Source organism: Saccoglossus kowalevskii, chromosome 22 (genome assembly GCF_978046115.1).
Source record: "Saccoglossus kowalevskii chromosome 22, keSacKowa6.1, whole genome shotgun sequence".
In the NCBI taxonomy this organism is placed as follows: Eukaryota; Metazoa; Hemichordata; class Enteropneusta; family Harrimaniidae; genus Saccoglossus; species Saccoglossus kowalevskii.
Window position 1 is genome coordinate 16717207 of NC_140662.1, and position 72089 is coordinate 16789295.

General features: G+C 36.4%; 3 protein-coding genes across 3 annotated transcripts in view; all 3 read left to right on the forward strand.

The window, feature by feature from the left end:
• Positions 1–6483: 6483 nt before the first annotated feature.
• On the forward strand, positions 6484–15641 carry LOC146729060 (uncharacterized). Its single transcript, XM_085495783.1, has 12 exons — positions 6484–6520; positions 9435–9581; positions 10000–10110; positions 10327–10584; positions 10691–10817; positions 11022–11241; positions 12186–12369; positions 12982–13175; positions 13543–13803; positions 14437–14645; positions 15113–15241; positions 15440–15641. The coding sequence occupies exons 1-12, from the start codon at positions 6484–6486 to the stop codon at positions 15639–15641; spliced, it is 2079 nt and encodes a 692-aa protein (XP_085351909.1).
• Positions 15642–15803: 162 nt separating this feature from the next.
• On the forward strand, positions 15804–34949 carry LOC146729061 (uncharacterized). Its single transcript, XM_085495784.1, is given in 43 exon segments — positions 15804–15815; positions 15999–16211; positions 16304–16578; positions 16689–16821; positions 16953–17171; positions 17284–17452; positions 18119–18408; positions 18623–18823; positions 18923–19058; positions 19268–19466; positions 19608–19820; positions 20232–20415; positions 20517–20719; positions 20841–21079; positions 21265–21470; positions 21638–21743; positions 21897–22013; positions 22135–22302; positions 22429–22577; positions 22743–22871; positions 22964–23102; positions 23206–23278; positions 23280–23387; positions 23555–23766; positions 26804–26916; positions 27012–27131; positions 27409–27537; positions 27882–28103; positions 28445–28582; positions 28673–28847; positions 28939–29073; positions 29251–29397; positions 29499–29629; positions 29881–30025; positions 30216–30376; positions 30539–30776; positions 31200–31721; positions 31965–32174; positions 32321–32511; positions 32608–32713; positions 32879–33201; positions 33785–33986; positions 34441–34949. Coding segments are annotated over 43 exon segments (7767 nt in total). The 3' UTR covers positions 34707–34949.
• A 15107-nt stretch (positions 34950–50056) lies between these two features.
• The window catches only part of LOC102809367 (uncharacterized), a 28668-nt gene continuing 6635 nt past the window's right edge, over positions 50057–72089 (forward strand). The window contains exons 1-37 of the mRNA XM_085495785.1: positions 50057–50093; positions 53000–53146; positions 53892–54149; positions 54256–54382; positions 54587–54806; positions 55734–56376; positions 56632–56825; positions 57193–57453; positions 58086–58294; positions 58762–58882; positions 59077–59268; positions 59650–59862; positions 59955–60229; positions 60340–60472; positions 60609–60827; positions 60940–61108; positions 61775–62064; positions 62278–62478; positions 62577–62712; positions 62922–63120; positions 63262–63474; positions 63886–64069; positions 64171–64373; positions 64498–64732; positions 64921–65127; positions 65295–65400; positions 65554–65670; positions 65792–65959; positions 66084–66232; positions 66398–66526; positions 66619–66757; positions 66861–67047; positions 67212–67423; positions 70461–70573; positions 70669–70788; positions 71066–71194; positions 71539–71760. Of these exons, the coding sequence (XP_085351911.1) occupies positions 50057–50093; positions 53000–53146; positions 53892–54149; positions 54256–54382; positions 54587–54806; positions 55734–56376; positions 56632–56825; positions 57193–57453; positions 58086–58294; positions 58762–58882; positions 59077–59268; positions 59650–59862; positions 59955–60229; positions 60340–60472; positions 60609–60827; positions 60940–61108; positions 61775–62064; positions 62278–62478; positions 62577–62712; positions 62922–63120; positions 63262–63474; positions 63886–64069; positions 64171–64373; positions 64498–64732; positions 64921–65127; positions 65295–65400; positions 65554–65670; positions 65792–65959; positions 66084–66232; positions 66398–66526; positions 66619–66757; positions 66861–67047; positions 67212–67423; positions 70461–70573; positions 70669–70788; positions 71066–71194; positions 71539–71760 (7077 nt within the window). The remainder of the gene's footprint in view (positions 50094–52999; positions 53147–53891; positions 54150–54255; positions 54383–54586; positions 54807–55733; positions 56377–56631; positions 56826–57192; positions 57454–58085; positions 58295–58761; positions 58883–59076; positions 59269–59649; positions 59863–59954; positions 60230–60339; positions 60473–60608; positions 60828–60939; positions 61109–61774; positions 62065–62277; positions 62479–62576; positions 62713–62921; positions 63121–63261; positions 63475–63885; positions 64070–64170; positions 64374–64497; positions 64733–64920; positions 65128–65294; positions 65401–65553; positions 65671–65791; positions 65960–66083; positions 66233–66397; positions 66527–66618; positions 66758–66860; positions 67048–67211; positions 67424–70460; positions 70574–70668; positions 70789–71065; positions 71195–71538; positions 71761–72089) is intronic.

The following is a 72089-nucleotide window of genomic DNA, read 5'->3' on the forward strand; positions in this document are numbered from 1 at the left end:
ATCTTGTGTTACAGTTAAACATAGGCGACATGTAACGACCAGATACAGACTATGATCTAAAGCAGGTTAAACACCCATAATTAGGATCGATTCTTCAATACCATCTGTTCTTGCGGGTTGTCTCGACCATCGTATTTTCAAAACATACAGTCATCTTAAGCATTATTTAAACTTGTATGTATTCGTTGACGTTCACAATGCAAATATGACATGGCTGTCCTGGCTCTTATGACAGTCTTGATAAGAGACAGTTAACACATTCAGTTTCATAGCCTATTATTTTATTTACTGGGTTCTTAGCCGTCACACAGGATCTGACGATGTTCATTAATTCATGGAGAGCAGTTGTTTTGACGCATGCGCACTATTGTTCTTTGAATATACAGGGGTTACGGAATCGACAAATCATGATGAACTATATCTGTAATGCCCACCAAAAATAGAAGTCCTCTAAGTAGAATTCGTTATTTATTTATTCTTTCATTGATATATTTATTTATTAATTTATTTGTTTACTTACTTATTTAATTGTATTTACTATCTGTGCAATTTCTACATTTACTGTTGTTTTGTTTTTTGGTGAAATAAAAGTGTACTCAAACTAGGCTAATGATGTTCAGGTTCGTTTCTGTATTAATGCAAAGTATTTGCTGTTGATCAAAATGAACACTCGTATATAACATAGAAACGCACAATAGACATGTTGAATTATTGTGTACCCATTAAAACGCCAGTATTCGACAGACTGGATTTGACAGTAGAATATGACTGAATGTATTTCATAAAAGTTAATAATTACTTAATAATTAATAAAAGAAAATTATCATTTCACTTTAAAATTATAAATGTATGGGATATGTATGAAAATGATTTTCTTATCCAATATGGCCACCAGAAGACTGAATTAACATAAAGCATAAATTTGATTAGGGGTTATAACAATATAGAGAATATGTGACAAATTTGCAAACGTTTCCCAAACCTAAATGCAATTAATATATCGAATGGTTTTAGAAAAAACATATTTTAAACCATTTTGCATTTGTACACACTATTTTTCATTCCTGAAATAGATAGCGCACATGTCAATGCTGATGCAATACTTAAACTTCTTATAGATAACAATATGCAAATTAATTTACACATACAATCAATGAGTCGAGTATCCAAACTTGTACACGAATTTGAAGACTCATTAACTACTTCCAATACAATACTAAACAACATCGTCAGAAAAATATTGAAAGTCAAAAACCGAGGGCTTGCTTATTAGAGTATAATGTTAAATGAGTTTGAAATACAATCATGTAATTCCTTGTAAAGAATATTTTCAAAATGGCGCGAATTACCTTCTTGTTTACGTGACGCAAAGTATCCCACTGAAGATATGGTTAAACATCAATACCAAATGTAGTTGAGAATACATTGATTGTAAAGAATTGTATTCAGTTTTGAGTTATATTCTCGGTGCTACCAACTCCGGTATGACGTATATGTAATAGGCAGTTTTCAAACTTTATTTCGTTAGCTTCGAGAAACATACAGAAAAAAGAAGGATTCAGCCAAGTGTACCAACATATATCAACCGACAGAACAGTGGTAGGACGGATGTAAATTGTTACTACTCAAATTTCAGGGTCGACGCGTATGACACTTGTTAACAGAGTAATTAGGTCGTTGTGAATAGCTAGCTACGTGTACTGTAAAAGGGTTAATTATTCACTGGGTTTTAATTTTGTTTACATCGCGGACTAGATAATGCGCTAAATTAAAACATAGTAAATATGTAAAATTGAGCATAGAATACATTATCTAAATGATAAAACCATGAATTTAAAACCAACTGACTATGCCAGAAATGCTAAATTAGTCATATTAGAGTATTTGAAAGTTAAAAGAAATTTCCGGTACCTGAACTAATTTTTGTTAACTATGGACCTCGGTTTTTAGATTCGAAGTGGCGAAAGGGCGGTGGTCGTCGACGTGCAAGGCGTGTTCGAATTTCATGTAAGTAAACAATGTATATTAAACGCGTTGTATACGTCGCTATGAGTCCCATGTCGAACATGGGGCGGCGTGACGACCACCGGCATTTAATCGGAGGAAGAATCACAACGTCCCTTTTCTGTGGAAAACCGTTCGCGTATTTAATCTTTGCCATTTTTTTGATAGAACCTTCCGCTCAGCAATATTAGCTATTTCTATGCACATTTACTAGTTATCCGCGTCATTCCTTCGCGTTCCAGACGGCTAACACTGATTATTCTCGTAATTATTTTCGTATTTATACTAGTGGTGAGTAACATAATGCGATGCAGGAGGAGACATCGGAATCGTATTCTGAAAATACATCCACCGTGACAGTAGCCGAGGCAATTTATATAAAGTGCTATATTACGTATAATCATTTGACTATATCATTTGAAAATCGTGTACGCCATTCTATCGAAGTGTGGACCAGTTTGATGAGAAGTCGCACTCGCAAGAGGAGCTGAAATTAGTGAAATTGTTGGCATTTATAATACACAAATTACGCTTGTCTCAGATCGGCTTAGTCCATTTTTAACCAGAACAGTTACATACACTGTACAATAGTCTATTTCCGGGTTCAATCAGTCAACAAATGAGATGCCATGTTATCATACATGCCCCAGGGAAATGTAACCACTCAAAGGTCCTATATACACGGGTCTAACAAACTCAAACAACTACCTCAATTGTCACTTGTTATCACTCGGGGTTATCAAGTGACCCGATTAGCGTCTGCAGGTTGTATTGGTGCTTTAGCTTTTATGTAATGATATGGTCTCATGATGATATACCATTCCAATCGCCAAGCGTAAATGATATATGAAACGTGACCCGACAAACACATGGGGGGTTGCATGGGTGCCGTATTTCTTTTCCCGCCAATATGGTACACTGAAAATGCTAATGAAAAATCACATGCTAAGAATCACTTAATGCGCAAATCAAATTGTTGACTGGTGGTTATTATATTTACTAATGGCGTTATACGGAATGTACACACGGGTGTCGCGACTCAATGAAGCGTTAACGACTTATTGAATTACTCAAGTTGAGCCACTTAAGTGATTCTTATCTGCTTCAAGAAACCGACACTATTGCCTCAGCTGAGCCGCAATGGTTAGATGGGTGATGGGGACCCACGCTCTGTTTTCATTAGACTACACATTCCGCTGGTATTGCTATGTTAGTATATTATTGCCGTTAAAATGTCGTCTAAATGTAGATCTAAAGGTATTGATTAATTACAGGCGAGGTTTACCTCTAACAAATAATCACTGCTTGCCCTGAGGACGGTCAGCTTCCTTAGTGATGTCGGCGTGTAGCGATTATGCTTCTGCCTAAAAAATGCTGCAATTATTTATTGAAAAACAAGAGAGCGGTGAGTATTCTAAGTGCGGAATACAAGATTCTAACGAAAGTGTCTCAATCAAGATCCGCAATTGGTAACATCATTCAGGATGATCAAACCTACTCCATACTTGGAAGGCAAATTTTGACAACATACACCTAGTGCGCGACGTAAATACGTTCCCTAACCCAAATGATATTCAGCTCGTTATTGTTACAAGGGAAAGCCTTTGACCGGATAAATCATTTCTATTTAAAACACTCGAAGCCTGTGGTTTTGGCAATCAGTTTCTAAAATACACGAAACTGATATATACTGGCACATAGAGTCTTGTGCGCATAAAAAATGCCCTTACAAGCCCTATACCGTTTTCACGAGACAAGCGCCAAGGTTGTTCAGTCTCCAGAGAACTCTCTTCTATTGCAATAGAACCAAATCTGCTAAAATAAGAAGCAAGAGAGATATAAATGGTGTTGAAGTAATTAACTCAGGTGGACAACACGTGAATCTCATCGTTATGATGATATCAGCTTCTTTCGTACCCAGCGATTTTTTATATACACCAGAAATGTCATATAAAGGACTCGCCCTATCAGCTCTTCGCTTCAAAGTTATTACACCGGTTTATGTGTCTGTGCCCGCCGAAACATATGGTTGACTGCTTACATATTCTTTTTCTTGAGTTCTTTTGGCAGGGACACCACTGGATCCAAACCGAATTACTTTATATGTCAAACCATGAAGGTAGACAGGGTTTAATTACCCCTCTTCACGAGCAGCTACTTACCGCCTACAGTATGTAAACGATATCTCTATTCTGGTTTAAAGCATCCCAGTTTTATTTTCACGGACTATTTTTTAAGACAAGTGATTTGCTTGAACTACAATAAACAGCTATTTGTTATTACTCCACCCAAATTGTGTCTCTGATTTCTATAGCGATATACTAGTATTGAAAATCTGGTACTTATGTACACAATAAAAGAAAAGTGAACCACATATCAAGAAGTATGTGGAGAAACGTTATTTTCAACAATCTAATTGCGCAACCATTACAACACAACCCACTAAATATTTTGCGCTTTCGTGAATCAAGACTGACGAAAATTGAAGATTTGTTGGGAAATTGTAATTAAACGGATCCGTGTCGATTTATTCAAAAAGACTGCTATATATCGCCCTCAACATTGTACATAGAGACATACCACCACAATGGATTTGTTTAAATAGACATGACATTGACAGTGACATCACATTACATCACTTTACCTAAAATACCCACTTGAGCTAACGTATATCGATGATGACAGCGATATTCTTTTAAACTGTTCTCTATACAAATTCGAAAAGGGGGAAATACACAAAAGCAAAACATCAAGAAGTACAAGAGCTTCTATGATACTGTATGTGGAATATTGTTATCGTTCAACCATGAAGAAATGACCAACTTCAAAGATTGCTTGCTCGCTCCGATCACAAACAAAGACGGTGATCTGATTTTGCTTAAGTCTAAATTACGTAACACAGATGCATGTCTCTTTTGTCATAAAACCCATGATATGGGTCACATTTTCAACCATTTTTCAATGACAATCCATAGACTACTTTACATTGGCAAAGTTCAACAATCCTCCAAGTCACCATATCTTATGCTATTTATTCACAACTATGAGAACAGCCACCCACGTGAACAGGAATGAAAACATGAAAAAACAATTTTCAGACTGATGTACGCAAGGGTTAAGAAATGAATACAACTACCACATGGTGAATTGTTCTCTAAATAATTGTATATCGCTGTGGTGCATCAACGATGCCTTATCCACCATGGACTACACCGTGTGCCAAAAGTTGGTTCGCATGTATTAGCAATCAATAAAATAAAAACATACTGACAAAATCCCATAATCACACTGTATCCCCTTTCATCTTAATAACAGAATTAAGCCGCTCAGGCACAGAGTGCACCAATTCCTTAAGTATCGAGGGCTAAATGTTCTCCCATTCCTTCACTACCCTTGCATTTAGCTGCTTCATGGACATAGGGGATCGACAGCCGAAGATTCTGTCATTCAGTATCCCCAGCAGTTCTCAATTGGATTTAATCTGGTGAGTTGAGAGCCATTATTCTTTACGGAGAAAGCCAGGAAGTTTTCTGAAAACACCACTCCTAGCTCACTCTGGCGGTATGAGCAGGTGCATCATCTTGCACGAACACCATGTCTGAGCGTCGTTCTTCCGGCCGGTGAAAATATTACTTTTCTTCTTCACCAGTGTCGGTTCCAGTATCTCCTGTAGATAGTATTAAGCGTTTACTGTGGTCCCTGTGGCACTATATGAAGCACAGATATCCCATCGTACGGGCACTCAACTTCACCTGAGCAGAAGGAGACACGTTATCAGCACTATCGGTGTAGAACCGATCATTTTTAAACAAATACAGTTCTTCCAGTCCTCTGGGATCAACTTGGCATACGTTCTGACGAAAGACAGCTTCTTCACGTTGTGGATCTCCGTCAGTCCTTGTATCTTTGGTCTTTTGTATGCCCTCAAACACTGGCAGTGAGTATACAAGGACGTCCAGATCGGGGTTTATATTCAAGGCCTGCGCCTTTCTTGTGACGCTTGGTCCACCCATCGTACAGTCCTCCCCAAGGATGTGGCAACCTGCTCACAAGTTTTGCCCACACTACGAAAGGCAACCAGCTGGTTGACCAGGTGGTGTCGATGTGAGAATAATGGTGGGTTAACGCCTGTAGTTGAATAGTACAATCTTTGTATATTGTTTCGTAAATGAAGTGTTTACAACGTGAATAGCTAACAAAGACTTGTAATTTTTCATTTTTCGCTCGTTTCATAGATTGTTTTAAATTATTTTGTGTACATTCCTTTATTAGTGCACTGCAATATTAATTTTCTTTTAAACTTGGGAATACAAAACTCAAATGCGTCACAGTGACTACATGTGACATTGAACCACAATTCATCTACGTAGCTCATAAGTAGAGACTAGGCATTCACACAACACCTCGATCTTGAAATCGTTGGTGTTGCTGTTCAAAAGTATTTGTTATTAATTATGAGGGGGAAAGATATAATCCCCAATGGGATCGTGTGAGCATGGTATATTATGTGAATACAGTGAGTTGTTATTTAATGTTATTCATCTATTCACCTATGTAGTTTAGGTGGGTTTCGAGTTCCTCCGTCCAACACACTAGTTTCAATATTAATTCATTCCTCATTATTAATATTTTCAGTGGAGAATAATGTATTACCCCCTCCCCTTAATTCGTACACCTATTTAATTAATGTGCCTAAGAATTGCCTCGGACGACATGCGGCGCGAGTTTGAATTCATAAAACAGATAAATATATATCTCGCGCGTTATTGTTAATGATCGATGAAACAATAAATGTAATCCAATTATCGTGTCTTCATTGGCAAGCTGTTTGTGAATTATAACATAACTGGTAGCTTCTGACGTTTGATGGCGTTATATATGGGGAACCTTTTACCCGCGTATGAGCGAAATTGATCGCATAGTACTTATTTCCTAGTAAATTATCACCGCCTGTTTCCGGGTTCAATCGTTCGTTCTCGAATCAGGTTACGTAGGTACTGGAGATTATAGTCTAGATTTCCACGCTCTATTTCTAGGCTGTAGCCAACGACTGGTGAACCTTAACAATACTCTTCTCACGTCGAAATGCATTTTACAGTTCTAGAAGCTCTCGCTAACTGAGACTGGAAGGAAGGAATTAAAATTTGTTCATAACGTGCTCTTCGTCTAAAATTCCAGAAAATGTTTAAACGAATGCATAATTGTCTTCTGCCCTCAAAAATATCTTCTTTGAACAACATTCTCCTACATTGTGTACGTTACTTACAATTATTTTAAATCAGTTACTGTCTCCGAATGAGAGAGAAGCATGCATACTAAACTAATCAGATCCTGCCAACTCGATGAGAAGCCCGGGATTGTGCCACCGTCTTCTGCCAACTTGATACAAAGCCTGTTATTGAGTAGCTGGGGTTTGTTAACCCCGACACTAAGCCCGTTAAGATGAAGAGCTGGGTTTAATCGCCAGATCCTGACAACTCAACACGAAGCCATGGATTTAGTTGTCAGATCCCACCTGCGAATTCGACATGAAAACTAGGTGTGGGTCATCGGCTCCTGCAAACTCACACAAAGCCCTGGTGTGTGTCAACAGATTCTACTTATTTTATGACCAGGGTTGAGTCGTCGTATCATGCTAATAAAAAATAAGCTCCGGCTTCATTTACCAGATACAACTTAACACAAATCCCGGGTGTCTCATCAGATCCTGTCAATTTGACATGAATCCCGGAGTTGACTGTGTCAAAATCATGCAACTGCCACGGCTCACGATGGTTCAATTGTGATGTCTAGTTTTCAGCGCTAACGTGGAATATCTACGGCTGCCAGGACTCGTTTAAAAAGTATCAGTTGTTTGAATTTCTGAATATAAATCACCCCAGTAATTTCTACTTCGTAAAGGAAACCCACACTATTCCCTCCGTTTAACCAACTTGGCAAGTTATATGGAGGGCCCCTGTTTTAATATTATGGTCTTGACCAACAGCCCGAGGGCAGACAACAAATTATGTCACTCCCCGATTGACCATGTGTTATCAGGTTTATCACATCTAACAGACATCCACCATGCACAATTCCATCTAATATTACATCTCCTACAAATTACTTATATTTCAAGTACATTACTCAATACCATACAAACATCGTTTACTAAAACATACGGGAAATACGCACAGTAATTATACTTGTTTTGATAACTGTGTTTCAGCAATGTGAATCACTCAATTTATCGAGTATAGCATTTTTGAAATGAATTGAAAAATTATCAAATTTATTCCACCACTCGCCAGATAAAAATCTCAGAGTGACTGAAATTACTTACTCACGAACGTCCCACACCTTCTTTTCACAAGCCACACACATTTTGGTGAGCATGTTTGGGAATAAATATCCGTATTTTTTCGTAGTTTTTACAGCATTAACATTTCATACATGTTATACAATTTAGCTGTGAATATAGAATGACAGCATCTTTCTGCGATAATTTTACCACAATGGTGCACACGATTTGTTTTTGTCGAAGGAGTCTCACCAAGTACGTGAATATGTTTTAACACGAACCTCTATAATCTATAAGATGGGCTGAGGTTTTCAATTACTACATTTCCAAGGATGGTATACATTTGTAAACAAATCATTCACTCATGGACGTTCACAGATGACACTAGTAGAGGATGTGTTGTGAATGAAGACCAAATGCACACAGTGTACTTTGACTAAAACGTCATGATTTTATGTAAATCACTTTTCAACGAGCGAGGTATAATATAGACAATTTATTGCACGTGATATTGAAAGTCAGCAACGCCATGTTTCTATTCATGTTTACTTTATCACATGTGTTTACAAGTATTTGATTATTTCTGATTCATAATCTCTCCAGTTATGATATAATGAATACATTGAACCCCGATTAGGTTAATCCCATACGGCAAGGCAGTTCAGTGCAATAGTGCAATGCAGTAATTATCTGTATTTCAATAATTATAATGCAAATTCCGGCCTGCTGACTGTTTATGCATGAGTCAGATTGAACTGTTGACATCATTCCTATGGTTCAACTGCAGTAGTGCATTATATCACGATATAATTGCGTACAATCAGTTTTAAGGAAAAAGCTCAGATGTTATTAATTGGAACAAGTAATTATTTTGTTTGATTACTGCAAATATTTGTTGATATAGAGACGACGTTTGACGCGGAGTTACATTTTTTGGCCAATACATTCTATTTTAAATGTTATGTACATTTAATCAGTGTCAGTGCTAAATACGAAATTATGTGATTCTTTCACGGTATTTGCATATTTCACGGTCATATTACATGGTCATGGTCAAACACTCTGCACTGCATATCTAACAATACTAACGCATATATATATAGCATTACAAAATATAATAAAATGTTGCTTTCACTGTTTTTACTTACAGCTTGTATAGCTATTGCTAACTGCCAAGAATTACGTTGTACTTCATCAACGAATCATACATGTGAACGATGTATCTATGAGAGAGGTCCGAATATTACTGCATATCAATTGATAGATGACGGTGGATATTCTAACAGGATATGTGAACGTACGTTTATGTCACACTATGATAGTATTACGAGAATATGTGTATTTTCCATTGTGTTGTAATCTGTTCACCATGTAAAACATCACAAACAACAATAGATATAATTATATAATTGGTATAATTATTCATAAGAGTATACGACGGTGGTAGTCTATGTACTTGAATGAACAATATTTGCAGATTGTTAAAAGTGCGACGGCCACGAGAAGTATTTTTGCCCCTCAAATAATGCCTCAAATGGTATTTAATTATCAACCTTCCGTACCGCGTCTACTTCCCCTGGCCTATATGTGCAGCCATGGCAACGACGAACACGACAAATGAACATATCGCGTGGCGTTCTCGCTCCCAACGTGATCTCGACTGTCATTTGTGAATGCGATATACATGTACTTACCATATACACGTACAATTACAGAGAGATGCTCCTGGCGTCCAGATAGTCAGTTTTGTTACCCTGGACGATGCACGACAACGCCCTCAACGTGTTCATGTGCACCAAACTTCAGTGGAAATAACTGCCTGCAAAGTAGGTGTATATATTTCATAACTGTAAAATAATGAACAAGTTCTGATAAAAATATTTTACTATTTGCTTTTTCATGCCATCATATTTATCGTTTTGCCGTGTTTATTTTCGTTTCAAAATGTTCGGCTATTATCAGATAACATTTAAATTATAATACCAATATTGAATTTATATCTTTCTCCAAAGTAGTAACATGCATGTATCCTTATGTTTCAGTGAATACATCTCCCGTCATGCAATACTGCTTGGGAACACTGATTCAGACGACAGGTGACTACAGAGCAGACGCCGACTGTGACAATCACGTGACGGCACCTACAACTGTTTACACAAATATCCAACCAGATCGTATCCAGGTTGAGTGGCATAACAGTTACACAGGTCCTAACGCCGCTGATTGGCCACAACAGTATTATGTGGAAGATTTCAAAGTTGGCGTCATTTCAGCATCTTATGATTGGTGGGTTATCAGAGGTAAGCGTTGCAGACAAGTTGAGTTTATCATTTTATATCGAGTTATTTTTTAATGTTTGTAAATTTGTACTCAACATCTAATATTTCCGGTATTTTGTTTATCTAGATGGAAATTATGTCAAAAATGGGAATGTCACATGTTCTATTGGATACAGTCAGGACAATCCACATCAAGCTATGCACGACTGTACCGTCACAGGTGATATTGTTTTCAGCTTTCAACATGGGGACAGGTACGACTATAAATAAGGATATACAACTTTGCTTCCATAAATCGCGTTTTTTAATGTTGCATCTTGTAAACTAAACAATTGATTAATTTTAGTTTACATACGAATTCAAACTCGCCTCACCAAATCAAGTGACAGTACACTCAGCCACTCAAGTTCGAAGTTCATTTTGTCATATTATTCATAATAGAATTTTCTTTTTGACAGGTTTTACTTCACAGCAAAGGCTCGCAATGGTGGATACATTACTATAAGGAATTATGACCCACCTTCCAATTATACAATTAATCCAAAGATTTATTACACAGGAATAGATATAGCACATACCGCAGACTTTACCCTGGACTATCAGCCTCCAGAACATTGTACAGTTACCGGAAGTTGCTCTGATAATATGCTCGATAGGGGACCAGCGATAACTAAAATTGTACGTCGACTGTGAGAATATGTTTTCATATACCTTTTAACAGAACATAATGAATATTTTTATACATCTGTCACCGTAAAGCCATAAATTACAGCGTGCCGTAATTTTGTGGTATTGCACTGGGTATTTTTATCCTACCATATTAGGAAATACGAGTTTCAAATATGAAACTCCACCCAACTCCGAACTCCAGACAACGAAGATTGCTGATTCTGTTCTAAAAAGTAATTTTGGCATTCCCGTGATGTATCCTTGCAAGGAAAAGATATATAATAATATGGTTATTTCGAGGATACCTCAAAGTATGTACTCAGACAGTACACCATTGTATCATACTCAGCTGCGGGTCGGTCAATACTCCCTCTGTACTGTCTTCAGGCACACTTTTTGGTATCCTCGTAATAACGTCATATTATAACTTTATTTATATGCAGACGACCTTTTCCTGGCCATTGTGATCAATATGATACATAATAACGATTTCCTAACAAACAACAAATAATAGAAATATGGTCCTGTGTGAAGTGGCTTTCAATATTCATCAATGTTTAGTGAACAAATAAACTATTATAGATCGATTTACATGATAAACATGTTCAGTTTGTTGAAGTTACCTGGGTAACATATGCAGAATAATTCCATATTATCAATTACTATGTAAATTACTTAATTATTATGCAAGGACTGGTATCACAATCTGGTCTTTAATTCATTGTTTGGTTGTGTTAAATATTATGTATCGAAAGGGGTTTAGATAATGATGGAATCAAATTTTACACATCCATCCAGAAATATGACACACAAACATTTTATGCCTTTCTAAGCTCCTTCTGTGCACGATGTATCCAATGTAGATCTTTTTACTATTGAATACCCAGTCTCCCCAAAACCACGGTCCAATATACTATTATTGTAGACAAATTGTTTGTTTAATATTTCTGCAGGGTGAAATAACTGTGCAGTATAATGGTTGGTTTGACGACCTTTCTGGTATACTACGATATGAATATGAAGTATATAAGATGCAAGCATATGGTGATGTATTGGGATATAGTTCAATACCACCTGTACTGAGTGGACAACTAGATCCACCAGATACACAGTTTAATATCACATTAAGTGACCCAGGTACAGTAAATCTACTACCTACAAAGTTTACTCTCTCATTAATTGACCCAGATATAGTAGATCTACCAGCTACACATTTAACTATCCCATTAAAAAATCCAGGTAGAGTAGACTTACCAGCTTCACAGTTAACTATCGCATTAAGAAACACAGGTATGGTAGACCTACCAGCTTCACAGTTTACTATCTCATTAAGTAACCCAGGTATAGTAGACCTACCAGCTTCACAGTTAAATATCCCATTAACAAACCCAGGTATGGTAGACCTACCAGCTTCACAGTTTACTATCTCATTAAGTAACCTAGGTATGGTAGACCTACCAGCCACACAGTTTGGTATCTTATTAAGAAACCCAGGTATAGTACGTCTACCATCTGCACCTCGACTATATCATTGAGTTATCAGGTATAACATATCTTCCACATAACCAGTTCACTATACCACTAAGTGACCTAAGTAGAGTAAATATATCATCTACTTCATTCACTATCTCATTGAGTGACACGGGTATAGTGGATATACCAGCTACATACGTGCAATACAATTACAGCTCATATAACAGATAAATTCAACATATTAAATAAGTAAATTAACATATCCTTACATTCCAGGAGTATATTGTGTCATGCTTACTGTTGATGACGTAGCGGGTAACCATAATAGAGCCAGACGATTCCTAATATTTGATGATGTCAACGGAGTTAATACAACAGACCAGTTCCCTATCTGGGTTGACTCTGCAGCGGAAAATAGCACCCACCTTTGGCAAACTGATCTTCAAGACCCCAGTAATACTGGGCCACAGGTAAGTCAGTCATGTGGATTATTAATGTTGATAAACCTCAGCGAAAATTGTATATCTTCACGGAAAGCCGTTAGTAATATCAAAGTCGAATGGAATAATAACTGTATGAATGTACTCTTCAAACAATGTAGAAGCGATGATGATAGCGCCACGAACGTCGGACAATGATGCGATAAGCAAAGCATTCATATTATATGCGTATTATATGTGGCACAGAAACACTCAACTTATCGGTCGCACAACCTCACAGGCGACTCCGATTGTAAAATGCTTAGATGGTTTGAATGCGAAATACGTCATCCCTTTTTCTTGTTGAGAAAAAAAAAACATTTCTTAACTCGTGGCACATGCTTTGATCCCCTCACAGGTAGTAATGCAATGGCCAGGACACTTCTATAACTGGTTCCACAGGGAACATAAATTCCTGAATGCCATTGAAGATAATTCACCTCCATTGACGTCAGATTATGAAGAAGTCACAGGTCAACCTCCAACTACCAGATCACGTGAGGCAATACCAAATATCAATGCAATCGTGCGTTTCGAAGTAAATTACGGCATAGACCACCGGGGAGGGCGCACTATCACTTCTCCTACTGGTAACTGGCAAGACGTTGATGATATTTTGGTGAGTAAGAATGTTTATTAGAAACATAGAATGAGGAATTCTTTAATTTTCATATTTATTTTTCTTTGGAAACAGATTAACCCGATCTCGACCCGGGCTAGTGTAGGTCGGAGAAAATGTGCTTGTTTCGACCACGACGTTCCGGGATTGCACAACGCCCTCTAACGGCACGAGTGGTATCCGAGTACTCCTTGTCACTACAAAACGACCTACAAGCATCTTGTGATTATGACTTATAATACGTGGTCAAGGAATTATTAACTTGTATTTTGAATTTGATAGACAGAACGTTAACAAGATGTGGGTCGTAATGTCGACAATGGCGCGTGATGAAGGGGCGTTTTTTGTTGGTCCATTTATAACATATGTTTCACATTCTAATTAGATGACCAGTATCCAGCTTATTTATCTGACTAATGTGTATGCATAAGATGACCCCCCTGGTGTGATTTTTTCAATTTTAAGCTGTGATCGGCCCAATCTATGTAATGATCCCCGCATTCTGCACTACAATCTGCCCACCATTACATATACAGGGCTAGCCATGTGTACTTCATTTAAGTTAATACCTATTATCGGATTTGATCAAGCTGTGAATAATCTCAAACACATTTGCTTTTTCTCTGTCTTCAGGTGGAGCAACAGGGATTCGACATACCACGCAACGATGGCGATTCCATTCATTTATGGGTGAGAGCTACAGACGTGATGGGCAATATAAACCAGGATGATGTACTGATTCACGTGGATTCATCGCCACCAGAAATCCATGATATATCGTTAATGAGACATGGACAGACACAGCTAGCAGTGCACAATTCTGTTGACCTGTATGATATGAGGTTGGTGAAATGCATGATGTACTCCTTTCTAGAATTTCTCAAATCATTCACACACTAGCTCAAAATTAGACCAAGGTACAGTAACTGTTACGGGTGTAGTCAAAGATGACCACCAGCAATAACCACAACAAACTACGTTGCTGTAATCATATCATATCACAAACCGCAACGACTTTCATACAGTTTGATATTGTAAAATCCATAAACATCAACATAAATAAACAACATAACTATTTCTACAGATTTTACCCATCTAAAGAAACAATCTTCTTCATTTTTTGATCGGACATTTCTAGAGGATCGTGTGTCAAAGACATGTCGGGCATACTTCATCAATGACTGGTCACAATTTCGTGTTATTCTTTTACACTTGACACATCATTGTTCTAAAATATACAAATGCAATGCCTGTTATCGGGCTACATTACAAATATATATGATCTTGTTTCTCATTGATTCCTAAACAGGGTTGTTTTCCAAACATATGACGATCACAGCAGGTTACATAACATACACTGGAAACTAGCAGACATGGCAGACGGTAATGTGGTTCATGGTGAAGGTCAAGTTGCTGTCAGAAGACCAATAGTAAGTGTATTTGATGTTGAAATGTAACGAATGATTTTGATTAATTTTCGACGCATCTCCGTAATGTTTCGAATTACCTTAAAGTGTTTCAAACACAAATTATGTATTCACGTGTGATTTTGAGGCATTGTGGGAAATTAAATACTGTGCGTTATGCATGATGGTAACTATATGACGTCATTTGTTTTCAAGGTTGGCAATACTACATGTGACCCTCCGAACTGCGGATGTATACAAAAAAACAACGAATGTTACTATAGAGATTATGCAATTGAACTTGATGCCAATAAATTAAATCTACCAACTGGAAACCACGACCATGATTACTTATTCACCATCACAGTAACAAACAACGCCATGCTTGTGGATGTAAAGACCTTCCAGGTACAGTGTTGTAGCAGTCTGTAAGAATGTAGTTGTTATCATTGTCAACTTATATAATCATTGTTTCGTGTTGTGTTCGTCATGGACACACGAATTTCATTAATATGATACTCAACTGGCGATAGTTATTTCCATCACTGGGATTATTTTGAACATTTCACCATTCACAGTCGCGCATTCGATAGCATGACGTCAAACGTATTAGTTTGGCAGTCAATACCAGTTGCCTATCATTGGAGCCTCAGTAGGAACTTGTAAATGATGTAAATTCGGGGTATGTAATTATTACCTAGTATAAAGTATACTATAATGGAGTTGTACATCCTAATTCTTTCAATACCACACTGATAATATAGATTATATATGCATCACATACACTAGGTTACGGTTGACACAAGTCCGCCACATGAGGGCACTGTACATGATAGCCGGACAGGAGAAACGGACTTGGACTATCAACAGGACATTCAAATATTCGCATCTTGGGATGGATTTTTTGACAGAGAAAGTGGGATACTCTTTTATGTTTACATCTTTGGCGAAAGTTGTTCAGAAATGCAAGATGATACACTTGATATTCCAATAACAGAGCCGGTACGTGAAACAAACTTGTTTATTTATAACTTGTCTTTGAATTTCACATGGTAAACCATCGAACTTATCTTATATTATTTTTTCTTTGTTAGGCTATAAACACAACTTCAACGTATGCAGAATGGACAGCCCCATATATAGGAACGTATCATTGTACTGTAGTTGCATATAATCGAGCATTAGAACCATCAAATCCAGTTTGTTCTGATGGTATCACCATTGATACTTCACCACCAACACTCAGTGAAATTGTCATAGATGATGCTATTATAAAAGCTGGTGTGATCAAGGAGGGTGATGGTGACGTGTGGATGGTGAATACTACTAGATATCGCCACCAAGTAGTTAATGTTTCAGACGAATGCAGGTATATGAACAATTCTCTTGCTGTCTTAAATCCTGATTTCATTCCTCTTATTTGAAAAAGGAAACACCTCAACGCTTGTTATTGCAATAAATAGTTTGATCTGTTTACAGAAATGTAGCAAGGCTTGACAGTGATATAGAACTACTGCCTTTAAACCCATCTGAAGATATTACAAGTACTGATACGGAATGCATAGATGCTGGACCTTTATCAACTGTTATATATTACAATAAAGAAAACCATGTATGTTCAACTACTCTAGTATACACTTACCTTCACATTAGTCGTTATGTAGTTGATAGGAAATGCATTATGATCGAATAGATATATCACCCATGGTGCATTAACTTATTAGGCTATTTTCAATATTTCAGTTCTCTTTGAGTTGGCAAGGAGATGATCCTGAAAGCGGGATATACGACTATGAAGTTGGTTTAAGTTCCACATCTTCTGGACTGAGTCCTGACATACTACCATTTACCTCCACCAATTCACACAGGAACTTTCTTACTTACCACCCTAATTTGGCTGAAGGTTTACAATTCTATGTGGTTTTGAAATCCATCAACCGAGCAGAGTTGACACAAACAAAGGTCAGTCAAATGAGGGGTTTTACTTTTGTATTGATTGTTCTTTGAAACAGTGAATTCGTTCTGTTAGTATAACCAGCATAATATGCTAAATATATGACTACATTGTTCACAGGTTATTGGACCACTCTTTGTTGAGGTGACACCCCCAGTCTTCACTGGCGACATTGATGTTACCTTGGAGACATATAGTGATGTAGGTTACCTTGTGGCTCGTTGGAACCAAGACGATTTTTATGACGGGGAAGATGCCGAGCCTCTGATACGCTTTGAGTATGGCGTTGGTAAGTCTGCAGATGAAATTCGCTTTTTGTTTTGTGCATATGTACAGCCATATTCATGTCTCTGCATTTGTTTACCTGTATTGAAATAATAAATGCCATTATCATATGTGTAACTGTGATCCCCACCATTTCCCATTGTTTGAGATAACATCACACAATATTTTCTGGTGACAGTATTTTTTTACTCAGATTCAAACCGTAACACTGGCACGCAGAGCCATACCTTAATCTGTCACCCCTTTTCTGAAGCTTAGCTAATAATGACAACCTTGTAAAACGTATATGATCCCTATCCATATTGAAAACCTTGTTGCGGAAAGAAAAAGTGCAGCCCCCAACATAGCATTCTTGTTTATACTATCAACTCTCTCGGACGATCCCATGCTTGAATCCTACTTGTGTACATATTGACAATTTCATGCAAATTTAACATAGTAAATCAAAATGTCTCCAAACATTGCCATCTGGCATGAAAACATGATTAAAAACATTATTTCAGTCATTATTCAGCAACAATCAACAACAAAAAACAATTGTGTTACATAGAATAGTAATCACCACATCAAATAGTAGTGTATTTTATAACAAACGCCCGGCCTGTGATGTAGCGCATAATACTTTTGAAGTATTAGTTTTATCAAGTGATATATTATTATGGTTTTACAGGTACAACTACCCATGATACAAACATATTAGATTTCACAATCTTAGACGACCATCATGACAATGATCTATGTGTATCTGAACGACCACCGTCATGTGTTTCTATATCAGTTGATAAACTTAATTGGCATCTACATGGGGATCATTCCTACTACGTATTCATCCGCGTAACAAACACTGCTGGGTTAATCAGTATTGCAAAGTCAGCAGCTTACAGGCATGTGGTTGAACCACCATCGAAAGGCATTGTATGTGATATCCTTCCACTAAGTGAATATACTGAGTTATATGGGGTAAGTGACGTCACTTTAAATTGCATGCAATGGATACATTATATTTGTACTGTAATTATTTTTATGATAGATTATATGACGATAGTAAAGCGTAAAGGTACTTTGTTTAAACTTAGTTTTTGGATCATGTGGCTAGAACCATTGATCACTTACGTGTTTTGGAACTGTATTTTCTGGAATCATTGTCGAAAAATCAGAACCTTATCTTTCCCAGGAACCTCATGACATAGATTTCCAGACTTCTACAACATCACTACATATCCGATGGTCTGGGTTTTCCCATCCATATCTGGATGTGCGTTATGAAGCTGCCTTAGGCACGACACCTGGGGAAGAAGATGTTGTTGGTTTTAAAGCTGCGGATGTGGGCCAAACATATCTTGATTTTAATGGACTGAACTTAGAAAAATTCAAGGTAATATAACAAGATATGCGCAACGTCTAAAAATACATTGAGTAATGTTTTCCGTGTTTTTACAATGTCTGTGTTTGTTTTATTTTTTTGATTATATAGAAATACTTCGCTACCGTAAGAGCGTCCAATGATGTTGGTAGTGTTGCAGTGAGTTCTGATGGAGTTCGGATACTTTCAGATCAAGATGTGTTGACGTCAGCAAAGGTTTATGATGGATTGGGATGCACTAGAGCAGGTATGGAATATATCTCAATTGGACAATTGAAGTTACTTTGTTTGCAAGCTGCCTTATAAAAGAATCATTTGACATTGTTTACTGGCAATAGCTGTAGTGAGAATTATGTACACATGACAAATACTATAATCACTATTGTGAATTTTATATCGTCACTGTGGTTGAACCTTATTGCAGACAATTTAATTTGTTACACACTTATTTTTCAGTTTCAGGCTTACCGACAGAACACACGAATACTGGAACCTTCAGTCACCATAGTAACGATGGACGTCATGTTTGCCAGGAAGATCTTGAATTTCAGGCATCAATGTCTTCACTTACCTCATACTGGAACATATCAGGTGATATAAGTGATTACATTACAGATGTTCATTGGGGAGTGCAGAGACTTGAACGTACAAATGGGTGAGTGTTCTCTCAGATAACTCCTGTTCTGTTCATCTTTGAATGTTCTGTTATTTATAACGTACTTTAACGTATTATATTTTGTAATGCGCTATTCCATGAATGTATATTTTAATTAACATTGTGGTTGTTGATCTGTAGATCTGATGTATGGGACTTTGTGAAAGACTTTGAAAACCTTGGTATGGCTTACACTGCTCACACGGCTATGCAACTTCATCCCGGTGACATTTATCGTTCTATCGTGAAATTCTGCCACACTGTCGGGTGTTTTCAACCAGTCACCAGTGATGGCGTCACCATTCTGCCATATCCACCATCATCTGAAGGCATCTCATATGTCAAGTATTACAAGTAAGTAAACACCTTGGAATGGAGAAATTTTATATCATGAACAATGTTTTCAGGTAGAATGTTGTAGATATACACAGGGACCTCCTTTTTAAGATGATGCTATACCCATATAAACCGTTATTTTTATGTAAACACCACCTCCTGACAGTGACCATATTATGGCAGTGCTTTGTTCAAATGAATGCAAAATGATGGAAGATGATGGTATATGTTGTGTTTACACTGATATCTACACTGACTTTTTCTATTAAGGTAGAGATGCAGTTTACCTGACAGGTATTTTAATTAGTTAGGAAACCAAGATGACCTTTCTTGTCCACAAAACTATATATTTTCGGAAAGCTTATTCTATGAATTATAAAATATATAATACAGTTTTGCACGTTTGATTGTTTTTATCATTGAACACAGTGAGACAGATGAATTGGAGTTCTCATGGCGCAGTTTTGGACACAATCTACAGATGACCGGTCGTGACGTTATTGAATACATTGATTATTATGAGTGGACAATAACTATCAAAACCAACAGTCGTCATGGTGATGCCTTGTTTGTTTGGCAGTTATTAGAAGACCCTGTCCATGTAGGGGACGAGGTAAACGTGTACTTTTACCACATTATAAGGAAGACATATTTATATTATGTTTAGCTAGCTCCTAACAACACTCTAAACTTTATGACTTCTATGATTTATAGATGACTTATAGAGCATCACTTGATCACAGCTTACAATTCACTGAGTGTTTACAAATTGGTCTCCGTGGTTACACTAAAGCTGGTCTCTACACCACTGTATATAAAGACATATACGACTGTGATGCATACAATCCTGTACTGATTGTACCGAATATAGTGATAGATGCCTCTGGTAGTTGGGATGAAAAGAGTAATGATAATGGGTTAGTGCACCTGTTTTTGTACTGAAATACTAAAAATTCACTGTGTCCGACATACTTTATAGTTTTCTCAAAGCCACTTAAGTTCAATTCCCACCATATAACACCATTATTATTATTATAGGGATATATTTCTTGAAATAAACGCCCACTGGAACCAGCCTGATGCTGAATATACTCGGGCCACACATAAACTCGCGGCAGTATGGCCTACTCTACGATATAATCAGTATGACTGGAAGGTTATATCTGATGACAGCATTCAACGCTGGGCGTATTTGACATCTAACGATGGACATATTACATATGAGGAGTATGACTGTAGCTCACCAGAAGTGATGGCCTGTGGAAGTACAAATGTAAGTTCACTGATATACGTTGTATGAGAGGCTTTTTATACGTTAGGGCATATATAAACAAAATCCACATCAATCCATCATTCAAATGAAGAATAGTTCGCATCAACGTAAAGCATAAGATGCATGAATTTCAAGTTAATATTCTTCCATGACACTTATAGTTAATATTTTAATTTATCTTATAAAAAGAAAACTTTATCAACATTCACGATCTACCATTAGTTCATGGCCAAAGATATTATGTATGCATATATTCAAATGCCACAAAGAAGGTATATGAATATGTAGAAGTGTTACTACCAGAGATATCAGTGTGTTCTGATGGCATCACCGTTGACCAAAGCCCACCTTTACAAGGCAATGTATGGATTGGATGGAGAGAACAACATTACCAAGTGAGTGGTTATATTCTTGTTTGCCATTCGATGTCATATATCAGCTCAACACGATTGATGCTATACATTATCATCAACTACAATAAAAACAATCACATAACTACGTTTAAACATTAATCATTATATACATATATTTTTGTTTTCTACTTCAATACTTGTCTGTGTAGTCAGCTATATCTGAACTTGTTGTTAACTGGCAGTCATTTGTTGACGTAGAAGAGGAAGGCCGTACCACTCATCATTCAGGAATTCGAAAATACGAATGCGCTATTGGTGAGTATTTAGCTTCCGAGGTAAAGACATTTTCTGCCTAAATGTCATTCTTATTCGTAAAAGTATATTATGTGCTACCAACTCCAGTTTCAAATATTTCCTTAAAAATAAAACAGAAACGACAGTTATTACACACTCCTTTTCCTGTTTCAGGGTCTTCACCAGATGGAGTGGATGTACAGGACTTCATAGATGTTGGAATTACAAACAGAGCTGTGGCTCATGGTTTAGATTTACAGGATGGATATACATATTACGCTACCGTAAAAGGTGACAATTAATTTGGTCTTACATGAACTTTAGCATAGCAATGTTTTACTGTGATTATTACACCACGTTTCTATCATTAAACAATCGCCAACTAAAATATATGTGTTTACGTTCTTTTAAGCAACCGATTTTGTGGGCCTCACCACTATATCTGTATCACCCGGAGTCACCATAGATACAACGCCACCACAGAAGACAGATGTGAAAATCAACATTGGCGGGTCTTTCCATGTTTCAACTTCATCTGTCAGTGCTAGTTGGCGAGGACTGTTTGTTGATTTAGAAAGTGGTAAGTGGACATGCAATGAATGTGATTATAAGCTTAAGAATATATTAGTCTTCATAGTTCGATGTTTATTACTCTTGTGTATTACATCATATAAATTGATTTCTTCGTTTTTATATATATATACAGGTATTTCTATATATGAATGGGCAGTTGGGTCACTCCCAGGTTTTGCAGATATTATGCCGTTTACTGTTATTAACTCCGAAGAAGGAACATCGGATGAAAACATTGACCTTGAATTAAAAGAAGGCCATGCGTATTATGTTTCAGTTAAGGTAAGAGCTATTTTAGACAAGCGTTGGGTATAGTTTATTACACACATGGGATATGCCGGATACATGTCCCCCTTACCGACCATGTTATACACATGTTTTTGTAATATTCCTGTATAAGTTGATAGTACTTGCGAATTGAATAATTGTACTGATTCTACTTTTTAGGCATACAATGGAGCTGGAATGTCAACCATGGCAATATCATGGGCCACTATTGTTGATGCGTCACCCCCAATTGCTGGTTATGTTTATGATGGAACTGTTTCTGCTGATCAAATTGACCTTGATGTTCAGGTAAATTATTTGTTATTGGCTGCGGCAAATATCAATTGCTTTAAAATAAATACAATTTATATTGAGTTAATATCTATTTTGTAAAATAACAGACGGATCTGAGCAGCTTAACGGCAAGGTGGACTGGTTTTAGTGATCCACATACTGGTATTGCTACATATACATGGGCAATTGGTACATGCAAAGTTTGTGATGATACAAGGGGAGAACAGTATGTGGGTGTAGTAACTGGTAAGTGACAATACAATACAATTCGACACGATTCAACACAGTACAATATGTATGCATATCAATTTTGCTCTAAACGCCACATATTTGTTTTGCTTAATTTCAGAGATGACAGCAGATAACCTAAATTTGAAACCTGGTTTCACGTATTATACGACCGTTATAGCTTGCAATGCTGCCATGTACAACAGTGACGTCAGACGGTGTCCTGATAGATAACTCTCCCCCAGTCCGAGGCGCAGTGCATGACGGGATTAGTGGTCCTGACATTGCATATCAAACATCAAGGTATGATACTGATATGAGCGACATATCTATATATAATATTTCCAATTACTATAGAAACTCCATCCTGCATTGGTGGCACAAGTAGTCACCAAATTTAGATATTGTGCAAATTTCTTTAAACGTATACATCTCTAACAACAACAACAACAACAATTGGTTTCAAACAGATCAACAATGGCTGCACACTGGTACGGATTCCATGACCCACAGTCACAGATATCCCATTATGAATGGAGAGCAGGAACCACCGTTGGAGGAGAGGAAATTGTACCACCAACGACGCTGCATTTAACAGAGAAAGTGTTTATTTCCCAAATGTCACAAGATTTGCCCCTAAACACTATGATATATGTAACGGTGAGGGCGTACAACAAAGCAGGTGTGTTTTACGTGTATGGCGTTCTGCGAAAGTAGTATTACACATTTACTGTAATCAAATAGTACGTAATAGCAATACATATACAATACTCTCAGATATAAGTGACCACTTTCCCATTTGTTCTATATACGAAAATTTACATCATCATTTCAATCAAGGCAAGATATTTTACAAATGTGACTTCTCAAATTATAACCGTGACAAATTTGTTTCCGATTTGAACAATACATGTTGGCAGCCAATTTATAATTGTGATGAACCAAATCGGGCACTCAAGATTTTCTGTGATGCTTTCAGTGCTATTGCATCAAGGCACGCCCCAATTAAAAAATGTAATGTTAATAGCAAATCGTTTTGTAAGCCCTGGCTCTCGAAAGGTCTTCTTATTTCAACTAAAACAAAACACAAATTATTTTCTAAAATGAAAAGGTTTCCCAACAATATTCAAGTTGGTAACAAATACAAGATATACCGAAACCTTCTGACAAAACTGCTCAAAAAAGCTAAAAAAAAAACTATTATTCAGCCAAATTCCAGTCTTCGACTGGAAATACTAATAAAACCTGGAAAATTATAAATAGCATTTTAAACAATAATATTTCTATGTCTCCAAGACAGGTTATTAAATCCAATACGGGGGAAGTTTTATCAAAGGATATCGATATTGCACAGAATTTCAATGATTTTTTCACTGATGTTGGACCAGCCCTAGCTGCTCAAATCAATTCTCCTGAACATTTTACAAACTACCTTTCTGATAATCATTACACAGCTTCTTTCTTCCTGCGTCCAGTTAGTCAAAATGACGTCATTAATGAGATCGGGCGTTTAGATCCCAGCAAAGCTATGGGCCCAGATCATATTCATCCAAAAACAATAATCCATGCTGCCCAACACATTGCTAGTCCCCTAGCCCATATCATTAACCTATCCATTACTACAGGTATTTTCCCAGATCTACTAAAAATCGCTAAAATTACCCCCATATATAAAAAGGTTCACCTTTAGAAATAAGCAACTACAGACCCATTTCCTTATTGCATATTCTAAGCAAAATTATTGAATCTGTTGTTAAATCCCAACTTTTAGCGTTCCTTGATAAATTTAATATTCTTTTGCCGACTCAATATGGTTTTCGCAAACATTACAATACCAAACTTGCACTTGTAGATCTAATTACTGACATCACAGACAAAATGGACGCAGATTACATCACATTTGGTATATTTATAGATTTAAAGAAAGCATTCGATACAATTGACCACCACATTTTATTACAAAAATTAGAGCATTATGGGATTCGAAGCCTGCCACTTAAATGGTTTCACAGTTATCTAGAAAATCGTCTCCAGACAGTGGATGTCAATGGTACCGTATCACCCCCAAACCAAGTTAAATGTGGAACTCCCCAGGGTTCAATACTCGGCCCTCTATTATTTCTTCTCTATATTAATGATATTAACTCCAGTACCAATGCCTTTGATTTTCGTTTATTTGCAGATGACACTAACCTATTCAACTCACATAAATCTAACCAAATTAATCTTAATACTATTAATACAGAATTTAAAAAAAGTCGTTGACTGGTGTAAAGCTAACAAACTAACAATTAATGCCAACAAAACAAATTATATGGTAATTAAAACTCCACAAAAACAAGTTCATATTAATGGATCCCTAGAAATTGATAATGTACCGTTAGAGGGCGTAACATCAGTATCTTACTTGGGTGTCAATCTAAATTCGTCTTTGAACTGGAAATCTCATATTAACAAAGTCACTAAATTATTTAGCTCTAAAATTGGTATAATCTCACAAATTCGACATTATGTCCCAAAGTATATTCTTATTCTATTATATAATACCCTGATTCTTCCACATTTAACGTACTGTGTTGAAATATGGGGAAACGCTTATCCTACCCTTCTTGAACCGATTCTACGACTCCAGAAAAGACTTGTGCGGCTTATCACTTTTTCAAAATGGAACTCGCATTCTGCAACACTGTTCCGTTCTCTTCAAATTCTGGACATTCACAAACTATGTAAATTCCACTCTTGTCTATATATTTTCGATTTAAATAAAAATCGTTTCGCACGCTGTCCTGATACCTACATCAACACCCCTTCTCATAATTATCCCACTAAAATAAATAGAAGTGGCAGCCTCTCTATACCAAAAACAAAACTTTCTATAACCCAGCATAACATAAAGTTTGCAACAATTAAGCATTGGAATTCACTAAGACCAGAACTACAAAATGCCAATATTAGTAGATATTTTTCTTAAAAATTGTCTGAAAGCTGAACTTATATCTGAATATTCAGATTAATTATACGACTATTGGTTGACAACTCACTACAGACTGACTGATTAACTGATTGACAAGCCGACTAATTGACTGGTAGTTTGTACAATGTGATTGATTGTTTTGCGATTAGAAAAATATTAATTTATTTATTTTGCAATTAAGTGACTTATTTATTCAATTGAATTATGATTATTCACCATATCAGGATAGAGCATACAAATCACATATACATATATATGAGTACCTTTTGATATTTGTGTCATTGACAGACTGATTGTTTGCTTGATTTTGCAGTTTAGTGATTAGTTTATTTTGTAGAAAATGATTTATTAAATTTAGTGATTTGTTTATTGTGCGACAAAATAATGTTCATATTCACTCAGCAATTTCAATGACTTATTTATTTAATTTTGATATTTAGTAATTGAACTATAATGTTGCGCCACTTCACGATAAAAATATATGTATATGATAAATTTATGATAATCCGCACGTCAGTACAGTATTATTTCTTATTCCGGGTCTAGGACTCGACTAGCTCAAATGAGCTATTTCCATGACCCACACCAGAATCCTTTGCAGTGATAAAAAGGAAAAATTAATTGTGTTATGTATATTTTCTTTTTCTGGTGTAAATAAATAAATACAAAATACAAATACAAATACAAATATATTTTGCTTCATTATATTTGCTAAATTCGTTCGTTGCTTTTACCATCCGATTAGGACTCTTTGTGGAAGCATCTTCAAACGGTTTTGCAGTTGATGAAACTCCTCCAAATATAACAACGCCTGCAGCCTTCGACGCAAGTCAGGGATCGTTCATGGACAACACTCAGGTATTGGCGTCGTTCTATTTTGTGAAATGCTCAATCTGTACTACTAACTCACGGTAACATTAACCGAAAATATGATTCTTCTCCTTCTCAATCAGACATGGCGATCCTTGATAAAAGTTACATGGGATGTCAGTGACCAAGAAAGCCATATTGATACACAGAGTGTCTCCATTTTCACACATCAACAGTCCGAGTTAGATATTGATCCAGTAAAGGTCAGTTAATGCTTATCACATGAATGTTATATCTACGAGATATGTGTAACGCTTTTGTTTTTATAATCGTATATACAAATAACATGTTTACCAATATAATTAATTGTAAACGGTTATCTGTTTCGATTATCTGTACATTGATTAGCATGAAAATATAGTTTAAGAGCGCTGGATTTCAATACCGACCTCATAGCGACATGTATAACATGTACAAAATACACTGTTTGTACACAGGACATTTGCCATTGAATTATACATTAATGAGTTTTTTTTTCAGGTCAATGGTGGTGATCGAGAATACACATTCACAGATTTGTCTCTAAAGGATGGCTATACATATTATGCTAAAGTTATTTCATGTAACAGAGCTAAGCTGTGCACATCTAGTATCAGCCAAGGTTTACTGGTAAGTTTAGGATTATACATTGAAATCAAACTTGCCCACAACATTCTTCTAAAAATATCAGATACCTGGTGAACCAAGGCTTTCTTTAAGATATCGCCACAAACCGCTAGTCCAGTTACAATATAAATCGCATGATCTATTACAATATTATCGAAGTTATACCATCTGTACATGGAATGAGCACATGATTTCATATATGAGGCCTTAAAGGGAACGATATTAAATTGAAACTTAATGCAGATAAATTACTTCATAGAAACAAATATCTGGCATCATATGTGTCACAAACTTGTACACTAGATTGGCTACACTTGTTTTGTTTTTTTACTTTCATTGTCACATAGGTCGATTCAACGCCACCCACAGTTGGTATGTTTGCTGTAGATACGGAACATGCGGCAGACTTAGCAAGACACAGAGATGGATGGATGACTTACAATTTAGCTCAAGCCAGTAACCCAGCACAAATCAACATAGCATGGCTGGGTTTTGCCGATATCCACTCTGGCATTAGTAACTATTTTATCACTGTCGGGACGTACTTCAGTGGAAATGACTTAACCTTGGTGAGTTTTTTGGTAATTCGTCTTAAATGATCCCCGTGTTGTGCCACTTGGCATTATTCCATTCTACATCTCATTGGGTTCTAGGTTACTTTAGAACTTACTTTCCGTCGGTGCATGACTTGTGGAACAATTGACTTAGAACGAAGTTTTGTGTAACTAAGACAATAAATGTAGACTGCGAAACAATATTACACATTAACTCAGAAACAGACAATATTTCACAATATGTCCCTTAGACATGATACAAACGAAATGTATTTTGATACCATGTATTTATCACTATCAATAATATTGTGATGTTGAACATGACTTGTTTTACTTGGTACATGTATCTTGCACAGAATGGCCCTATTAGAGTTGATTACGCTGGAGGAACAACACATTACGACGAGGGCGTTATACAAACAGCCATGATAGATGTTAACAGAGACATAACACCAGGAGAACATATCTACGTGTCAATATGGGCAGTGAATGGGGTATGAACGTCTTTGAAAATATCAATTATGATTCGAATAATTCTTGGTATTCTATGGCTAGACACTAACATTGTGCGCTCTATATGATAGGTTGGACTACGTAGTTACGAAGCTCATGACACCTTTGAGGTTGTATCATCCAATACTAACAGTGGAATATTGTCATTGTTGCGGCGTTGTTCAGCCCAGTCGTGTCAAGGGGACTGTACATGTGCACCACAGAACCAGCTCTGTCACGAAACAACAGGATGTATTGACGTCACAGGTACGGTTTCACTTTCATAATTTAGTTTCTGCCACTTAGTCTGTTTACAATCATGATCGATTAACTAATTACTGTGTAATTTGTTGCCTAGGTGATGAATCGTACCAGCAAGTTGAGATAGTTGACGTCACGGAATACCGAAAATTAGATGGATCAATTTTTGAAGACAAAGATTATACTCCATCGAAATGCTCATTGGCAGCAAAATGGAGGACATTATCTGGAGGTAGAAATGAAAAAAAAAATACTCGCTAATTCACCCAAGTAACATAATGGCATAGCAAACCAAATAACCACTATTCAGTGTCAAAGATCAAAATTACATTGAAGTATCACCTACATAATTAATGCTTATTAATATTGTATTGAATTGCGTCCATTATAACTGATTTTCTCATGATAGGGTCACAGTCAGTGATAAGATATGAGTGGTCTGCTGGAAGTAAAGATGATCAACCAGGCTCCAGTGTATTAGATGTTGTATTTGATCGTGTTTGGCACGACGTCGGTCTTGAAACGAATGCAGTTCTAATGTTGGAAAAAAACAAGTGTAAGTCTCATATTGTTAATATCAATAACATGATATCACGATAAATTATTTATCTTCGCAAGACTAACGTTAATCGCGCACTTCTTCTCTTCCTGACTTAGTTGCTCTTGAACCAAACGTTATTTATGTATTCTACGTGAAGGCGTGGTACAATAGTGATACTTATGCCATTTTCCAGTCTGACGGGATGGAATCGGACTCGACGCCACCTGCAGTATCAACTTCAAGAAAGGTATGCTATAAATTCGTTCCCGGATTTAATATATTGTATTCTTGTACAAATAATATTTACCAGGGGTATTTTTGCACAAGCAATTCAACATGGCAAGAAAATCATGTCATACTTATCCTAATAGTAGATTTAGCTACTATCCATGCACATTTTTGTTATTATTCGCATTCAAACGAGTACTAATAAAGAAACCTTGCATATTCGATTTAAGCAGCATAATTTGACACGGATTTAATGATTTATCCGCGTAGGTGAAAGATGTAGTGGATCTGAATAATATATTGGATATAGATTTTACAACGTCCACAAACTCCGTAGGGGTGTCATGGAGGAATGTCTTTATAGACGTAGGGGGTATTGCACATTTCAGTGTGTCGCTAAGTACATACATTGGAGGTTAGTGTTATTTATACAACGAATAACATAACAACATTATTTTCTGTTATACGGTGTATTGTATATGAGAGATATTTGAATGTTTTGTGTATTTATACATGTCCCAAACGAAATCTAATATCTGATATATCTATTTACGTTTATATGTTTGTTCCTCAACACATATAAACATTATATGTTCTCATCACAGGGGAAGATGTATCATCCTTCAATTCAAACACTGTTACAAATTCCGTATTTGAAGTGCAGCTCACTAGTTTATCCTTATTGGAAGGAGTGAAGTATTACTCTAATGTGCGAGCAATTAACAATGCAGGGCTCTATATAACGGCATCATCGGATGGGTTTATTGTAAGTAGCCTGCTCTAGTTTTTCACAATACAAATATTATTTGTAGTAATGTGTGTGATGGGCACTTTATTCAGATAAAAGGTAATATCAACGGATGTGTAGTATTTGTACAAATGACAATATCCTACATTCTCTCATACGTTTGCCTTGTTTCACATACAGGTTGACAACACTGTCCCAACAACAGGCGTTGTTTATGACGGCTTTGGTTTACACGATGCTGAATACCAAAATATCACTGACACGATCTCTGCCTCATGGCATGGCTTCTCAGATTTACAATCCTATATCAGCCATTACCTTTGGTGTGTTGGTAGCTCTCCCGGTGCTGAGGATATTGTAGCGTGCGAGAATGTTGGATTACAATTATCAGCCTCAAAATCAGCTGTCTTATCCAATGGTTAGTATTCAGTTAAATGTTATTTTTATACATATGTGTTGAAAATGTTATGAACTACCAATTTTCTGACCTACATCAATTATTTCTGTGAAATACTTGCATAACTAAACAATTGTTTAATTAAAGCTATACGGTAAAAGATATGGAGTATATACACACAGTTACTCTTAGTAGTGCTATTAATTAAATATAGGAAACATATGTCTCATATAAGCTCACATTGTAATTGAAGGGGCTGGTCGTCGCACTACGCATGCGCGAGATATGGGTCTTCTGTGATTCAAGATGGTGACTTCGACTGTTACAACTGTAAACTGAGAATGAGCTGTAATCCAAGAAGTTACTGGCGGCAATTAATTCTCAACTCAACTCGTATATCGATATACACATATATAAAACATTTTCAATTAATTTCGATTTCAGGACAAAAATGCTTTTCCCAGGTGACAGCAATTGATGTTGCAGGTCTACATTCTGTGGCAGCAGTCTCCAACGGGGTTGTCATAGACGACACAGCGCCCAATGTGGAAGAACGATTCTCGTTTGGTGCAAATGTTCTCCGCAACCCTTCATTTGAGGACATTCATGGATGGATAATCGATGGAAACAGTGAAATAAAGTCGCAAAGCCAGTATGCACAAAACGGTGACTCATTCTTACTACTATACGGCGAGGTGCACCAGAGTTTTCAATCGGTTATCGGAAGCAAGTATCAAGTAATCTTCTACACAAGTCATATATATTCGTCATCAACGCCTTTATTATCACAAGAAGGCTTCATTCAACTTCCTGAAAGTCATCACGTGTTTCCTCTCTATCAACGACCGGGCAGACAAGATAGTCACCAAGACATTGATAACATGATATGGCAACGTCATGTATTCTATTTTATTGCTATGGAAACAAGTTCTACAATTACAATTGGATCAGTGGGATTAAACAATGGTGAGAATATGCGTTATTTGGAAATACTAAATATAGACTTTGTGTTAGAGATTTTGTCAATCATCAATTATTAACCATGTCTAACAGGCTACATACTTCGTTACATTTTAACAGTTTACATTTTTCATACATTATTAAAAATGACTAAAGTAAACAGAAAGAAAATGTATCTGACATATGGACATGCACTATGTGTATAATATGCCTTGTAACTATGTTTTCATACATGTCACTCTTTTCTAGGTATCGCCATTGATAATGTTCAAGTACGATACATTGGGCTGGGACCGCGGGATCCTCCGGCAATTCCAAATCTAATGAATCAGTTGTCAAGTCCAGTACATGTGGAGACACTTGTACAGCATGAGTGGAACTCTGTCCATGCAAGGTGGCATGCTGTCGATGTGGAAAGCCCAATAGTTGATTCTATGTGGGCTATTGGCACTGTTCAAGGTAACAATTACGGGTCCGATTGTATGACCTCATACAAACATGTCTTTTATTGACAATGAAAACCAATCAATTTAGTAAAGAAATGTAATGTTTCAGTTTGGCGATTTTGACGAGTATATTTCATTGAACCATTATCTCCCTTTCAGGTGGAACACAGTTACAAGGATTTACATCAGTAGGGCGTAATACACACGGTGATAAGCAAGATCTTATTTTGAATTCGGGATCCTCCATCCATGTAACGGTGGTCATCTTGAATGCTGCTGGTCTTCGGTCAGTCATTTATTCCGACGCGATTCTTGTTGACCTGACTCCTCCACAGTTGTGTTGCATCAAGGTATTTTATTTGATATCTACTTTCAATACACCAATTTCGCCCAGGTTTATTCAGAAGCAGGAATTTATATCTTACTTTTTATTCATCACGAAATAGGACGGTGATGGTGATGATTTAATATACCAGAGTGCAAACACTATTAAACTAAATTGGCTAGTCACAGATGATGAAAGTGGCGTCGATTACTGTGAGTGGGCGATAGGTAAGCGACGTTCTTGATTAACTCTGGAATTTTGTGTGAATATATACAATTTTTTCAATAAATCACTGTTAGAAGCAACCGATTAACCAATGCTGTATTCATATAATATGTGTTACATCCGCATATCATCTTACAATTCGTGACATTCGTGTTTCATTATTTCAGGGCTGACTCCGGGATCCGCTGAAATACAGGCATTCGAAAGAACAGACACGCTTATTTCATCCGAATCTGAATTGTCTGTTACACATGGACAAACGTTGTTTAGCACAGTGCGATGTCAGAATTATGATGGGCTTCAAAGCCAGATTACTTCAAATGGGGTTACCATAGTGACAGAACCACCAAATACAGATCACGCTATCATGTCCTTGACAACGAGTTCCGTCACTCAGTATCCCACACGAGGTTACCATCAAGCACAGACTGATGCTATTAATATTGCATGGCAAGGATTCAATGATATCACCGGCATAGAATACTATGAGGTAAGGAGATGTTGTCAGTTATCGATAGTAATATTCTTCACACTTTGGTCAATCTTATATTAGACAGCTAAAAGAAGATTAGAAACGGCGTTTGTATACGGGTGCGTTGACGATGACAATCAAATCGTGACCATTACATACGACGAAATTTCCGGAAGAGAAAACGCACTTTCTACCAAAGGGTGGATGAATATTAATATACATGTATTGTATATTAACTACGGGCCCAATACACTATATGTGAACGAAATATTCGAATGCTATTGAACTGTCAAATACAACTGGAGTTGTTCAGAATTGTGGATATAACAACCTATTGAGCGTGTGCCTACTGGTCCAGTATGTGGTATGGCTTCATTACTACATAGCATAAAATATAAATCGTTACATAATTATAGCTTCGTTAGTTTGTTATAATTTCATGATACGTGTTATGTTATTTATCAAATATCGATTAATGCTTATCTATATCGGTTGCTGATTGAAAATTGTACAATAATATTTATATTTGTTAATTTACATATTGTCTCTTATATTGTGTATATCAATAATAAAACTAATCACATTTCACTCTAATTAACAGTGCAAGATTTTGGGCGATGACGTTGACACAAGTTGGTACAAAGTTGGTGATAATGGCCATCTATTCACAGTAATGAAAGGTTTAATGTTAAGTTCCTATAAAACGTACCAAGTTTATCTGAAAGCTGTCAATTATGCTGGTTTTGAAAGTGACGTGTTAGTATCCAACATAACCGTTGAAACAGAGGCACCAATTACAAGAAGTATGTCTAAGTTTGTTATTTCTAATGTGCATTAATTTTCATTAGAGTACATTGTCAGTGTCATACTGGAATCTAACGAATAGTTTTCAAGATGCCTAAAATATTCATTCACTGCACAAAGTTCGGCAAATTGACAGGGCAAACTGTCTAGTAAAAAGGTTTACACAAACAGGGCATATTGTACTGCATTGTAAAATACAGGTGAGTAAACTATTGTATCGTACTATATATTACAGTCCTGTCACATAATGTATTATACAAGACAGGTCAGAGATATATTGTTTTGCATTGCACAGTAAAGGTTCATGGGATATTGTATTGTAATATACAATATATTTCAGTGATTCATTGTATTATACACTACAGGTCAGTGACACATTTTAAAATTATTTGTTCAGCATTTGTATGACGTCTATAATTACAGAAGGTAATCTATGTTTGTTATTTTCTTCAGATGCTGACCTTCAAAGTGTCTGGCCTCATGAATGGGAAATGACATTTGACTGGACGGATGTATTCAGTAGCAATTCGTCTATGATTTACGAGGTCACAATCGGCACAGCATGGGGTGGGATGGACGTACTGAAATGGACAGAAACAACAGATACACATCTGCGCATGACTGGTGTTAATCACGCATTGGAACACTATGTAGCAATAACTGCGATAAATGAAGCAGGATTGTACAGTACTAAAACGTTTGTGGTGTCCTATTCCTAGGAAACAGTTCATTTTAGATGACATTTACTCTAGATGTACATATATTATATGGTAATGGATTAACTATGCAATGATTAATTCATATAATCAGATACAACTTATCAACGACATTCCTGTCATAGCGATGTCTTTAAATATTGAGTTATGATATGGATAGTGGTCTAACACATATTTACAGTGTCTATATATATAAATATATAATCAGAAAGTAAAGTGCATTATCGCATGTAATGATTCACAGTATTTTGCGACTTCGAGTTTGTTGGAGTGAACAGCAAATTATTCGTCTTCCTTTCATATACATTGTTTTTTTTAAAAAAAAGGCTCATTATTATTTTGTAATAAAAAAATGCTATCTGCCTATTTACACGACAATAAAATACAATAGCGTGCCACGTGACGTGTTACAACATTCCCTGTTAAGAGACACTAATCCTGCTAACAGGGGTACGGTATGACCGCATATGTAGTCGCACTCAATATTGTGACTCTATCAGCATGTTATTGTTCGTTTGCATTATACGGAGTCATTGGTACGATCTACACGGCATACAGCCGTCGCGTGTAAGTATATACCGTACTGGGTGTGCGTACGTGCAATGTGTTGGAAAGTAGCTATTGGTAAAACATAATTTATTGTGTGCAAATCCTTGTGCCTAGATATCAAAGTAACGTGCACGGACGTCGATAACCTGATGGTGATAGACCTTAACCCGTGCCATGAATGTGATGCATTTGCTGAATTAATCATGGAAAAGCCACACTACCGGTACCGGTTAAAAGGGCAATTGAAGTTGGTTTGAAAAAAGTACAGACGGCGCTATAGTCGCATCAATGTATTGAAGCTAATGAGCCTCTTTATTGTCGATGTTACATGTACTAGATTTTGCAATATCAACGCGATCAATGTACATTTATTTTGTCCATGCCAAAATTAATATTGTAAGTTATATTTGTTGGGAGATATTGTTCTTCGTTCCTTAGAAGATTGTCATTTCTTGTTGGAGAGCTCGGGCATAACCTATTGCTTTATGGTAATACAACGCTAAATTTTGTCGGGTTTACAAGATAAATTTGAAGCACATAAACTTAAACGAAGACTAAAAATTTACTACAGCTTTGATATTTGTTTGTATGCTGCAAAATTTACAAACAGTGACAGTTCATTATTATGAATAGTGTAATCAGTTAGTTAGTGCAATTTAACATTGTATTGCACCAAAATTACGTACACAAATAGTTTAATTTGAGCTCGGTAAATATAAAAAGAGTTGAAATTATCGATATCGCTACACATACTGGAAATAATTTTAAAAGGTTGATAAAGGTTGATCAGGTCAAGCACCTATATCCGAGCTTCAAGTCGCGGTTAATTGAAATAATTACGAATGGATGCATATTAAGAAGAATTATAAGGTACTTTGCATTTGAAGCGTATACATTTAAGAAATTTGCATTGTATTTGTATCTTTGCTATTATGTCATACAATTTATGTGACATAAGTAATGCAGTTGGTAAAGTCAGGCGGCTTAAGCTTTTGACATCATAGACAGAATATGCCAATATCTTACAATGTTTGGGAGTTAAATTAAATTACTCGAATGAGTTGCTACATTAAGTCGAATATTCACGATAGTTTCATAAATGTGATATAAAGTGCCCTGTACGTGAGACACAACATGTCTACTCACGCGAGTCTAGTGCTAATTTTGCGTAGATTGTAAAAGTAGTAATAATGTTACCAAGTTTTCGCTATAGTGGTTGAATCATAAACATATACCATAATTATAATTTAGGGTAACTAAATGAGACATTTTTTGTACGGGATTTTGCCGAACCGAGTCCCCACACAAAGTTTCCATAAGTAAACACTGAATCGATCAGATTTGTATTTGCCAGCAAGTCACACATTAACATTGCTGTACATGACTTAGTGTATTGAGTTGACCTATTGGAAAGGGCTTACTTTATTTCTTTGTATGGTATATACCGCCAACACAACACAAATCCAACAGCGGAAATTTGCCACTCGACCTGCGATGTTCGACCAGCCAAGGTAACCTCTCGCGAAGTACTTTGAATCAAAACATCAAAGCACTCGTGTAACTGATCCTGAGTGGAGAACCGCAATTCAATAATAGAATATTGTTCAACCATGACGCTAAGAGAAGGTCTAAGCATAGCCCGCTATTTTTTGTGATCCATTGTTCAATTTATGCTCGTACATTCAACTATTTCGTCAGTATAGGTTCAGTGTGTTGCGTAGCGTACCATTCATTTTAATAAAATCTACTATTATGTTGCATCATTACTACTGTCTATGGCTAGTTTATTCAATTATTAATCAGCAATGCGAAAACAATTCAGCTAGTCAGTGATAATCGGCTATTTATTACGACTTGTTTTATATTATAAACGAGAACAGAAGACCGAGTCACCATCCCGTCTTACAGATTGTCATTATTTGTTACTAGTACTTGAATGCTGCGAGCCTGAAAAGATGACAATAGAGTTGAATTATAAATCCTTTACACCGTTTATTGTCGTTATTACACCTCATGTCAGACCATTAATTAAATGAGAACACACTAGAAACAGCGTTTGTATTAAGATGGCATGGCCGAGTATGAGCTCACTCAAATCGGACGTGCTTGCCAAAGGAGAAGACGCACTTTCAACCAAAAGTCCTGACGAATATTAAATTATTATATATTCATTTATTACGGATCCAAACACAATATTTAGATGAAATACAATTATGCTATTGAATGCGACTTCTTCAGATTTGTGATATTCCGAATGATATTTATTCGAAAAACAACTCACAGGAACGATAATCTGTTTCAAAGTGATGTGGTATATGATGTGACTTTGGTCTACACAGAAAATAATACGGATCTTCTTGTATAACGTTCAATGATTCATTGTCTTATTTAGCTACTTTCTACGAGACTTGTTAGGAATTTGTTTTTTACAAATCTCTTGTTTTATACCTCTGGATCTATGCATCATTCTTTCACTAATTTTACCATTAACTGTATTGTCTGTGTTTTTTGGATGCAATTTTTGTGTCCGTGAACTTGTATTTTTCGTATGTGACTATTATTTAATGATCCAAGGTTGGATATGTTATCTTTCATTTTACTAAATACCGATTATATAACGGTTTCTGGGTAGGTGAGTGTTGTATTTGATATTGTAACTTATAATTGTCAATGTAATGGTTTTGTCTTGTATTGCGCGTTATAGTAAGACACAATCGTCTAATTTTGTAATGCTGTCATAATTCATCATAATAGAACTACTGATGGCATATATCGAGTACAATTAATACCAGTGTAACTATTCATGGTATTATTTTACAGTATAGCTAATTTAATGTGTCTTATTTCCTTAATATCACAGCTGCGATAAAAAAAATCTATCATCTCAAAAATATAAAAATGACCAGTCACTAATGTCTGTTCCGACGAGCATTCACTGCCACGCTTTCTTCTCAAATTGCCGTTATTATTAGAAGTACAGATCATATCACAATAATGACATTCCAGGTGAGTTCAGCTATCGGCGAAGTACATGTAATACGGTGAGTCCACACTAGCAAATAATCGACTCTATGTTATCTGCACCTTTTCATGTGACCGAGCACACAAACGAAATGAACCATATATACATCATGCATAACCTCACAGCGAGGTACATGCGTTATTAAGGCAGCGATTGGTTTGAAAGCTGTCGTGTTCGATCGGGTGTGGGCGTGGCACAGAAACATGCGTTATTTGTATTCTGAATAAAAACACATGAAATACGAATTCATGCAACTCTCATTTTGTCAATTTCGATATTTTTGCGCAGCTTTTTGTTTAGATTCCGTGATTTATTCGTATTCTACGAATAACCGGTTGTTTCGATCAACCGTGAACAAACACATTTTGTGATAACTCTTTAGCATTTAGAAAATAATTTATTGGTATAGACTTAAAGCATATCATGGCTGCTATAAATGTCTCTTTGTAGCGCCAAACCGTATTTAGGTATTTAGGCGCCATCTAACGCCATTTTCGTATACTCGTTTGTTTTTATCTGCACATGAAGTGCAAATACTGCTGTATTTAAGCTTATCAAATTATTATATTGCTTTCAAATCGATTACAATACAAAAATAAATTATTTCCAATACGTTCCGACATTTGTTTTGATTTAGCAATACTTTTGTTGATATTCTGAATACTCCTACTGTGCCTACATGCATCTCAAATCATGCAATTTTATGAACCCATTGCATGATGGGAATTATATGCCCATAGGCTGATTCTGTGAACATTCAATATCTTTTTTCTCAAGTATATGCGCAATTTTGCTGTACGCTGCCCTCCATGTTTTATCGATGTTCACACTGCGTACTTTAGTTTTTCGTCCTGCGGGTCACTGCAATGAATTATAATGAAACAAAGTAAAAATGTATCCGACTATTAGTGTATCTGAGGGCATTGGTGTATCTGAGGGCATTGGTGTATCTGAGGGCATGCTGTATAATGAATGGATATAATATAACAGTTGGCTGCATTGCAATATAAAGAGCTGGCGGCTGACTATGCAGAGATGTATTGTTGTTTCCAATAACTAATTTTCGCTGGGAGAGTGCTAGCTTGCACAAGATTCCCAAGCCAGGCTTGTATGCATACGTGCGGACAAGTACTTGTAATTATAATTTTTACTAGGTCTCATTTTTTAATGTTTAGGCAATATCGTTCAAATCAGTCCTGTATTTTGTGCCCGTTTTCAATGAGATAAATACGTTTCTCAGTGATTGTACACAGTGACTTCTTATTTTTGCTCAGTTTTCTCAATGTCAATTATGAGATAATTGTGCTGATGTATTGCAAACCATGTTATAAAATTCATATTATATACAGAGAAAACAAATCGATAACTTCTTTTACTGCTGTGCAGATTACTCCAAACAGATAATAATAACGATGTCTGAGAAATATGCCTTTGTTGTAATGCTCGAGCTTATAGCATATACAGGGATGTGATAAAACAGGGGTTCTGTATGAAAACGATATCACCGAGTGGACTCTATACCACATTGTGTTCCATCAAACACACTCACACAATTAACAACATATTTGGTGAGTAGGTCATAAGAGAGCGAACAGTATTGATTTCGTGGTTTTAATACTGCGTCTTCATTGGAAACAGACTATGAATCAAACGCATATAGCTTTGATGACAAAAGCTGTGTTATGTCAATGCATCTTATAATGCTCATAACATGTTAGATGAATTGTACATGCCGATGTATGTGATTGCAATAAAATACGTTGTATTTAGAAATAGGAAAATAGTTCAATAAAATACGGAGTATACCAGCCAAGGAGTGGTCACCTAAATCATTGTACGTATTCTGTAACTTTTTCTGTGGGCCAGTTGTGCTCGAACTTGACAGGAAGGTTATACCTGCTCTCTAGCCAGGTGTAGAATACTGGCAAATGCATCTCCTCCTATAAATGTAGGAGTAAATATCTAGGACATATTTTGTTTTACACTGCTAGTATTTTTTTCTTGATATCATTCTTTGTTACAAAGAAATTTGATCCGGAATTTGGGATAATTTTTTTCGTTACAAACGGCGTTTAAACTTTTCTGTTATTTATTTGGCTGGGCCATTTAAAAACCAAACACACATCTGTCCTTCCAAATGTCTGCCCTGGCATTGCCATGGCACTACCTTAAAACTTGGCCTTAGCTTTACGAAAAATAATTCATTTAGTAAACATTTCGGGCATGTATATCTTTTATTTGTGTGTACCCGAATTTAACATTTCGGGCATGTATATCTTTTATTTGTGTGTACCCGAATTTACGATTCTGCTTTTACGTCGAGGCCAGTGCTTCCTCATAGGTCGACTATATACATGCATTTCCAATTGACGAAATAAAATCGAATCATTGTTTGCATCATCAGCTTATCGTCGAACAGCCCGACTGCTTGTAATGTTTTACCTATTCGATAAATACCAAATCTAGTTGAATGTTCACCAGCAAATTTCACAGAAATAAATGTCGCATTGGCTTCCTAATTGAACAACACGGTGGCATCAATGACATCATTTTTCACACAGAAATAGAAGCACTGTCGATCTTTAGTAAAACTGATAGAACATACCTGGTTTCTTGTAGAAAATATTAGAATAACGATCTTGGCAAGTATTATTGACAGTCACGATCTTAGTTGGGGTGAACCTTTTAATGCAATAGCAAGGGCTTTTGAGATGGTGTATTTTGTTGTCATTTGTTTATTTTAGATTTTCAGAAACAGATAATTTCATTTCCTGGTTCAACCTTGTAACATACTTTAGACAACATGATACCGAGTGCGTGTTTATTGAACTATACTAGTGTATACTGGAGTAGCATGTTTCGCTGTCGTCTTAAACCTGTGTTCATTCGCAGCAACAAATCGTTTAAGGTTAGCGACCTGTTCTACTTAAAATAGTGTTATTTCTCATTACACAGACAGAAGAATTTATTGTAGTTGGTGTGTTAACATAGAATTAATAACCTCAGTTGGGTTGAATAACTCCATCTATTCTACAGTATTATTTATTAATTTTATTTTTTTATTTATATGGTGGTTTGTTTATGATGCTTTCGGTGGTGGGATTGCATGAGATATTTGTTGTTCATTGAGCTCAGGGGAAAGCACATGGAACAAACGGTTTGTGCGGCACCATCCGATATGACGTCATTATCACAAATCTGATTTGACGTGCTGTGATGATCGCCATAAAAGCTTACCATCAAACATGGTGGATATGTGATGTATATCTACAACCAATGGCAATACGCCCAGCGTTTATGTATCAGTGGTTACACTAGGTAATTAGGCACTTGACAGTGGGCAAATTACAAGTAAATGAATTTTATTTAAGAAAGCACCTACAATTCAGATTTTACAGACTCTGTTGAACAGAGCTACAATGTAGGGATGTATACAAGTCATAATCGTTTCATATGATGCTTATTTTTAGGTATTTCAAAATTCAGTAAATGTTTAAAGGGTGGTGGTCGTCGTGCAGAGTCCTGTTCGATATATGATTTATAGCGCTGTACACAACGCGTGTAAAATACATTGTTTCGGCTGATCTGCACTGGCTCGGAAGATGAATTCTGATTGGCTAAAAAAACAAAAAAAAACTTGTGGCGTTGAATGCACGTTCATTGTCAGTATTGTTATGCAAATTCAAACTAGCTAATCATTTACAACCTTCCGAGCCAGTGCAGATTAGCCCCATTGTTTACATGAAATTCGAACCCACGCTGCGTGACGACAACCGCCCTTTAAACACTGTCACGTGTGGGCGAATCTTACAGACTGTTGGTGTACACATAAACTTATTAGCCTGGTCATAGGCAGCTGCAGTGTCTTGCCGCGTAAACTCGTGGAGACTTCATTGTTCGGACGCCGACGAAGTGAAAGTAAGTCAACTTGTAGGTGTGAAGCTATGACCAACAAGTACCGTTGCGCCTTTAAAAACAAAACGAATTGGGCAAACGTTTGTGTTTTCATTCTTTTCCTGTATCTCAGAACGAAGACGACATGCGCATGGTGAGTTCCTTGTACCCTTGTTATATAAATACAAACGTACACAAGGCAAGCTGACAGTCGTGCACATTAACCAATATAATCTAGCACACCAATTGATAGCTTCACTATATACAATATCAGTGTAATAAAGATATATTGATACATTTCATGCATAACTCTATCTAACTTCTACTTTTATAGGCCAAACAGTTGTACTTTCCAAAATACGTTGAGTCGGCAGTTGTCTACATTGACAACTGTTTCTTACCAAAGTCGATATTCGACAAGCTGTGGAATTTTTGGTTGGGATAGTTGCACTCGTTACAGGTAAGTTTTATCCACAAGCGTACACTTTTGCATTTGATTTTCAACAGACTTTTCACGTGTGTAAATTAGTAATAAAGGAGTTAAAGTTTGTCGAAATTGTCAATTGGGTAGATTATAGTAAAACTATTTCGTAATTTACCCTGTTCCTGTCAGCCCAAATCCTGACATTTGATAGCCCAAACGAAAATATACACTTTTATCAACATAGGGGTTGACAGGCTTGACATTGGTTTATTTGTAACCCACTATTACTAATTACAACTGGTGAGTTTGGTTTAATGAAAATAATAAATTTTCGTAACGTGGTTTTAGATGGTATATAATTCAAATTTTCTTTAATTGTATGCACCATACAGAACGTCATATACATACCAAAGAGAGTACTATACAGGATACTACTACAGTTACTATCAGGATGATTGTGAAGGATATTGCGACTCATACCGATGTAACGGTAGGATATTGATTAATTTATAGTTGTATTCAAGTGTATGTTGTACAGTAACGACAAAAATGAATGAATTTACCTCGCCCGTAATGACAATATATGTTATTCCGCTGTCCTTTTTTAAATAATTTATTCAGTTGAGTGATGAAGTATATTTCTAAAGAAGCGAGTGAATATGTGACTTCAAAATGTCTTTAACCTATTTATATTTGTTAAATAGTTCATGGTAATGTATGGTATTCAAATAGATATGATTAGTCCTTCTGTAGTAATTATAGTAGTTATCTCAACTAACATGAAGCATTAACTACTGTAGCAACCTATTTTCATACAATATGTTATAATATCGACTTACTGGTTCATGTGCTACGAGGAGGCTGTAACAATTCCAGTGATGGATCTGCAAATGTCATCTGAAAGTATACATGATGTCTAGTGGCCGTCGCTTTGTTCGTTTTTTTTTTCAGACGGGTTAACAAAGGTCATTTCCTGGTCTAATCTTGTGTTACAGTTAAACATAGGCGACATGTAACGACCAGATACAGACTATGATCTAAAGCAGGTTAAACACCCATAATTAGGATCGATTCTTCAATACCATCTGTTCTTGCGGGTTGTCTCGACCATCGTATTTTCAAAACATACAGTCATCTTAAGCATTATTTAAACTTGTATGTATTCGTTGACGTTCAAAATGCAAATATGACATGGCTGTCCTGGCTCTTATGACAGTCTTGATAAGAGACAGTTAACACATTCAGTTTCATAGCCTATTATTTTATTTACTGGGTTCTTAGCCGTCACACAGGATCTGACGATGTTCATTAATTCATGGAGAGCAGTTGTTTTGACGCATGCGCACTATTGTTCTTTGAATATACAGGGGTTACGGAATCGACAAGTCATGATGAACTATATCTGTAATGCCCACCAAAAATAGAAGTCCTCTAAGTAGAATTCGTTATTTATTTATTCTTTCATTGATATATTTATTTATTAATTTATTTGTTTACTTACTTATTTAATTGTATTTACTATCTGTGCAATTTCTACATTTACTGTTGTTTTGTTTTTTGGTGAAATAAAAGTGTACTCAAACTAGGCTAATGATGTTCAGGTTCGTTTCTGTATTAATGCAAAGTATTTGCTGTTGATCAAAATGAACACTCGTATATAACATAGAAACGCACAATAGACATGTTGAATTATTGTGTACCCATTAAAACGCCAGTATTCGACAGACTGGATTTGACAGTAGAATATGACTGAATGTATTTCATAAAAGTTAATAATTACTTAATAATTAATAAAAGAAAATTATCATTTCACTTTAAAATTATAAATGTATGGGATATGTATGAAAATGATTTTCTTATCCAATATGGCCACCAGAAGACGGAATTAACATAAAGCATAAATTTGATTAGGGGTTATAACAATATAGAGAATATGTGACAAATTTGCAAACGTTTCCCAAACCTAAATGCAATTAATATATCGAATGGTTTTAGAAAAAAAATATTTTAAACCATTTTGCATTTGTACACACTATTTTTCATTCCTGAAATAGATAGCGCACATGTCAATGCTGATGCAATACTTAAACTTCTTATAGATAACAATATGCAAATTAATTTACACATACAATCAATGAGTCGAGTATCCAAACTTGTACACGAATTTGAAGACTCATTAACTACTTCCAATACAATACTAAACAACATCGTCAGAAAAATATTGAAAGTCAAAAACCGAGGGCTTGCTTATTAGAGTATAATGTTAAATGAGTTTGAAATACAATCATGTAATTCCTTGTAAAGAATATTTTCAAAATGGCGCGAATTACCTTCTTGTTTACGTGACGCAAAGTATCCCACTGAAGATATGGTTAAACATCAATACCAAATGTAGTTGAGAATACATTGATTGTAAAGAATTGTATTCAGTTTTGAGTTATATTCTCGGTGCTACCAACTCCGGTATGACGTATATGTAATAGGCAGTTTTCAAACTTTATTTCGTTAGCTTCGAGAAACATACAGAAAAAAGAAGGATTCAGCCAAGTGTACCAACATATATCAACCGACAGAACAGTGGTAGGACGGATGTAAATTGTTACTACTCAAATTTCAGGGTCGACGCGTATGACACTTGTTAACAGAGTAATTAGGTCGTTGTGAATAGCTAGCTACGTGTACTGTAAAAGGGTTAATTATTCACTGGGTTTTAATTTTGTTTACATCGCGGACTAGAAAATGCGCTAAATTAAAACATAGTAAATATGTAAAATTGAGCATAGAATACATTATCTAAATGATAAAACCATGAATTTAAAACCAACTGACTATGCCAGAAATGCTAAATTAGTCATATTAGAGTATTTGAAAGTTAAAAGAAATTTCCGGTATCTGAACTAATTTTTGTTAACTATGGACCTCGGTTTTTAGATTCGAAGTGGCGAAAGGGCGGTGGTCGTCGACGTGCAAGGCGTGTTCGAATTTCATGTAAGTAAACAATGTATATTAAACGCGTTGTATACGTCGCTATGAGTCCCATGTCGAACATGGGGCGGCGTGACGACCACCGGCATTTAATCGGAGGAAGAATCACAACGTCCCTTTTCTGTGGAAAACCGTTCGCGTATTTAATCTTTGCCATTTTTTTGATAGAACCTTCCGCTCAGCAATATTAGCTATTTCTATGCACATTTACTAGTTATCCGCGTCATTCCTTCGCGTTCCAGACGGCTAACACTGATTATTCTCGTAATTATTTTCGTATTTATACTAGTGGTGAGTAACATAATGCGATGCAGGAGGAGACATCGGAATCGTATTCTGAAAATACATCCACCGTGACAGTAGCCGAGGCAATTTATATAAAGTGCTATATTACGTATAATCATTTGACTATATCATTTGAAAATCGTGTACGCCATTCTATCGAAGTGTGGACCAGTTTGATGAGAAGTCGCACTCGCAAGAGGAGCTGAAATTAGTGAAATTGTTGGCATTTATAATACACAAATTACGCTTGTCTCAGATCGGCTTAGTCCATTTTTAACCAGAACAGTTATATACACTGTACAATAGTCTATTTCCGGGTTCAATCAGTCAACAAATGAGATGCCATGTTATCATACATGCCCCAGGGAAATGTTACCACTCAAAGGTCCTATATACACGGGTCTAAAAAACTCAAACAACTACCTCAATTGTCACTTGTTATCACTCGGGGTTATCAAGTGACCCGATTAGCGTCTGCAGGTTGTATTGGTGCTTTAGCTTTTATGTAATGATATGGTCTCATGATGATATACCATTCCAATCGCCAAGCGTAAATGATATATGAAACGTGACCCGACAAACACATGGGGGGTTGCATGGGTGCCGTATTTCTTTTCCCGCCAATATGGTACACTGAAAATGCTAATGAAAAATCACATGCTAAGAATCACTTAATGCGCAAATCAAATTGTTGACTGGTGGTTATTATATTTACTAATGGCGTTATACGGAATGTACACACGGGTGTCGCGACTCAATGAAGCGTTAACGACTTATTGAATTACTCAAGTTGAGCCACTTAAGTGATTCTTATCTGCTTCAAGAAACCGACACTATTGCCTCAGCTGAGCCGCAATGGTTAGATGGGTGATGGGGACCCACGCTCTGTTTTCATTAGACTACACATTCCGCTGGTATTGCTATGTTAGTATATTATTGCCGTTAAAATGTCGTCTAAATGTAGATCTAAAGGTATTGATTAATTACAGGCGAGGTTTACCTCTAACAAATAATCACTGCTTGCCCTGAGGACGGTCAGCTTCCTTAGTGATGTCGGCGTGTAGCGATTATGCTTCTGCCTAAAAAATGCTGCAATTGTTTATTGAAAAACAAGAGAGCGGTGAGTATTCTAAGTGCGGAATACAAGATTCTAACGAAAGTGTCTCAATCAAGATCCGCAATTGGTAACATCATTCAGGATGATCAAACCTACTCCATACTTGGAAGGCAAATTTTGACAACATACACCTAGTGCGCGACGTAAATACGTTCCCTAACCCAAATGATATTCAGCTCGTTATTGTTACAAGGGAAAGCCTTTGACCGGATAAATCATTTCTATTTAAAACACTCGAAGCCTGTGGTTTTGACAATCAGTTTCTAAAATACACGAAACTGATATATACTGGCACATAGAGTCTTGTGCGCATAAAACATGCCCTTACAAGCCCTATACCGTTTTCACGAGACAAGCGCCAAGGTTGTTCAGTCTCCAGAGAACTCTCTTCTATTGCAATAGAACCAAATCTGCTAAAATAAGAAGCAAGAGAGATATAAATGGTGTTGAAGTAATTAACTCAGGTGGACAACACGTGAATCTCATCGTTATGATGATATCAGCTTCTTTCGTACCCAGCGATTTTTTATATACACCAGAAATGTCATATAAAGGACTCGCCCTATCAGCTCTTCGCTTCAAAGTTATTACACCGGTTTATGTGTCTGTGCCCGCCGAAACATATGGTTGACTGCTTACATATTCTTTTTCTTGAGTTCTTTTGGCAGGGACACCACTGGATCCAAACCGAATTACTTTATATGTCAAACCATGAAGGTAGACAGGGTTTAATTACCCCTCTTCACGAGCAGCTACTTACCGCCTACAGTATGTAAACGATATCTCTATTCTGGTTTAAAGCATCCCAGTTTTATTTTCACGGACTATTTTTTAAGACAAGTGATTTGCTTGAACTACAATAAACAGCTATTTGTTATTACTCCACCCAAATTGTGTCTCTGATTTCTATAGCGATATACTAGTATTGAAAATCTGGTACTTATGTACACAATAAAAGAAAAGTGAACCACATATCAAGAAGTATGTGGAGAAACGTTATTTTCAACAATCTAATTGCGCAACCATTACAACACAACCCACTAAATATTTTGCGCTTTCGTGAATCAAGACTGACGAAAATTGAAGATTTGTTGGGAAATTGTAATTAAACGGATCCGTGTCGATTTATTCAAAAAGACTGCTATATATCGCCCTCAACATTGTACATAGAGACATACCACCACAATGGATTTGTTTAAATAGACATGACATTGACAGTGACATCACATTACATCACTTTACCTAAAATACCCACTTGAGCTAACGTATATCGATGATGACAGCGATATTCTTTTAAACTGTTCTCTATACAAATTCGAAAAGGGGGAAATACACAAAAGCAAAACATCAAGAAGTACAAGAGCTTCTATGATACTGTATGTGGAATATTGTTATCGTTCAACCATGAAGAAATGACCAACTTCAAAGACTGCTTGCTCGCTCCGATCACAAACAAAGACGGTGATCTGATTTTGCTTAAGTCTAAATTACGTAACACAGATGCATGTCTCTTTTGTCATAAAACCCATGATATGGGTCACATTTTCAACCATTTTACAATGACAATCCATAGACTACTTTACATTGGCAAAGTTCAACAATCCTCCAAGTCACCATATCTTATGCTATTTATTCACAACTATGAGAACAGCCACCCACGTGAACAGGCATGAAAACATGAAAAAACAATTTTCAGACTGATGTACGCAAGGGTTAAGAAATGAATACAACTACCACATGGTGAATTGTTCTCTAAATAATTGTATATCGCTGTGGTGCATCAACGATGCCTTATCCACCATGGACTACACCGTGTGCCAAAAGTTGGTTCGCATGTATTAGCAATCAATAAAATAAAAACATACTGACAAAATCCCATAATCACACTGTATCCCCCTTCATCTTAATAACAGAATTAAGCCGCTCAGGCACAGAGTGCACCAATTCCTTAAGTATCGAGGGCTAAATGTTCTCCCATTCCTTCACTACCCTTGCATTTAGCTGCTTCATGGACATAGGGGATCGACAGCCGAAGATTCTGTCATTCAGTATCCCCAGCAGTTCTCAATTGGATTTAATCTGGTGAGTTGAGAGCCATTATTCTTTACGGAGAAAGCCAGGAAGTTTTCTGAAAACACCACTCCTAGCTCACTCTGGCGGTATGAGCAGGTGCATCATCTTGCACGAACACCATGTCTGAGCGTCGTTCTTCCGGCCGGTGAAAATATTACTTTTCTTCTTCACCAGTGTCGGTTCCAGTATCTCCTGTAGATAGTATTAAGCGTTTACTGTGGTCCCTGTGGCACTATATGAAGCACAGATATCCCATCGTACGGGCACTCAACTTCACCTGAGCAGAAGGAGACACGTTATCAGCACTATCGGTGTAGAACCGATCATTTTTAAACAAATACAGTTCTTCCAGTCCTCTGGGATCAACTTGGCCCACGTTCTGACGAAAGACAGCTTCTTCACGTTGTGGATCTCCGTCAGTCCTTGTATCTTTGGTCTTTTGTATGCCCTCAAACACTGGCAGTGAGTATACAAGGACGTCCAGATCGGGGTTTATATTCAAGGCCTGCGCCTTTCTTGTGACGCTTGGTCCACCCATCGTACAGTCCTCCCCAAGGATGTGGCAACCTGCTCACAAGTTTTGCCCACACTACGAAAGGCAACCAGCTGGTTGACCAGGTGGTGTCGATGTGAGAATAATGGTGGGTAAACGCCTGTAGTTGAATAGTACAACCTTTGTATATTGTTTCGTAAATGAAGTGTTTACACCGTGAATAGCTAACAAAGACTTGTAATTTTTCATTTTTCGCTCGTTTCATAGATTGTTTTAAATTATTTTGTGTACATACCTTTATTAGTGCACTGCAATATTAATTTTCTTTTAAACTTGGGAATACAAAACTCAAATGCGTCACAGTGACTACATGTGACATTGAACCACAATTCATCTACGTAGCTCATAAGCAGAGACTAGGCATTCACACAACACCTCGATCTTGAAATCGTTGGTGTTGCTGTTCAAAAGTATTTGTTATTAATTATGAGGGGGAAAGATATAATCCCCAATGGGATCGTGTGAGCATGGTATATTATGTGAATACAGTGAGTTGTTATTTAATGTTATTCATCTATTCACCTATGTAGTTTAGGTGGGTTTCGAGTTCCTCCGTCCAACACACTAGTTTCAATATTAATTCATTCCTCATTATTAATATTTTCAGTGGAGAATAATGTATTACCCCCTCCCCTTAATTCGTACACCTATTTAATTAATGTGCCTAAGAATTGCCTCGGACGACATGCGGCGCGAGTTTGAATTCATAAAAAAGATAAATATATATCTCGCGCGTTATTGTTAATGATCGATGAAACAATAAATGTAATCCAATTATCGTGTCTTCATTGGCAAGCTGTTTGTGAATTATAACATAACTGGTAGCTTCTGACGTTTGATGGCGTTATATATGGGGAACCTTTTACCCGCGTATGAGCGAAATTGATCGCATAGTACTTATTTCCTAGTAAATTATCACGGCCTGTTTCCGGGTTCAATCGTTCGTTCTCGAATCAGGTTACGTAGGTACTGGAGATTATAGTCTAGATTTCCACGCTCTATTTCTAGGCTGTAGCCAACGACTGGTGAACCTTAACAATACTCTTCTCACGTCGAAATGCATTTTACAGTTCTAGAAGCTCTCGCTAACTGAGACTGGAAGGAAGGAATTAAAATTTGTTCATAACGTGCTCTTCGTCTAAAATTCCAGAAAATGTTTAAACGAATGCATAATTGTCTTCTGCCCTCAAAAATATCTTCTTTGAACAACATTCTCCTACATTGTGTACGTTACTTACAATTATTTTAAATCAGTTACTGTCTCCGAATGAGAGAGAAGCATGCATACTAAACTAATCAGATCCTGCCAACTCGATGAGAAGCCCAGGATTGTGCCACCGTCTTCTGCCAACTTGATACAAAGCCTGTTATTGAGTAGCTGGGGTTTGTTAACCCCGACACTAAGCCCGTTAAGATGAAGAGCTGGGTTTAATCGCCAGATCCTGACACGAAGCCATGGATTTAGTTGTCAGATCCCACCTGCGAATTCGACATGAAAACTAGGTGTGGGTCATCGGCTCCTGCAAACTCACACAAAGCCCTGGTGTGTGTCAACAGATTCTACTTATTTTATGACCAGGGTTGAGTCGTCGTATCATGCTAATAAAAAATAAGCTCCGGCTTCATTTACCAGATACAACTTAACACAAATCCCGGGTGTCTCATCAGATCCTGTCAATTTGACATGAATCCCGGAGTTGACTGTGTCAAAATCATGCAACTGCCACGGCTCACGATGGTTCAATTGTGATGTCTAGTTTTCAGCGCTAACGTGGAATATCTACGGCTGCCAGGACTCGTTTAAAAAGTATCAGTTGTTTGAATTTCTGAATATAAATCACCCCAGTAATTTCTACTTCGTAAAGGAAACCCACACTATTCCCTCCGTTTAACCAACTTGGCAAGTTATATGGAGGGCCCCTGTTTTAATATTATGGTCTTGACCAACAGCCCGAGGGCAGACAACAAATTATGTCACTCCCCGAATGACCATGTGTTATCAGGTTTATCACATCTAACAGACATCCACCATGCACAATTCCATCTAATATTACATCTCCTACAAATTACTTATATTTCAAGTACATTACTCAATACCATACAAACATCGTTTACTAAAACATACGGGAAATACGCACAGTAATTATACTTGTTTTGATAACTGTGTTTCAGCAATGTGAATCACTCAATTTATCGAGTATAGCATTTTTGAAATGAATTGAAAAATAATCAAATTTATTCCACCACTCGCCAGATAAAAATCTCAGAGTGACTGAAATTACTTACTCACGAACGTCCCACACCTTCTTTTCACAAGCCACACACATTTTGGTGAGCATGTTTGGGAATAAATATCCGTATTTTTTCGTAGTTTTTACAGCATTAACATTTCATACATGTTATACAATTTAGCTGTGAATATAGAATGACAGCATCTTTCTGCGATAATTTTACCACAATGGTGCACACGATGTGTTTTTGTCGAAGGAGTCTCACCAAGTACGTGAATATGTTTTAACACGAACCTCTATAATCTATAAGATGGGCTGAGGTTTTCAATTACTACATTTCCAAGGATGGTATACATTTGTAAACAAATCATTCACTCATGGACGTTCACAGATGACACTAGTAGAGGATGTGTTGTGAATGAAGACCAAATGCACACAGTGTACTTTGACTAAAACGTCATGATTTTATGTAAATCACTTTTCAACGAGCGAGGTATAATATAGACAATTTATTGCACGTGATATTGAAAGTCAGCAACGCCATGTTTCTATTCATGTTTACTTTATCACACGTGTTTACAAGTATTTGATTATTTGTGATTCATAATCTCTCCAGTTATGATATAATGAATACATTGAACCCCGATTAGGTTAATCCCATACGGCAAGGCAGTTCAGTGCAATAGTGCAATACAGTAATTATCTGTATTTCAATAATTATAATGCAAATTCCGGCCTGCTGACTGTTTATGCATGAGTCAGATTGAACTGTTGACATCATTCCTATGGTTCAACTGCAGTAGTGCATTATATCACGATATAATTGCGTACAATCAGTTTTAAGGAAAAAGCTCAGATGTTATTAATTGGAACAAGTAATTATTTTGTTTGATTACTGCAAATATTTGTTGATATAGAGACGACGTTTGACGCGGAGTTACATTTTTTGGCCAATACATTCTATTTTAAAAGTTATGTACATTTAATCAGTGTCAGTGCTAAATACGAAATTATGTGATTCTTTCACGGTATTTGCATATTTCACGGTCATATTACATGGTCATGGTCAAACACTCTGCACTGCATATCTAACAATACTAACGCATATATATATAGCATTACAAAATATAATAAAATGTTGCTTTCACTGTTTTTACTTACAGCTTGTATAGCTATTGCTAACTGCCAAGAATTACGTTGTACTTCATCAACGAATCATACATGTGAACGATGTATCTATGAGAGAGGTCCGAATATTACTGCATATCAATTGATAGATGACGGTGGATATTCTAACAGGATATGTGAACGTACGTTTATGTCACACTATGATAGTATTACGAGAATATGTGTATTTTCCATTGTGTTGTAATCTGTTCACCATGTAAAACATCACAAACAACAATAGATATAATTATATAATTGGTATAATTATTCATAAGAGTATACGACGGTGGTAGTCTATGTACTTGAATGAACAATATTTGCAGATTGTTAAAAGTGCGACGGCCACGAGAAGTATTTTTGCCCCTCAAATAATGCCTCAAATGGTATTTAATTATCAACCTTCCGTACCGCGTCTACTTCCCCTGGCCTATATGTGCAGCCATGGCAACGACGAACACGACAAATGAACATATCGCGTGGCGTTCTCGCTCCCAACGTGATCTCGACTGTCATTTGTGAATGCGATATACATGTACTTACCATATACACGTACAATTACAGAGAGATGCTCCTGGCGTCCAGATAGTCAGTTTTGTTACCCTGGACGATGCACGACAACGCCCTCAACGTGTTCATGTGCACCAAACTTCAGTGGAAATAACTGCCTGCAAAGTAGGTGTATATATTTCATAACTGTAAAATAATGAACAAGTTCTGATAAAAATATTTTACTATTTGCTTTTTCATGCCATCATATTTATCGTTTTGCCGTGTTTATTTTCGTTTCAAAATGTTCGGCTATTATCAGATAACATTTAAATTATAATACCAATATTGAATTTATATCTTTCTCCAAAGTAGTAACATGCATGTATCCTTATGTTTCAGTGAATACATCTCCCGTCATGCAATACTGCTTGGGAACACTGATTCAGACGACAGGTGACTACAGAGCAGACGCCGACTGTGACAATCACGTGACGGCACCTACAACTGTTTACACAAATATCCAACCAGATCGTATCCAGGTTGAGTGGCATAACAGTTACACAGGTCCTAACGCCGCTGATTGGCCACAACAGTATTATGTGGAAGATTTCAAAGTTGGCGTCATTTCAGCATCTTATGATTGGTGGGTTATCAGAGGTAAGCGTTGCAGACAAGTTGAGTTTATCATTTTATATCGAGTTATTTTTTAATGTTTGTAAATTTGTACTCAACATCTAATATTTCCGGTATTTTGTTTATCTAGATGGAAATTATGTCAAAAATGGGAATGTCACATGTTCTATTGGATACAGTCAGGACAATCCACATCAAGCTATGCACGACTGTACCGTCACAGGTGATATTGTTTTCAGCTTTCAACATGGGGACAGGTACGACTATAAATAAGGATATACAACTTTGCTTCCATAAATCGCGTTTTTTAATGTTGCATCTTGTAAACTAAACAATTGATTAATTTTAGTTTACATACGAATTCAAACTCGCCTCACCAAATCTAGTGACAGTACACTCAGCCACTCAAGTTCGAAGTTCATTTTGTCATATTATTCATAATAGAATTTTCTTTTTGACAGGTTTTACTTCACAGCAAAGGCTCGCAATGGTGGATACATTACTATAAGGAATTATGACCCACCTTCCAATTATACAATTAATCCAAAGATTTATTACACAGGAATAGATATAGCACATACCGCAGACTTTACCCTGGACTATCAGCCTCCAGAACATTGTACAGTTACCGGAAGTTGCTCTGATAATATGCTCGATAGGGGACCAGCGATAACTAAAATTGTACGTCGACTGTGAGAATATGTTTTCATATACCTTTTAACAGAACATAATGAATATTTTTATACATCTGTCACCGTAAAGCCATAAATTACAGCGTGCCGTAATTTTGTGGTTTTGCACTGGGTATTTTTATCCTACCATATTAGGAAATACGAGTTTCAAATATGAAACTCCACCCAACTCCGGACTCCAGACAACGAAGATTGCTGATTCTGTTCTAAACAGTAATGTATCCTTGCAAGGAAAAGATATATAATAATATGGTTATTTCGAGGATACCTCAAAGTATGTACTCAGACAGTACACCATTGCATCATACTCAGCTGCGGGTCGGCCAATACTCCCTCTGTACTGTCTTCAGGCACACTTTTTGGTATCCTCGTAATAACGTCATATTATAACTTTATTTATATGCAGACGACCTTTTCCTGGCCATTGTGATCAATATGATACATAATAACGATTTCCTAACAAACAACAAATAATAGAAATATGGTCCTGTGTGAAGTGGCTTTCAATATTCATCAATGTTTAGTGAACAAATAAACTATTATAGATCGATTTACATGATAAACATGTTCAGTTTGTTGAAGTTACCTGGGTAACATATGCAGAATAATTCCAAATTATCAATTACTATGTAAATTACTTAATTATTATGCAAGGACTTGTATCACAATCTGGTCTTTAATTCATTGTTTGGTTGTGTTAAATATTATGTATCGAAAGGGGTTTAGATAATGATGGAATCAAATTTTACACATCCATCTAGTAATCTGACACACAAACATTTTATGCCTTTCTAAGCTCCTTCTGTGCACGATGTATCCAATGTAGATCTTTTTACTATTGAATACCCAGTCTCCCCAAAACCACGGTCCAATATACTATTATTGTAGACAAATTGTTTGTTTAATATTTCTGCAGGGTGAAATAACTGTGCAGTATAATGGTTGGTTTGACGACCTTTCTGGTATATTACGATATGAATATGAAGTATATAAGATGCAAGCATATGGTGATGTATTGGGATATAGTTCAATACCACCTGTACTGAGTGGACAACTAGATCCACCAGATACACAGTTTAATATCACATTAAGTGACCCAGGTACAGTAAATCTACTACCTAAAAAGTTTACTCTCTCATTAATTGACCCAGATAGAGTAGATCTACCAGCTACACAGTTAACTATCCCATTAAAAAATCCAGGTATAGTAGACTTACCAGCTTCACAGTTAACTATCCCATTAACAAACCCAGGTATGGTAGACCTACCAGCTTCACAGTTTACTATCTCATTAAGTAACCCAGGTATAGTAGACTTACCAGCTTCACAGTTAAATATCCCATTAACAAACCCAGGTATGGTAGACCTACCAGCTTCACAGTTTACTATCTCATTAAGTAACCTAGGTATAGTAGACCTACCAGCTTCACAGTTAACTATCCCATTAACAAACCCAGGTATGGTAGACCTACCAGCTTCACAGTTTACTATCTCATTAAGTAACCTAGGTATGGTAGACCTACCAGCCACACAGTTTGGTATCTTATTAAGAAACCCAGGTATAGTACGTCTACCATCTGCACCTCGACTATATCATTGAGTTATCAGGTATAACATATCTTCCACATAACCAGTTCACTATATCATTAAGTGACCTAAGTAGAGTAAATATATCATCTACTTCATTCACTATCTCATTGAGTGACACGGGTATAGTGGATATACCAGCTACATACGTGCAATACAATTACAGCTCATATAACAGATAAATTCAACATATTAAATAAGTAAATTAACATATCCTTACATTCCAGGAGTATATTGTGTCATGCTTACTGTTGATGACGTAGCGGGTAACCATAATAGAGCCAGACGATTCCTAATATTTGATGATGTCAACGGAGTTAATACAACAGACCAGTTCCCTATCTGGGTTGACTCTGCAGCGGAAAATAGTACCCACCTTTGGCAAACTGATCTTCAAGACCCCAGTAATACTGGGCCACAGGTAAGTCAGTCATGTGGATTATTAATGTTGATAAACCTCAGCGAAAATTGTATATCTTCACGGGAAGCCGTTAGTAATATCAAAGTCGAATGGAATAATAACTGTGTGAATGTACTCTTCAAACAATGTAGAAGCGATGATGATAGCGCCACGAACGTCGGACAATGATGCGATAAGCAAAGCATTCATGTTATATGCGTATTATATGTGGCACAGAAACACTCAACTTATCGGTCGCACAACCTCATAGGCGACTCCGATTGTAAAATGCTTAGATGGTTTGAATGCGAAATACGTCATCCCTTTTTCTTGTTGAGAAAAAAAAAACATTTCTTAACTCGTGGCACATGCTTTGATCCCCTCACAGGTAGTAATGCAATGGCCAGGACACTTCTATAACTGGTTCCACAGGGAACATAAATTCCTGAATGCCATTGAAGATAATTCACCTCCATTGACGTCAGATTATGAAGAAGTCACAGGTCAACCTCCAACTACCAGATCACGTGAGGCAATACCAAATATCAATGCAGTCGTGCGTTTCGAAGTAAATTACGGCATAGACCACCGGGGAGGGCGCAATATCACTTCTCCTACTGGTAACTGGCAAGACGTTGATGATATTTTGGTGAGTAAGAATGTTTATTAGAAACATAGAATGAGGAATTCTTTAATTTTCATATTTATTTTTCTTTGGAAACAGATTAACCCGATCTCGACCCGGGCTAGTTTAGGTCGGAGAAAATGTGCTAGTTTCGACCACGACGTTCCGGGATTGCACAACGCCCTCTAACGGCACGAGTGGTATCCGAGTACTCCTTGTCACTACAAAACGACCTACAAGCATCTTGTGATTATGACTTATAATACGTGGTCAAGGAATTATTAACTTGTATTTTGAATTTGATAGACTGAACGTTAACAAGATGTGGGTCGTAATGTCGACAATGGCGCGTGATGAAGGGGCGTTTTTTGTTGGTCCATTTCTAACATATGTTTCACATTCTAATTAGATGACCAGTATCCAGCTTATGTATCTGACTAATGTGTATGCATAAGTGACCCCCCTAGTGTGATTTTTTCAATTTTATGCTGTGATCGGCCCAATCTATGTAATGATACCCGCATTCTGCACTACAATCTGCCCACCATTACATATACAGGGCTAGCCATGTGTACTTCATTTAAGTTAATACCTATTATCGGATTTGATCAAGCTGTGAATAATCTCAAACACATTTGCTTTTTCTCTGTCTTCAGGTGGAGCAACAGGGATTCGACATACCACGCAACGATGGCGATTCCATTCATTTATGGGTGAGAGCTACAGACGTGATGGGCAATATAAACCAGGATGATGTACTGATTCACGTGGATTCATCGCCACCAGAAATCCATGATATATCGTTAATGAGACATGGACAGACACAGCTAGCAGTGCACATTTCTGTTGACCTGTATGATATGAGGTTGGTGAAATGCATGATGTACTCCTTTCTAGAATTTCTCAAATCATTCACACACTAGCTCAAAATTAGACCAAGGTACAGTAACTGTTACGGGTGTAGTCAAAGATGACCACCAGCAATAACCACAACAAACTACGTTGCTGTAATCATATCATATCACAAACCGCAACGACTTTCATACAGTTTGATATTGTAAAATCCATAAACATCAACATAATTAAACAACATAAATATTTCTACAGATTTTACCCATCTAAAGAAACAATCTTCTTCATTTTTTGATCGGACATTTCTAGAGGATCGTGTGTCAAAGACATGTCGGGCATACTTCATCAATGACTGGTCACAATTTCGTGTTATTCTTTTACACTTGACACATCATTGTTCTAAAATATACAAATGCAATGCCTGTTATCGGGCTACGTTACAAATATCTATGATCTTGTTTCTCATTGATTCCTAAACAGGGTTGTTTTCCAAACATATGACGATCACAGCGGGTTACATAACATACACTGGAAACTAGCAGACATGGCAGACGGTAATGTGGTTCATGGTGAAGGTCAAGTTGCTGTCAGAAGACCAATAGTAAGTGTATTTGATGTTGAAATGTAACGAATGATTTTGATTAATTTTCGACGCATCTCCGTAATGTTTCGAATTACCTTAAAGTGTTTCAAACACAAATATTATGTATTCACGTGTGATTTTGAGGCATTGTGGGAAATTAAATACTGTGCGTTATGCATGATGGTAACTATATGACGTCATTTGTTTTCAAGGTTGGCAATACTACATGTGACCCTCCGAACTGCGGATGTATACAAAAAAACAACGAATGTTACTATAGAGATTATGCAATTGAACTTGATGCCAATAAATTAAATCTAGCAACTGGAAACCACGACCATGATTACTTATTCACCATCACAGTAACAAACAACGCCATGCTTGTGGATGTAAAGACCTTCCAGGTACAGTGTTGTAGCAGTCTGTAAGAATGTAGTTGTTATCATTGTTAACTTATATAATCATTGTCTCGTGTTGTGTTCGTCATGGACACACGAATTTCATTAATATGATACTCAACTGGCGATAGTTATTTCCATCGCTGGGATTATTTTGAACATTTCACCATTCACAGTCGCGCATTCGATAGCATGACGTCAAACGTATTAGTTTGGCAGTCAATACCAGTTGCCTATCATTGGAGCCTCAGTAGGAAATTGTAAATGATGTAAATTCGGGGTATGTAATTATTACCTAGTATAAAGTATACTATAATGGAGTTGTACATCCTAATTCTTTCAATACCACACTGATAATATAGATTATATATGCATCACATACACTAGGTTACGGTTGACACAAGTCCGCCACATGAGGGCACTGTACATGATAGCCGGACAGGAGAAACGGACTTGGACTATCAACAGGACATTCTAATATTCGCATCTTGGGATGGATTTTTTGACAGAGAAAGTGGGATACTCTTTTATGTTTACATCTTTAGCGAAAGTTGTTCAGAAATGCAAGATGGTACATTTGATATTCCAATAACAGAGCCGGTACGTGAAACAAACTTGTTTATTTATAACTTGTCTTTGAATTTCACATGGTAAACCATCGAACTTATCTTATATTATTTTTTCTTTGTTAGGCTATAAACACAACTTCAACATATGCAGAATGGACCGCCCCAGATATAGGAACGTATCATTGTACTGTAGTTGCATATAATCGAGCATTAGAACCATCAAATCCAGTTTGTTCTGATGGTATCACCATTGATACTTCACCACCAACACTCAGTGAAATTGTCATAGATGATGCTATTATAAAAGCTGGTGTGATCAAGGACGGTGATGGTTACGTGTGGATGGTGAATACTACTAGATATCGCCACCAAGTAGTTAATGTTTCAGACGAATGCAGGTATATGAACAATACTCTTGTTGTCTTAAATCCTGATTTCATTCCTCTTATTTGAAAAAGGAAACACCTCAACGCTTGTTATTGCAATAAATAGTTTGATCTGTTTACAGAAATGTAGCAAGGCTTGACAGTGATATAGAACTACTGCCTTTAAACCCATCTGAAGTTATTGCAAGTACTGATACGGAATGCATAGATGCTGGACCTTTATCAACTGTTATATATTACAATAAAATAAACCATGTATGTTCAACTACTCTAGTATACACTTACCTTCACATTAGTCGTTATGTAGTTGATAGGAAATGCATTATGATCGAATAGATACATGTCATCACCCATGGTGCATTAACTTATTAGGCTATTTTCAATATTTCAGTTCTCTTTGAGTTGGCAAGGAGATGATCCTGAAAGCGGGATATACGACTATGAAGTTGGTTTATGTTCCACATCTTCTGGACTGAGTCCTGACATACTACCATTTACCTCCACCAATTCACACAGGAACTTTCTTACTTACCACCCTAATTTGGCTGAAGGTTTACAATTCTATGTGGTTTTGAAATCCATCAACCGAGCAGAGTTGACACAAACAAAGGTCAGTCAAATGATGGGTTTTACTTTTGTATTCATTGTTCTTTGAAACAGTGAATTCGTTCTGTTAGTATAACCAGCATAATATGCTAAATATATGACTACATTGTTCACAGATTATTGGACCACTCTTTGTTGAGGTGACACCCCCAGTCTTCACTGGCGACATTGATGTTACCTTGGAGACATATAGTGATGTAGGTTACCTTGTGGCTCGTTGGAACCAAGACGATTTTTATGACGGGGAAGATGCCGAGCCTCCGATACGCTTTGAGTATGGCGTTGGTAAGTCTGCAGATGAAATTCGCTTTTTGTTTTGTGCATATGTACAGCCATATTCATGTCTCTGCATTTGTATACCTGTATTGAAATAATAAATGCAATTATCATATGTGTAACTGTGATCCCCACCATTTCCCATTGTTTGAGATAACATCACACAATATTTTCTGGTGACAGTATTTTTTTACTCAGATTCAAACAGTAACACTGGCACGCAGAGCCATATCTTAATCTGTCAACCCTTTTCTGAAGCTTAGCTAATAATGACAACCTTGTAAAACGTACATGATCCCTATCCATATTGAAAACCTTGTTGCGGAAAGAAAAAGTGCAGCCCCCAACATAGCATTCTTGTTTATACTATCAACTCTCTCGGACGATCCCATGCTTGAATCCTACTTGTGTACATATTGACAATTTCATGCAAATTTAACATAGTAAATCAAAATGTCTCCAAACATTGCCATCTGGCATGAAAACATGATTAAAAACATTATTTCAGTCATTATTCAGCAACAATCAACAACAAAAAACAATTGTGTTACATAGAATAGTAATCACCACATCAAATAGTAGTGTATTTTATAACAAACGCCCGGCCTGTGATGTAGCGCATAATACTTTTGAAGTATTAGTTTTATCAAGTGATATATTATTATGGTTTTACAGGTACAACTACCCATGATACAAACATATTAGATTTCACAATCTTAGACGACCATCATGACAATGATCTATGTGTATCTGAACGACCACCGTCATGTGTTTCTATATCAGTTGATAAACTTAATTGGCATCTACATGGGGATCATTCCTACTACGTATTCATCCGCGTAACAAACACTGCTGGGTTAATCAGTATTGCAAAGTCAGCAGCTTACAGGCATGTGGTTGAACCACCATCGAAAGGCATTGTATGTGATATCCTTCCACTAAGTGAATATACTGAGTTATATGGGGTAAGTGACGTCACTTTAAATTGCATGCAATGGATACATTATATTTGTACTGTAATTATTTTATGATAGATTATATGACGATAGTAAAGCGTAAAGGTACTTTGTTTAAACTTAGTTTTTGGATCATGTGGCTAGAACCATTGATCACTTACGTGTTTTGGAACTGTATTTTCTGGAATCATTGTCGAAAAATCAGAACCTTATCTTTCCCAGGAACCTCATGACATAGATTTCCAGACTTCTAGAACTTCACTACATATCCGATGGTCTGGATTTTCCCATCCATATCTGGATGTGCGTTATGAAGCTGCCTTAGGCACGACACCTGGGGAAGAAGATGTTGTTGGTTTTAAAGCTGCGGATGTGGGCCACACATATCTTGATTTTAATGGACTGAACTTAGAAAATTTCAAGGTAATATAACAAGATATGCGCAACGTCTAAAAATACATTGAGTAATGTTTTCCGTGTTTTTACAATGTCTGTGTTCTTTTTATTTTTTTATTATATAGAAATACTTCGCTACCGTAAGAGCGTCCAATGATGTTGGTAGTGTTACAGTGAGTTCTGATGGAGTTCGGATACTTTCAGATCAAGATGTGTTGACGTCAGCAAAGGTTTATGATGGATTGGGATGCACTAGAGCAGGTATGGAATATATCTCAATTGGACAATTGAAGTTACTTTGTTTGCAAGCTGCCTTATAAAAGAATCATTTGACATTGTTTACTGGCAATAGCTGTAGTGAGAATTATGTACACATGACAAATACTATAATCACTATTGTGAATTTTATATCGTCACTGTGGTTGAACCTTATTGCAGACAATTTAATTTGTTACACACTTATTTTTCAGTTTCAGGCTTACCGACAGAACACACGAATACTGGAACTTTCAGTCACCATAGTAACGATGGACGTCATGTTTGCCAGGAAGATCTTGAATTTCAGGCATCAATGTCTTCACTTACCTCATACTGGAACATATCAGGTGATATAAGTGATTACATTACAGACGTTCATTGGGGAGTGCAGAGACTTGAACATACAAATGAGTGAGTGTTCTCTCAGATAACTCCTGTTCTGTTCATCTTTGAATGTTCTGTTATTTATAACGTACTTTAACGTATTATATTTTGTAATGCGCTATTCCATGAATGTATATTTTAATTAACATTGTGGTTGTTGATCTGTAGATCTGATGTATGGGACTTTGTGAAAGACTTTGAAAACCTTGGTATGGCTTACACTGCTCACACGGCTATGCAACTTCATCCCGGTGACATTTATCGTTCTATCGTGAAATTCTGCCACACTGTCGGGTGTTTTCAACCAGTCACCAGTGATGGCGTCACCATTCTGCCATATCCACCATCATCTGAAGGCATCTCATATGTCAAGTATTACAAGTAAGTAAACACCTTGGAATGGAGAAATTTTATATCATGAACAATGTTTTCAGGTAGAATGTTGTAGATATACACAGGGACCTCCTTTTTAAGATGATGCTATACCCATATAAACCGTTATTTTTATGTAAACACCACCTTCTGACAGTGACCATATTATGGCAGTGCTTTGTACAAATGAATGCAAAATGATGGAAGATGATGGTATATGTTGTGTTTACACTGATATCTACACTGACGTTTTCTATTAAGGTAGAGATGCAGTTTACCTGACAGGTATTTTAATTAGTTAGGAAACCAAGATGACCTTTCTTGTCCACAAAACTATATATTTTCGGAAAGCTTATTCTATGAATTATAAAATATATAATACAGTTTTGCACGTTTGATTGTTTTTATCATTGAACACAGTGAGACAGATGAATTGGAATTCTCATGGCGCAGTTTTGGACACAATCTACAGATGACCGGTCGTGACGTTATTGAATACATTGATTATTATGAGTGGACAATAACTATCAAAACCAACAGTCGTCATGGTGATGCCTTGTTTGTTTGGCAGTTATTAGAAGACCCTGTCCATGTAGGGGACGAGGTAAACGTGTACTTTTACCACATTATAAGGAAGACATATTTATATTATGTTTAGCTAGCTCCTAACAACACTCTAAACTTTATGACTTCTATGATTTATAGATGACTTATAGAGCATCACTTGATCACAGCTTACAATTCACTGAGTGTTTACAAATTGGTCTCCGTGGTTACACTAAAGCTGGTCTCTACACCACTGTATATAAAGACATATACGACTGTGATGCATACAATCCTGTACTGATTGTACCGAATATAGTGATAGATGCCTCTGGTAGTTGGGATGAAAAGAGTAATGATAATGGGTTAGTGCACCTGTTTTTGTACTGAAATACTAAAAATTCACTGTGTCCGACATACTTTATAGTTTTCTCAAAGCCACTTAAGTTCAATTCCCACCATATAACACCATTATTATTATTATTATAGGGATATATTTCTTGAAATAAACGCCCACTGGAACCAGCCTGATGCTGAATATACTCGAGCCATACATAAACTCGCGGCAGTATGGCCTACTCTACGATATAATCAGTATGACTGGAAGGTTATATCTGATGACAGCGTTCAACGGTGGGCGTATTTGACATCTAACGATGGGCATATTACATATGAGGAGTATGACTGTAGCTCACCAGAAGTGATGGCCTGTGGAAGTACAAATGTAAGTTCACTGATATAAGTTTTATGAGAGGCTTTTTATACGTTAGGGCATATATAAACAAAATCCACATCAATCCATCATTCAAATGAAGAATAGTTCGCATCAACGTAAAGCCCAAGAGGCATGAATTTCAAGTTAATATTCTTCCATGACACTTATAGTTAATATTTTAATTTATCTTATAAAAGGAAAACTTTATCAACATTCACGATCTACCATTAGTTCATGGCCAAAGATATTATGTATGCATATATTCAAATGCCACAAAGAAGGTATATGAATATGTAGAAGTGTTACTACCCGAGATATCAGTGTGTTCTGATGGCATCACCGTTGACCAAAGCCCACCTTTACAAGGCAATGTATGGATTGGATGGAGAGAACAACATTACCAAGTGAGTGGTTATATTCTTGTTTGCCATTCGATGTCATATATCAGCTCAACACGATTGATGCTATACATTATCATCAACTACAATAAAAACAATCACATAACTACGTTTAAACATTAATCATTATATACATATATTTTTGTTTTCTACTTCAATACTTGTCTGTGTAGTCAGCTATATCTGAACTTGTTGTTAACTGGCAGTCATTTGTTGACGTAGAAGAGGAAGGCCGTACCACTCATCATTCAGGAATTCGAAAATACGAATACGCTATTGGTGAGTATTTAGCTTCCGAGGTAAAGACATTTTCTGCCTAAATGTCATTCATATTCGTAAAAGTATATTATGTGCTACCAACTCCAGTTTCAAATATTTCCTTAAAAATAAAACAGAAACGACAGTTATTACACACTCCTTTTCCTGTTTCAGGGTCTTCACCAGATGGAGTGGATGTACAGGACTTCATAGATGTTGGAATTACAAACAGAGCTGTGGCTCATGGTTTAGATTTACAGGATGGATATACATATTACGCTACCATAAAAGGTGACAATTAATTTGGTCTTACATGAACTTTAGCATAGCAATGTTTTACTGTGATTATTACACTACGTTTCTATCATTAAACAATCGGCAACTAAAATATATGTGTTTACGTTCTTTTAAGCAACCGATTTTGTGGGCCTCACCACTATATCTGTATCACCCGGAGTCACCATAGATACAACGCCACCACAGAAGACAGATGTGAAAATCAACATTGGCGGGTCTTTCCATGTTTCAACTTCATCTGTCAGTGCTAGTTGGCGAGGACTGTTTGTTGATTTAGAAAGTGGTAAGTGGACATGCAATGAATGTGATTATAAGCTTAAGAATATATTAGTCTTCATAGTTCGATGTTTATTACTCTTGTATATTACATCATATAAATTGATTTCTTCGTTTTTATATATATACAGGTATTTCTACATATGAATGGGCAGTTGGGTCACTCCCAGGTTTTGCAGATATTATGCCGTTTACTGTTATTAACTCCGAAGAAGGAACATCGGATGAAAACATTGACCTTGAATTAAAAGAAGGCCATGCGTATTATGTTTCAGTTAAGGTAAGAGCTATTTTAGACAAGCGTTGGGTATAGTTTATTACACACATGGGATATGCCGGATACATGTCCCCCTTACCGACCATGTTATACACATGTTTTTGTAATATTCCTGTATAAGTTGATAGTACTTGCGAATTGAATAATTGTACTGATTCTACTTTTTAGGCATACAATGGAGCTGGAATGTCAACCATGGCAACATCATGGGCCACTATTGTTGATGCGTCACCCCCAATTGCTGGTTATGTTTATGATGGAACTGTTTCTGCTGATCAAATTGACCTTGATGTTCAGGTAAATTATTTGTGATTGGCTGCGACAAATATCAATTGCTTTAAAATAAATACAATGTATATTGAGTTAATATCTATTTTGTAAAATAACAGACGGATCTGAGCAGCTTAACGGCAAGGTGGACTGGTTTTAGTGATCCACATACTGGTATTGCTACATATACATGGGCAATTGGTACATGCAAAGTTTGTGATGATACAAGGGGAGAACAGTATGTTGGTGTAGTAACTGGTAAGTGACAATACAATACAATTCGACACGATTCAACACAGTACAATATGTATGCATATCAATTTTGCTCTAAACGCCACATATTTGTTTTGCTTAATTTCAGAGATGACAGCAGATAACCTAAATTTGAAACCTGGTTTCACGTATTATACGACCGTTATAGCTTGCAATGCTGCCAAGTTATGTACAACAGTGACGTCAGACGGTGTCCTGATAGATAACTCTCCCCCAGTCCGAGGCGCAGTGCATGACGGGATTAGTGGTCCTGACATTGCATATCAAACATCAAGGTATGATACTGATATGAGCGACATATCTATATATAATATTTCCAATTACTATAGAAACTCCATCCTGCATTGGTGGCACAAGTAGTCACCAAATTTAGATATTGTGCAAATTTCTTTAAACGTATACATCTCTAACAACAACAACAACAATTGGTTTCAAACAGATCAACAATGGCTGCACACTGGTACGGATTCCATGACCCACAGTCACAGATATCCCATTACGAATGGAGAGCAGGAACCACTGTTGGAGGAGAGGAAATTGTACCACCAACGACGCTGCATTTAACAGAGAAAGTGTTTATTTCCCAAATGTCACAAGATTTGCCCCTAAACACTGTGATATATGTAACGGTGAGGGCGTACAACAAAGCAGGTGTGTTTTACGTGTATGGCGTTCTGCGAAAGTAGTATTACACATTTACTGTAATCAAATAGTACGTAATAGCAATACATATACAATACTCTCAGATATAAGTGACCACTTTCCCATTTGTTCTATATACGAAAATTTACATCATCATTTCAATCAAGGCAAGATATTTTACAAATGTGACTTCTCAAATTATAACCGTGACAAATTTGTTTCCGATTTGAACAATACATGTTGGCAGCCAATTTATAATTGTGATGAACCAAATCGGGCACTCAAGATTTTCTGTGATGCTTTCAGTGCTATTGCATCAAGGCACGCCCCAATTAAAAAATGTAATGTTAATAGCAAATCGTTTTGTAAGCCCTGGCTCTCGAAAGGTCTTCTTATTTCAACTAAAACAAAACACAAATTATTTTCTAAAATGAAAAGGTCTCCCAACAATATTCAAGTTGGTAACAAGTACAAGATATACCGAAACCTTCTGACAAAACTGCTCAAAAAAGCTAAAAAAAAACTATTATTCAGCCAAATTCCAGTCTTCGACTGGAAATACTAATAAACCCTGGAAAATTATAAATAGCATTTTAAACAATAATATTTCTATGTCTCCAAGACAGGTTATTAAATCCAATACGGGGGAAGTTTTGTCAAAGGATATCGATATTGCACAGAATTTCAATGATTTTTTCACTGATGTTGGACCAGCCCTAGCTGCTCAAATCAATTCTCCTGAACATTTTACAAACTACCTTTCTGATAATCATTACACAGCTTCTTTCTTTCTGCGTCCAGTTAGACAAAATGACGTCATTAATGAGATCGGGCGTTTAGATCCCAGCAAAGCTATGGGCCCAGATCATATTCATCCAAAAACAATAATCCATGCTGCCCAACACATTGCTAGTCCCCTAGCCCCTATCATCAACCTATCCATTACTACAGGTATTTTCCCAGATCTACTAAAAATCGCTAAAATTACCCCCATATATAAAAAAGGTTCACCTTTAGAAATAAGCAACTACAGACCCATTTCCTTATTGCATATTCTAAGCAAAATTATTGAATCTGTTGTTAAATCCCAACTTTTAGCGTTCCTTGATAAATTTAATATTCTTTTGCCGACTCAATATGGTTTTCGCAAACATTACAATACCAAACTTGCACTTGTAGATCTAATTACTGACATCACAGACAAAATGGACGCAGATTACATCACATTTGGTATATTTATAGATTTAAAGAAAGCATTCGATACAATTGACCACCACATTTTATTACAAAAATTAGAGCATTATGGGATTCGAAGCCTGCCACTTAAATGGTTTCACAGTTATCTAGAAAATCGTCTCCAGACAGTGGATGTCAATGGTACCGTATCACCCCCAAACCAAGTTAAATGTGGAACTCCCCAGGGTTCAATACTCGGCCCTCTATTATTTCTTCTCTATATTAATGATATTAACTCCAGTACCAATGCCTTTGATTTTCGTTTATTTGCAGATGACACTAACCTATTCAACTCACATAAATCTAACCAAATTAATCTTAATACTATTAATACAGAATTTAAAAAAAGTCGTTGACTGGTGTAAAGCTAACAAACTAACAATTAATGCCAACAAAACAAATTATATGGTAATTAAAACTCCACAAAAACAAGTTCATATTAATGGATCCCGGGAAATTGAGAATGTACCGTTAGAGGGCGTAACATCAGTATCTTACTTGAGTGTCAATCTAAATTCGTCTTTGAACTGGAAATCTCATATTAACAAAGTCACTAAATTACTTAGTTCTAAAATTGGTATAATCTCACAAATTCGTCATTATGTCCCAAAGTATATTCTTATTCTATTATATAATACCCTGATTCTTCCACCTTTAACGTACTGTGTTGAAATATGGGGAAACGCTTATCCTACCTTTCTTGAACCGATTCTACGACTCCAGAAAAGACTTGTGCGGCTTATCACTTTTTCAAAATGGAACTCGCATTCTGCAACACTGTTCCGTTCTCTTCAAATTCTGGACATTCACAAACTATGTAAATTCCACTCTTGTCTATATATTTTCGATTTAAATAAAAATCGTTTCGCACGCTGTCCTGATACCTACATCAACACCCCTTCTCATAATTATCCCACTAAAATAAATAGAAATGGCAGCCTCTCTATACCAAAAACAAAACTTTCTATAACCCAGCATAACATAAAGTTTGCAACAATTAAGCATTGAAATTCACTAAGACCAGAACTACAAAATGCCAATATTAGTAGATATTTTTTATAAAAATTGTCTGAAAGCTAAACTTATATCTGAATATTCAGATTAATTATACGACTATTGGTTGACAACTCACTACAGACTGACTGATTAACTGATTGACAAGCCGACTAATTGACTGGTAGTTTGTACAATGTGATTGATTGTTTAGCGATTAGAAAAATATTAATTTATTTATTTTGCAATTAAGTGACTTATTTATTCAATTGAATTATGATTATTCACCATATCAGGATAGAGCATAAAAATCACATATACATATATATGATTACCTTTTGATATTTGTTTCATTGACAGACTGATTGTTTGCTTGATTTTGCAGTTTAGTGATTAGTTTATTTTGTAGAAAATGATTTATTAAATTTAGTGATTTGTTTATTGTGCGACAAAATAATGTTCATATTCACTCAGCAATTCCAATGACTTATTTATTTAATTTTGATATTTAGTAATTGAACTATAATGCTGCGCCACTTCACGATAAAAATATATGTATATGATAAATGTATGATAATCCGCACGTCAGTACAGTATTATTTCTTATTCCGGGTCTAGGACTCGACTAGCTCAAATGAGCTATTTCCATGACCCACACCAGAATCCTTTGCAGTGGTAAAAAGGAAAAATTAATTGTGTTATGTATATTTTCTTTTTCTGGTGTAAATAAATAAATACAAAATACAAATACAAATACAAATATATTTTGCTTCATTATATTTGCTAAATTCGTTCGTTGCTTTTACCATCCGATTAGGACTCTTTGTGGAAGCATCTTCAAACGGTTTTGCAGTTGATGAAACTCCTCCAAATATAACAACGCCTGCAGCCTTCGACGCAAGTCAGGGATCGTTCATGGACAACACTCAGGTATTGGCGTCGTTCTATTTTGTGAAATGCTCAATCTGTACTACTAACTCACGGTAACATTAACCGAAAATATGATTCTTCTCCTTCTCAATCAGACATGGCGATCCTTGATAAAAGTTACATGGGATGTCAGTGACCAAGAAAGCCATATTGATACACAGAGTGTCTCCATTTTCACACATCAACAGTCCGAGTTAGATATTGATCCAGTAAAGGTCAGTTAATGCTTATCACATGAATGTTATATCTACGAGATATGTGTAACGCTTTTGTTTTTATAATCGTATATACAAATAACATGTTTACCAATATAATTAATTGTAAACGGTTATCTGTTTCGATTATCTGTACATTGATTAGCATGAAAATATAGTTTAAGAGCGCTGGATTTCAATACCGACCTCATAGCGACATGTATAACATGTACAAAATACACTGTTTGTACACAGGACATTTGCCATTGAATTATACATTAATGAGTTTTTTTTTCAGGTCAATGGTGGTGATCGAGAATACACATTCACAGATTTGTCTCTAAAGGATGGCTATACATATTATGCTAAAGTTATTTCATGTAACAGAGCTAAGCTGTGCACATCTAGTATCAGCCAAGGTTTACTGGTAAGTTTAGGATTATACATTGAAATCAAACTTGCCCACAACATTCTTCTAAAAATATCAGATACCTGGTGAACCAAGGCTTTCTTTAAGATATCGCCACAAACCGCTAGTCCAGTTACAATATAAATCGCATGATCTATTACAATATTATCGAAGTTATACCATCTGTACATGGAATGAGCACATGATTTCATATATGAGGCCTTAAAGGGAACGATATTAAATTGAAACTTAATGCAGATAAATTACTTCATAGAAACAAATATCTGGCATCATATGTGTCACAAACTTGTACACTAGATTGGCTACACTTGTTTTGTTTTTTTACTTTCATTGTCACATAGGTCGATTCAACGCCACCCACAGTTGGTATGTTTGCTGTAGATACGGAACATGCGGCAGACTTAGCAAGACACAGAGATGGATGGATGACTTACAATTTAGCTCAAGCCAGTAACCCAGCACAAATCAACATAGCATGGCTGGGTTTTGCCGATATCCACTCTGGCATTAGTAACTATTTTATCACTGTCGGGACGTACTTCAGTGGAAATGACTTAACCTTGGTGAGTTTTTTGGTAATTCGTCTTAAATGATCCCCGTGTTGTGCCACTTGGCATTATTCCATTCTACATCTCATTGGGTTCTAGGTTACTTTAGAACTTACTTTCCGTCGGTGCATGACTTGTGGAACAATTGACTTAGAACGAAGTTTTGTGTAACTAAGACAATAAATGTAGACTGCGAAACAATATTACACATTAACTCAGAAACAGACACTATTTCACAATATGTCCCTTAGACATGATACAAACGAAATGTATTTTGATACCATGTATTTATCACTATCAATAATATTGTGATGTTGAACATGACTTGTTTTACTTGGCACATG

Excerpts from the sequence above, each read along its gene's own strand:
- LOC146729060 (XM_085495783.1), top strand. The coding sequence starts at position 6,484 with ATGGGATCGTGTGAGCATGGTATATTATGTGAATACA. Across the intron at positions 6,521-9,434 it reads TGGTATATTATGTGAATACA|CTTGTATAGCTATTGCTAAC; the intron begins GTGAGTTGTTAT and ends TTTTACTTACAG. Across the intron at positions 14,646-15,112 it reads GTTGACCTGTATGATATGAG|GGTTGTTTTCCAAACATATG; the intron begins GTTGGTGAAATG and ends ATTCCTAAACAG.